The sequence below is a fragment of the Lactuca saligna genome, chromosome 9, assembly GCF_052625555.1.
Source record: "Lactuca saligna cultivar CGN05327 chromosome 9, ASM5262555v1, whole genome shotgun sequence".
NCBI lineage: Eukaryota > Viridiplantae > Streptophyta > Magnoliopsida > Asterales > Asteraceae > Lactuca > Lactuca saligna.
Window position 1 is genome coordinate 181,053,724 of NC_136425.1, and position 72,089 is coordinate 181,125,812.

The following is a 72,089-nucleotide window of genomic DNA, read 5'->3' on the forward strand; positions in this document are numbered from 1 at the left end:
ATTCGACTTGACGTTCCGGTGGGATTCCTGGAAGATCTTCTGGGAAGATGTCTGGAAAATTACAGACTTCCGGAATGTCTTTAATGTTTTTCGATTCCCGTTTCTTGTCTACTACGTGGGCTAGAAAGGCATGATATTCTTTGCGAAGATATTTTTGTGCTTAAATACAGGAAATGATTTGTAAATTTGAACTAGGTTTGTCGCCATAAATGACAAGAGTTTCGCCGTTTGGCAGATTTAGGCGAATGGCCCTTTCATGACAAAGTATATCGGCATGGTGAAGGCTCAACCAGTCCATACCGATGATTACATCGAAACTTCTTATGGAAATGGGCATAAGATCGACTCGAAACAAGTGTTCGTTTAAGTTTAGTGTGCATCCTACGTACAAGTCACTTGTGTTTTCCGTTTTACCGTTTGCCATTTCTACAGTGAATATTTTATTGAGTGGTTGAGGTTTTCGACTAAGTAGGTGTTTGAATTTATGACTCACAAAACTTCTCTCCGCTCCGCAGTCAAAAAGTATGCATGCATAAGTGTTGTCGAGTAGAAACGTACCCGTAACCACCGTGGGGTTTGCTATTGCTTCATTTTGTCCTATTTCCAGCACTCTCCCCACACTGCCAGCATTCCTTTCCTTGGGACAATTCCTCCTGAAGTGTCCAGTCTCTCCGCACCCATAACATGTCTGGATTACTCCAGTACCAGAAACTTTAGTGATCGGTCGTGCCGGTGCTTTACAGAAACGGGTTGTGTGCCCTTTCCTGTCACAGTTCTTGCAGTGCATCTCGCGACAAATACCGTGGTGATGGTAGTTGCACTTGCTGCACTTGGGCAGATTCCCAGCATATTGTTTTGTTGGCGCAGAGGTATCAGGGTTTGCAGCGGGGGTAGTAGCGGCATGGACCGCCACCATTTGTTTCTTTGAAGGTTCTTGCGAAGTTTGCCCCTTCCTCTTGTTCCAGAATTTCTTCTTGTTGTTGTTGTTGGCATTGATCTCGTTGTTGTTGTTCCCTTTGGTTGGTTCAGCCATGATAGCCGTGACTCCTTGACAGACACCATGATCAACGAGAGATTGCGCCAGTTCTTTGGCGTTGTCGAAGGTCATGGGTTTGGAAGCTAACACACTTCCTCGAAGTTGGGGTGATAGTCCCCAGATGTACCTCTCGACCCTTTGGCTTTCCAGGGTCAGTATTCCTGGGCAAAGTGTTATCAAATCACTGAACCTGTTGGTGTCACCTGCTATGTCCGAGCCTACCATCGAAAGGCTCCACAGTTCCTGTTCAAGCTTCTGAATCTCGCCTCTTGGGCAGTATTCCCGAAGGAGCATTCGCTTCAAGTTTTCCCAACCCATGGAGTTCGCCACCACTAGGGTTAGTGTCTTGACGTGGCCGTTCCACCATGTCAGGGCGCGTTCAGAGAATGTACAAGCAACAAACTTTACTTTGCTTTCTTCAGGGCATCCGCAAATTTTGAATACAGCTTCTGTTTTCTCTATCCATTGAGATAGAGCTAATACTCCCCCAGTTCCATGAAAGGAAATAGGTTTTCCGTTTGTGAAGTCCTTGTAAGTGCATACTCCTGAACGGCCTTGACCTTGGCCATTTGTAAAGCTGTTTGTTCCTCCTCCCGATCCGTTATTGCTCATTTGAGCCATTGCTGCGGTTACAGCAGCGGTTACAGCAGTCTGGAACATAACGGCGTCCATAATTGGAGGAGGTGGTGGAGGTGGTGTTGAAGTTGAGTTCCTGCGTGTTGATCTACGAGGAGGCATGTTCTGGTAGAGAAAAATAAGAATGAATACAATAAGTTTCTAATGTTTGGACAATAGCGTGTTAGTTGTATTTTGTAACTTGTTTTGACTTTAGTTTATGGTTTCAGGGTAGGTATAGAAATTTTTAGTTAAACCCATAAGTTTCCGAGAGGTATAATAAAGAAGTACTTCATATTAATATATATATTGGTCACACCTGTGGTGTGTTACATATCTTGCTTGGGAAAATTTGACCTACCTAGAGGTCTCCGATTACAGTTACAAAAGGAAATAAGAGAAAAGAAAAAAAAAACTTTTATCCGAAATCCTATTTTATAACAAAATTGTTGGGGCTTGAACAAGCTCTACTTGCGGCGTTTGGAGCTGGATTCGGCATCCGACCGTTTGACTCCCATCAGTCGCCTCTCGAGATCTGTTTGTTGTTCCTTCATCTCTCTTATTTCAGCTAGAGCTGTTATCATTTCGTTCTGAAGTGTCCCCGTGTAGATTTGGGTATTCTCATGTAGTCCTTCCAAATGGTGGATGTCAGCGGCGTTACCTTGGGTAGCAGCATTGATCTCGCGAACTCTGGCTGCTTGTTGGTCCGTCTGGTAGTTCTGGTTAGCTATAGCGTTCACGACGACAGGAAGTGCTCGATCAGCTGAGCCTCCCCCACTGACGTTGTAAAAAATCCTGACACATGCCGAATGGAGGGCGTACACCTTGCTGACGGCTCCAGTAGTAGAGGTGGCTTCCCCAGATGGGAATGGGTCCCGGTTGATATGGTCTGATTACGGGAGGATGAGGGATGGGAGGGTCGATTACTTCCGGTTTGGAGTATGTTCCGCTAGAAACTTCCACGATCTCCTCGTCGACTTCGAATTCTTCTCCGACTTCGATTTCGAATTCTTCTTCGACTCCCTCCTCGAACTCTTTTTCGACCTCTTCTTCGATTTCTTCTGGATCTTCCTCCGGGTCCTCCTCTATCCAGCCGCCGTTGCCTTGGTTTGGGTAGTAGGGATCTCCTGGTAAATGGAATCCGACCATTTATCTGTACTAGGATAGAGGTATGAGCATTTTATAAGAAAAGAAATTTTTATTTAACGACTTTCTATGCCTTCTATATTTTTACGGAGCGCAAATATTTGATTGTTCAATTATTTTTAACAATAGACTTATAGTATTTCAATTTAGCGAATTCTAAAATAATTTATATTTGGTAAGTTCTTGGCTTGTTGTCCACTATGACCATTCCTCGACGTACGTTGGTCAAATCTAGGATAAATATAGTTGATCAGGCTATATTTATTCTCGATTTGATTACATACCTCGAGGTCCAATCATAGTGTCGCAATTTGCCTAAATACTTTATTAGAAAGCTTGACATAATACGAGACTGATGCATGCGGGTAAAATGTATGTATATTGTTTATGAAAATATTTTGTCAGAGGGTTTTTGGTCCCCTTTTGCATTTATAGTTTGTATATCTTATGTGGTTTGATATACTTATCTCACTATAAACAATGCTCTGATACCAATCTGTCACACCCCCAAACCAGAATGGCGGAAACATTCGGGGGTGGATGACTTCACGTAGTATCACAACAATTGAATATTGTAAAGAAAGTAACACAACCATCATAAATATAATGAAAACGTATATTGTTGCGTTATACATGTTATCAAAAGAATATTACAATATGATGATAAATGTTCAATAATAAAAACATCCTTAGTGTTCCTTCTCCCAAAAGCTGGTAGTTACCTGTATTACTGATTCCCTGAGAAATACAAGTGGTTTTGAAAAAGTGTCAACAATTAAGTTGGTGAGTTCATGAATTGTTTTGCATTGAAAAGTGTGTCCTTTTTAGTAGTAAATTGATGAACGAGGTTTTCAGAAAATCCAATATTTTCTATAAATGGTTTGAATAGTTTTCAGAATTAGTATGTTCCATACTAGAATAATAATGATAACTGTGTGCCAAAATGATGTAGAAAAACTGAATGCATAATGATTCTCGTAAATCAAACTTGTTTTTATACGTTTATGTGAGTTTTATAACCATACTATTGACACTGATGGCCTGTAACAACATTCTTCAGGTGTTGTAGTGTTATGATATTTGTCACCCCAGACCTGCCGGTCTAACTATAGCTAATAGTTTAGGTGCGGGATTGTCAATCCCGTATAGATCTATACACAAGTATCATGCTCTCCCTCCAAGAGATTATGGTATATAATACAGGACTTAAAATGCATACTCGAACGTACGTGAAGTTTGAATGTCTCACATTACTTGGTATAAACAGATTTACGGTAATAAAGACTTTACTTCTTTTGAAAGTATTTCGTTTGTCAAGATGTATATGTATAATGTACGAATAACTTGATAACTATATCGATTATAGTTTCTCAAAAAGTATGTTTCCATTTTGTAAGAACAACTTAGTGTTATAATAGCCCTTTTAAACATAAAGATATTTGTATCAAAGCCCTATAAGAAAGGTATTATAACTATGTTTATAAAACGATACTTTGATTTGTAATGTCCTTGTATTCCCCCCCCCCCCCCTAAAACGTGAAAAGAATTGAAAAGTAGGGGTATGAACTCACTCGTTAAGTTTGAAGAGAGAGGCTAGGGTTGAGTAGAACTACGACCGCGGATAGTTGCGTCGTCGGGCTCTTCGGGGATCTCTGCAGCGTAAATCTTTCGTCAGGGGCTCGAGTGCGGAAACCGAGGTCGTCGGGACAGCTTCTTGTGCTTGGAAGTGTGTGAGAGTAACTAGAGATTTGAGAAAGTGTGCCTAAACTCGCAGTTGATGCCATCTATTTATAGTGCTGGGAGAGTGAGTACGCGGGGCGTAATTTTGGAGTACGCGGGGCGTACTCACGTACGCAGCACGTACCTCGTTACGCTGGGCGTAAGAATGCGTCATGGCTTACGACTCCTGGCTAGCTAAGCGTAGACTGGGCGGGCCGATGGGACTCGACTCTGGGTCTAGTACGCGGGGTGTACTCCCAGAGAACGCGGGGCGTAATCCAGCATGTCCTCATCTAAATTCCGTAACTTTCGCGTACGAGCTCCGTTTTTCGTGTTCTTTATATCCACGCGTAGGTGAGATTATGCTCTACAACTTTCCTTTAGACTCCGTCGGCTGGTTTTGACTTTATTTTTAATGACATAATTTTAAATAGGTCGGGCCTCCTAAAGTTCGTTAAAGATTTATAGGTTCTTTATTCGGCGTCGATTTCCGTTTGTCTTTTTATCAATTTGCTCATATTGTGGAGATCTTCAACTCTCATTTAGATTTCGTTAGCTAATTAACACTCGATCTTCAATTCGAGTTTTTAGCCCTCTACTACTGTTACAAAACTTTGAAAATTCGTAACTTCTTCATACGAGGTCCAATTTGGGCGATCTTTTTATGCACGCTCACCTTTCAACGAGATCTACGATTTTTGTTTAGATACTTAAGGTTAAAATGCATATTATTGAGATTTTACTTTTTACGTCAAATAATGTTTTAACGGCGTGTCGTAAATATACGAGTGGTTATAATTTCTTCAATATAACCCGGTTTTGAGCGTTCTTTATGTTTTCGGAAACCTTGACACGTTATCTAATATTTGATGCATCCCAACTTAGATATTTGAACACTTTATTTTCAAGGTTAATTTAGTTGTATTTGACTTTTGAGCGTTACAATGCTTTTGGAAAATATAGGCTGTTACACAAAATGTCTGCAGTCTGCAGACCACATCTGTAGACCTCTATAGTAGAAGAGATTGACCAGACGTCTGCACTCTGAAAAAAAAAACATTTGTTTTTTTAACATCCGTGGGCTACTAAAATAAACTGAAATCTAAATAAACTTATTTTTTTAAACTTCAAAGTGATTTTTTAAACATTTTTATGACTTTGTTATAAATAATTAACAAATCTAGATCAATTTTTATGTATTATTGTATAAAAATAAAAATAAAAATGGTATTATTAACATATATATTTGATAAAAACCAACAACTTTGGTTGCAAAGTTATAACTAAACATTATAATTAGCAATCAAAGAATTTGATACATTAATGGATGGAAATAAACTTCGATCTTTTCCATTAAAAACGTATCATAAATATTTTCTCGAGAAATTGATTATACTATATTAAATAATGTTTTACAAAGTTTGGCAAAAAAATAATATTTATTTATAAATTTGTCAAAAAATATCATGTTTGTATCATTGAACGTTTTTTTTTTTTTTTAAAGTTTTGTAATTTTTTTTTATCATTAGTAAAGTTGAAAAAAATATAAATTAAAACAAACTAAAAAAAATAAAGATATATATGTTTTTTTAGGTTAGAAGATGTCTAAAGATGTTAGAAGACTCTGATTCACATCTGCGCCAAGAAGAAGACGCTCAGACATTTTTAGGTCTGCAATCTTCAAAAAAACAAATAGTCTGCGAAAGCTAATGTCTGCGCGTGGTCTTCGCGGTGCAGACAGAAGAGGTCACGCAGATTTGCAGACAAAAACAAACACTACCTTAACGACTACAGGAGAGTGTAGGACTAATGGATTGAATTTCATTCCACACACTCCTAAGTTACGTGTAATATGCAGATATGGTCATGTCTCCCTATCGTATGGTGGTAACGGTTCTCTTAGTTCATATGTTCGGGGTGCATTTTCGTTTCCAAATCGTTGTTATATCACGGGCCGTAACAACATACTTAACAGTGCTCTTGATATCTTTCTCCATTGAACTCACCAACCACCCTCGTACCATCACATTACATCTTTTCCAATTCATTAAATCGACATAATTAGGAGTGGTGCCATCAATGAAACCAATCTTGTTTTTAACAAACAATGCGTTGGTCATCTCATTCTGCCAATCATTGTAGTTATCGTCATGGAGTAAGCTTTCTCCAACAAAATTTTGGCCAAGATGATCAGCGGATGTAAGAAAGTAAGGAGACGCGATATCAATGGTAGTCTTTATTGAAGACGAACCAACATCACCTCCGGTCAAAGTTTAGATAATTTCGGCTTGGGTTTCAGGTTAGCTCTCTAATACCATGTAAATTTTGATAGAAAGAAACCAAGAAATGAATTTTGTATTTCTTAAAAATCAAAAAAATGATTACATCTTATTATATACTAAACTAGAAAGAAGGATAAGGACTTCGCAATTAAAAAAAAAGATATGTATATCTCTCTAAAGACTATCGTAATACATTCATTTATACAACATTTTATCTATGCAGTTTGCTTGCTTTTAAAAGAAAGAATACATTGCTGTGGATTTGTGTTATTTTTGTTTCTTATCAAAGATCAAATGGAAAAAACTAACCTTTTTCTAAAAATGAATCACAGTTGACGATTGATAGATTCAACACAAAAGCACCAGTGGTCTAGTGGTAGAATAGTACCCTGCCACGGTACAGACCCGGGTTCGATTCCCGGCTGGTGCATCTTATTGAGCGTTGACGTTTCATGCCTTTCTGATGGAGGGGTTCATCAGTGTTTTCTGATCTTTAAGTGAAGACAATGTAGGCCTTTCTGAGCTCTTTGTTTTTCTTTTTTTGGTTTGACATATTTGGTTCTTATGAAACACGCTTCTTTGGGCACAAAGATGAACTTATTACACACATTTAATGCCAAAAAGAACAGTTGTGACCAACGTCCTGAAATTGTTATATGTTGATCACATTTTACTCTAACCATGAGGTATGAAGCATGACATGTGCTTTGGATACATGTTTGGTCATGCAAAGAACTAGGAAAGAATATTATTTTATAAAATCTACGCCTTTTAAAACCCGATGCATCAGTTTGGGGTGCGTTTCTAGGTGTGTGAACTTGTTGTAATTTATAAATTATTCATGGTCAAATAAACTGTACATAGGCATGTTGGATTATCCAATTCTTTCTGTTTTGTCTCTGGTTGAATAAACAATCAACTTCTATTTGGCATCCATAAGTAGCGAATTGGTAATTTCTGTTGGATGTACATGAGCTTCTCTGAAAACTTGTTCCAACAATTTTGTAGGTATCTTAGCTATTTAGCGGATTACTATGTGCTTGATTTACATCTCACACCGAAGATCATAAATAGTACTATCCTAATACTATTAGGATTCAAATTCCAACATTCTTAGGTAAAGGCTAATGACAATCATAATGGGAATAACATTGCAGAATCCGTGGATTAGGTTGCATGATGAAACACATTCAAGTGAGCTTTAGCCATTCAACTTGCATTTTGGGTGAAAAACTGAAAATTGGTCTTAGTCTAAACCTATTAAAGTCATGACTAATACCTTTTCTTGAAAATTCAACTTATTCTACACATTGCAACACTTTGTTTATCCATACAACACTTTCTTTTCTTTAGATATATGTCATTTATTTATACAGTATTTTATCTATGCAACTTTGATGAAAAACTAAAAACAGGTCGTTAATGTGGTTTGCTTGCATTTAAAAGAAAGAAAACATTGCTGTGAATTTGTGTTATTTTTGCTTTCATATCAAAGATCAAATGGAAAAAACTAACCTTTTTCTAAAAATGAATCACAGTTGACGATTGATAGATTCAACACAAAAGCACCAGTGGTCTAGTGGTAGAATAGTACCCTGCCACGGTACAGACCCGGGTTCGATTCCCGGCTGGTGCAGTATGTGTTGAGCGATGATGTTTCATGCCTTTGTGGTGGAGGGGTCCATCAACTTTCTCTGATCTCTAAGTGAAGAGTTTAATAGGCCTATCTGAGCTCTTATATTTTATTCTTCCATTTTCTTTTGCTGGGAATAGAACATATAATTGCTATACAAAGTCACAAAGATGAAGTTATTATTACACTCCTTTAATACCAAAAGGATTTGTTAATTTTTATTTCCTTGTGGGTAAGTTCCAGAAATTGTTATCTGATGAACACATTTGTATCATTGTATGTAGCACCTTTTGTGGTATCGGGCTATTTTACCTTGTTGTTTTCTTTGTTCAAAGTATATGTATAGTTTTATTCTTTTCTTTTATTTTTATGTTTAGTGTAGGTGACAATGTATTGTTTCATCTCTCGTTATTAGTTTAAACATGCTTTTTGACATCCTGTTATGATCAATTAAATTGTGCATGGGCATGTTGGATTCTTTAATTTTTTTTTGTTTGTTTGATTTAAATTGTGAACAAATAAACAATCGGCTTTTATTTGGCATCGAGAAGGGTGAAATGGGTATTAGTCTATCTCTATTTAGTCTTGAAGATAAAGTGTCTTTATTCAATAGCACTTTCCCTATACAACATGTGATGAAGAATAAGTAGGCCCTCGGTGTTAAGTTGCATTCTCGCTTGCAATTTAAAAAGGAACTGATGGTTATTTTCTGCTAATATGGTAGTTTTGGGTGTTAGCTTTTAATAACAAACACAAAAATGAAGGCATAGTAGCTAAGAAAAACAAACTAATAACACCAATTTCATTTCAACAAGCTGAAAACTTAGATTAAAGAGCAACGAACATTTCATTGCTTAAGCTTACGCACATATTGTGGTTATATATATTGAATAGATTATTTTATTTTATTTTCATTTTGATAAAGAAGCTTCGATAGAAAAATATAAAATATTAAACAAGTACTAAATAGTTTTGCTAGAGATGTTCGTGAAATAAGTTAAGTTGGTAGTATTATTTTAAAAGAAAAATGTGATGATTAATTATTAACATTTCAAATTTATATCGAAATCAAAATGTACTTAGAACTTAGAAGTGCAAATCCCATAATCTATCCTTTGTTGATGTGTTCATGGTTAATGTAGCTTGGTTGAGTTAAAAAGAAATGAAACATGATTGCTGATTTATGTTAATATTATAGAAAATAATACGTTCAAACACAAAAGCACCAGTGGTCTAGTGGTAGAATAGTACCCTGCCACGGTACAGACCCGGGTTCGATTCCCGGCTGGTGCATCTCTTTTATTTCTTTTTCTTTTTCTATTCCTTTCTCTTACTTCTGTTGATGTGTGTACACAAAAATGACAAATAGTAGCTAAGAAAGACAAACTAAGTAATAACATCAATTTCATTTCAACAAGCTGAAAACATACCTTTAAATTTGTTATATTCAATAGAAATATCCAATATTACTTGTAGTATTCCACATTTTATCTCAGGAATGAGAAGTTGTATGTTTTGCCTTCAAAAGTCTATAATATACACTATAGTAACAAGTTTATTTGTATTTATAACTTTTTTAACAACTTATTCACTCACCCACTAATCACCTACTTATACTGTTAGTGCTTTCAGGACATTTTTGTTGTATTTGCAAATTATTAGGAAATATGTGACGGAATAAGTTAGAGTTATAAATCGGCTCCATGTTTTTTTTGATTTTGAATTTCCATGTAAAAATTTGTTATATTCAATAGAAATTATAAGTATATTGCTATCATGGGTAAAAATTAAAATCATTGCCATTAACTTTTAAAATAGCAAGACGTACATCTTTTGTGGGAAAAATCTTGGAGGAGTTTTAGGTTACTCCTTAAAATTGAACAACACCATGTTTCCATCTTGATTCTAATATATCCTCAAAGCCTCTATCAAATACTAAAACACAACACAAAGATAAACATACATTGAAAAAAAAAAAAAACTAAAAAGGCTAAAGAAGTTTACGTGGAAGAAGTTTAATGTAGGCGGGTTAAATTCACATGGTTGTGGATTTGTGTTGCTTATACTTGCATTAATTTTGAAGAGAAGAATAATGGTAAATCCTTTTCAACCGCTAAACTACTTCTACATCAGTTGATAGATTTAAAACAAAAGCACCAGTGGTTTAGTGGGAAATAGTATCTTGCCACAGTTGAGACCCGGGGTCGATTCCTACTTGGTGCATCTCTAGAGCTGTGATGTTTCATGCCTTAATGGTGGAGGGGTCCATCAATCATATCTGATCTTCAGTGAAGACATATAGGCCTTACTGAGCTCTTTGTTCCTAGTTCTTTTTTGGCTGACATATAACAATCAAGAATCCCATTGTTCAAGACTTCAAGTTTAATTAACAAAGTCGTTACCAAGCCACTTTCCACTACTACAACATCATCCGATTTCTCTATCCCACAAATAACCACTCAAGACAACGATCAAAAGGTTACCTTACGAGGAGAACCCAACACGTTTGCAGCATCATCCATCACCATTCACTATTTATACTTCACGACGGGTTAGTATTTTTCCATAATCACCTTCTGATCCCACAGCTACCATCACTCCGCCAACAACTCCTCAAAGAATTCCATTCCACCACACGTGGCGGAGACTCCGCCATCACAACCACAATTCGCAGAATCAATGGTAGCTTCTATTGGCCCCATCTAAAACAGGATGTTACATGTTTTATTGCAGAATGCTAGACTTGCCAACAAACAAAAAAGTCCCACCCATAAACCATATGGTCTCTGATACGAATATGTTTACATAGTGATATCACGATCTTTTGTCCACCTGCATGAAGACTGAGTATTAAGCAAGATTATCTTCATTGTTATTTTTTATTATTAGTTAGCATTTTGTTTCCACTAGTGATGTAGGCCACAATTCCATCAATTTCTCTTGTTTAGTTGTTTTGATCTAGAGTAACGAACATTTCATTGTTTAAGCTTACTGCACATACACTACAAGGATCGTATACTATGCAGACGATAATTTTGAGCTCTATCCAGACGACTTGTCGTCGGTAAAGCCTATAGAGACGACATTTAGTCTGTAAAAAGTCGCCGGTATAGCTCCATCACTAAAAGTCGAAAATGTCGTCGGTACAAGTGTCGTCGGTATAGCATACTCTGTCCAGAGGGTCGTCGAGATTAATTTTCGAGAAAATTAGAAAAAATTTTATTCTCACCCTATAGAGATGATATGTCGTTTGGATAAGTGAGAGCTATAGAGACGACTTGTCGTTTCGAAAAGTGAAAACCATTTTTACAGTTGGAAAGCTATACCGACGACATGTCGTCTCTATAGCCATTTTTTTTTATATATATCATCCACCAGTTTTGTTATATATACCATTTAAAACAAATCCACATGGGATATTTTCAGAATAATATAAATATAAGATAACATATGATTAAAATCCAAAAGCACATAATAAACGTAACATACCTTTCAAATTCTACTACATAACAAAATAACAAAAACAAAAAAAACAAGTTTTTAACAAACATTGTTGTCATTACCATTCTAGTTTCCCTCCTACTCATCATCATCAACATCATCAAACAAAATAACAAAAAAAAAGCAAGTTTTTAACAAACATTATTGTCATTACCATTCTAGTTCTCCTCCTCCTCCTCATCATCATCATCATCACCACCATCATCAACATCATCATCATCATCCTCCGCGAGTTCATTTGATGTTTGGGGGTTATTTTGTAGAACCATATTGGAATTAAACTAGAATTGTGGCATTGGTTGTGGTTAGAAGTTTGGAATGAAAGATGCGAAAGTGTTATTAAACATTTGGTTCATTTGTTGCATTTGTTGCTGCATGAATTGCATTTGTTGGGATAATACAGCAACTTGGGGATTATCTGAAGATTGGGATGTGGAAGCTTTGGAACGTTTGGTATGTTCATTTGGAAATAAATTATTGTTGATGCTTCGTTTCCTTCCAATTCCGCGAATATGCTCACGTCTCTCAGCGAGGGCACGAACGAGGCATTGTTCTTCATTTAACTTTTCGCTCTTCCCGAGTTGTGATTGCATCACCATCTTCTCTCATTGAATGTTTTCCTAAGATAAAGAAAACAATAAAAGTATATTAATTAAAAAAAAAAAAAACTAAATTTATACACTAAAATAATAATATTATACCTTAAACTAACTAAAATAATAATAACATATTTATCAAACAACTTATTAACTTTTTTTATTACTTACCCAAACGACTTCTGCTTGTGGTGTACACCATCCCCGACTTTCTTTAAATCGCATCTGTCTCCAACCGTCGATATGTTGCGGGTCTTCTCCTCTTTCTCTCTATAATAAGCCAAAAATAATTAATAGATTTACATAAATGTTAATAAATTTTTTATAAAATACAAATAAATTTAGTTACCTCCTCACGTCGCCTGTCTGCATATGTTCTACTTCCATGAGAACTCGTAATTTGAAGTTTGGACCTGCTTTCTTTACCTTCTTTGCATTGCTTCCTATAACCCTCATTCAAAAAAGAAGATCGATCATGTTATTCCAAGCTTCCTCATCCATATCATCCGGTGGAGTTTGTCTTGCACCGTCCACATCATCATATCCACCAACACTATCAAAATAATCTTTCACGTCATGTTTGTGTTGTTTATAAGTTCTTTGGCAATCGCTCTGTACAGTCGCTCGAACGGCTTCCCACAGATTTGTACCCCGATACATATCAAGATCAAAATATGTCTGCAATAAAAACAAAAAAAATTTAATTAGTAAAAAAACATTTAAAAAGTATAAAATTTTTCACATATAAAAAGTATTTTGTACTTACTTCAATTTCAGGATACATAACTTCATAGTAATGGAAAGGAACACGTCTCCAATTCCTATAATGGAGTGGTACATGATTTGCCACAAAGTTTGAGATAAACCTTGTCAACATTTTGCCATTTGCATTTATGAATCTATAGGTCCCCCGACGCTATCAATTTCCACAGGTAAAGGTTGACCGCTGTGCTTAAACTTTTTTCGCATATTTAAGCATCTTCCTTTTCCACGCCGACGCATCGAGTTTGCTACATTGACACATAGAACTAAAAATTTAGAAATTTAAAACTTTAAAAATATATCCAATATATTTAAGAAATTCATGTAACTTACAAGATTAACATCCCGTCGGTATCTTGCTTGCACGCTCATGTGGAGGTCGTTCCCCGCCGTCTCCTCCATGCCCCCTCGCAACATGTGTAGCCATCTGTTTAATAAATATTAGAAAATATACTAAACGTACTTTTAAAAAAAATAATAAACAATTTTAAGCAATCAAAATGTATAACAACCGTAACATACCATCAATCAGAATCATCACTAGAACAATATACATGTACAACATCATCATTAATAAATTCGTCATCGTTTATGAAATCGTCATCATTATCTGAAGAGTACGTATCACCACCATCATCATCATCATTAAAGAAACTATCATCGTTTATAGTAGGAGCCACACTTGATTCACCATCATCATTATTATCTAAAAAGTACATATCATCACCGTCAACGGAGTATGTATCATCATCATCATCATCACCTATATTGTGTTTTAGCTCGAGGGAAGACCAATAATCAAGCTCAAAAAAGATACTACGTTTCGTCCAATTCAACTCTTTTTTTCTTGTTTCATCATTGCGCTTTCTTGTTGCACCCCCATGCTCAGGATGTTTCCCTGGAATACGATCAGGGAGACAAGCCAATTGCTTTAATATAGCTGTATTGCTAAATCATCTTGGATGTGGCCTTCTCTCAGGTTGACCATTAAACAATAAACTTTGCCTCCACTTATGGTTCATATGCAAGAATCGTCTATGACCAACATAAGACATCTTGTTGGTGACATGAATTGAAGATGTGTCTGCGTTACAAGTAGGGCATGCTAAATAACCTTGACCGCTCCATCCAGAAAAACTTCCACGCGCTGGAAAATCATTGATAGTCCATAACAACATCGCACGCATGTTGAATACGGTGTTGGTTGACGCATCTCTCATTTGGACTCCTTCAGACCACAACATTTTCAAGTCATCCACCAAAGGCCTCAAGAAAACATCAATGTCCTTTGATGGTGATTTAGGGACAGGAATCAGCAAAGTTAGCATGAAAGAAGACTCTTTCATACATATCTATGGTGGTGTATTGTAGGTATTTAATATAACCGGCCAAGTACTATAAGTACTATTAAAGTTGCCGAATGGATTAAATCCATCAGCAGCCAAACCTAGACGAACATTTGTAGGTTCTTTAGCAAACTCTGGATATCTTTGATCAAAATCTTGCCATGACTTCCCATCAACCGGATGATACATCATACCATCTATTGAGTGTCCAGTATTATGCCAACTCATATCTTTAGCTGCGAATCTGGAGCTATACATTCGTCGAAGTCTTGGAGTCACAGAAAAGTATCGCAACACTTTTTGTGGTACTTTCTTCCCCTTTGTAGTTGTGTCCACCCATCTACTCTCCTTACAAATCGGGCAATTTTGCATGGAACCATTCTCCTTCCAAAACAAAGCACAATCATTTTTGCAAGCGTGGATCGATTTATATCCTAACCCTATCTTTCTCAACTTCTTTTTAGCTTCATAGTGTGAAGCTGGAATCTTGCTCTTCAGGAAAGCAGCTCTTAGTAACTCTACAAGTTGATCAAACGAACTATTTGTCCATCTATTGATCACTTTAATATGCAACAACTTTGCCAAAAAGTTTAAGGCAGACATATCGCTACATTCAGGGTATAACTTGGTATTGAGCTCCTCAAACAAATCATCAAATTCCGGGTCTATACCTCGCCCCTCCTCGTCTATATTTTCTTCATTTGTATTTTGTTCCGACATAACATCATCAATTACATCAAACATCTCATTACTTGTGAGCGTGTTTACTGGAATGTTTGTTCTTGGAGTCGAATTGTAGCTTAAATCCAAAGAACCGACATGTTTCTCACCGTGATGAATCCACGTAGTATATGTTTCTAGAAACCCAATGTCATGTAAGTGGGCATAAACCGTAGGCAAAACATGTCGATACGAATTCACACACGTTTTGCACGGGCACCGCACTTTGCCTTTGGAGTTGACATGTTTCTCAACAATCTTCATAAAGTTTTTAAGACCTTCCAAGTATTTTGAAGACATTCGGTTCTCTCTAATCCAACTCTTATCGATCGTCATTGTTGTTTCATTATTAAATATTATATTATATATATAGTTATCGAAATTTAGATTGTATTTAGGCTATATAAATAAATATATACCTAAGAATAGATACAATATTCACAAGTATTTAAAATTATATGTACTCGAAAAGTAAAAATCAGACGGATTGGATAGAGTATTCACAATGGTTATGCAGAAGAAACTTAAACTAAAAATTAACGATTTAGCGTGTTTTAATAAGAAAATCATATCAATTTGATTTTATAATTTATTTTATTTTATTTTAATATTAATATTAATTTGATTTTAAAACTAATTTAATTTGATTTTATAATTAATTTGATTTTGTTTTAAACCATATATAGTTTACCCTTAAGTTTTTTTTTAGAGTTTCTAGTTGTTTCAATTATATCATTGTAGTTTTTTCCTTTATTTTTCTTATTCATTTTTATATTTATATATGGTTTTATAATTAATTTGATTTTGTTTTAAACTAATATTAATTTGATTTTAAAACTAATTTAATTTGATTTTACAATTAGTTTAATATTTTGTTTTTATTGATTTTTTTAAAAAACTAAATCACATTTACTTGCTAGTTCTATATCACATTTACTTTATAATTATTTTAAAATTACTAAAAGTACGTTGCTATTAATAACCTAATTAAGCTAACAACGACATGACCAACATTAAGTCACTAACAAAATTAAACACTCAAATTGTGAAGTTTGTTTGCTAGTTCTATAAGGTTGCATATAAAATCAAATTGTGAAGATGATTACTTGAATTTCGTTAGTTAAGTATTGTTTTTATGTATTAATTCAAAATATAATGTCTATATAAAGCTTACCCTTAAGTTTTTTTTAGAGTTTCTAGTTGTTTCGGTTATATTATTGTTGCATGCTCTTTGTTAGTGTTTTCACAAATTGTATGTCTATCTAGTTTAAGATTTTTTGGCACTATTGGGAAACTAAATTAATGAGTGTGATTGGGTTCTTATCACACTAATGCACTAAAATTATCATCTAATGCACTATTGGGAAACTAAATGAATGAGTGTGATTGAGTTCTTATCACACTAATGCACTAAAATTATTATCTAATGCACTCTTGAAGCACATCTAATGCACTAAAATTATCATCATTTAAAACCATTCATATCAATGCAATTCAAAGTGGTCCTTATATATATATATATATATATATATATATATATATATATATATATATATATAACATTTAGATATCACTATCCCTTAAAGCACATCTAATCCACTAAAATTATCACCATTTAAAATCATTCATACAATGCAATTCAAAGTGGTTATTATGTTGCATATACGTATCATGGTCTATGAAAAAAAAATCACTACATCATCTCCTGTGGTATGGTATAGTTTAAGAAAAAAATTATAAAATCAACAAACTAACCTCAAAATGTGGTCAAAAAACGGAATTCCTTTTCTATGGGTGGTGAATCTTCTTCCCAATCAATAAAGAGAAATGGGGTTGTGATTTAGGGCTCCATATTATTACAAATAAAGGACTAAACATTTAGAAATTAAGAAGCAATCAAGCAACAAAACCCTTACCTTGGTGGAAGATGAACTCGGAATCAACTTCTAGCCCATGAGATCGCCGACTGCAAGTGTGAGAGGAAAATTGTGAGCCGACAGCAAAATGAAAGCTGATTATGGGTTTTGTTATCAGGGAAACCCTATACCGACGACATGTCGTCGGTATAGGTCAACCAAAACGCCGTCGTATAGCTTTAGTTCATTAAAAAATAAAATAAAATAAAATAAAGATTTCACGCGGATCGGGGCCCCCTTTTACAGACGACATGTCGTCGGTATTGCCTTGAAAAACGACATTGTTTCCGTGTTCTGCAACACGGATTAAAAATAAAGGAAAATTAAATTTTAATCAACCTATACCGATGACAAGTCGTAGGAATAGGTCGCCTAAAACGACATCGTTCCCATGTTCTGCGACACGGATTAAAAATAAAGGGAAATTAAATTTTTAATCAACTTATACCGATGACAAGTCGTCTGAATAGGTCGCACAAAACGATATCGTCTCGGATTTCTGCTACAAGGAAATAAAATAAATGGAAAATATTTTTTTAGAACATTTTCCAGACGACAAGTCGTCTGGAAAGCTTTTCGATATACCACCAATTTTTCATCTTTTCCCGCCAAATCTGTACTGATAACATCTATCGTCTGGATAGGTGTCTGTCTGCACAGGATGGAATTCTTGTAGTGATATTGTGGTTATATATATTGAATAGATTTAATTCTCTCTCTCTCTCTCTCTCTCTCTCTGTGTGTGTGTGTGGTAAAGAAGCTTTGATAGAAAAATATATCAGTTTTATATAAATACAAAATAGTTTTGCTAGAGATGTCTGTGAAATTAAGTTAAGTGGTAATATTATTTTATAAAAGAAATTAAAATGAGACGATTATTTATTTATATTTAAAAGGGATAATGACTTCAGAGGGTAACATACTTTTGATTTTGATCACATTTGGTCACTGAACTTTTTTTCGTGCTCTATTAACCCTTTAACTTGTTGATTTGTGCAAATTTTCCCCTTCCGACCGGGTTTAGCCGGTTTCAAACGGTTTATTGATCCTACGTGTCAGTTTTGATCCTAACTGGCATCTAGGGTTCTTGTTATTAAAGGAGGGGCGTTTGTTGTTCATTTATTGTGCTCTAATACCCTGTTGCCCTAATACCCGATGGCTTCCTCCTACAGCATCTCATCCTCCCTCAATCGATCAAGCAAGAAATCCACAGTGAATGATCCAAAAACTTGTGATTGTGGGTTCCCTGCACGTATTCTAACATCAACAACACCAAAGAATCCAGGGAGGCATTTCATGGTGTGCAATGAGGTAAGCAATTTCACTTAAATTTCCCCTCTTTTCTGATTCATTTATTCCAGATTTGAAATCTCACTTTGAAATTTTATTGTGGAAGGGTAAATGCAAATATTGGAAATGGTTGGATGTAGAACTTGTACAGATGCCTCTGATGGAAGTGGTGGAGGGAATGAAAGCTGAATTAGTAGCATTGAAGACCGAAGTAGAGAAGGTGAAGGAAGACATGGAACAGATGAAGAAGGAAAAGTACTCTGATGCCATTGCAATGAAGGAGAAAATATATAAGTTTACCATTGGATTTCTTTTTCTGATCATCGTGTATATGATGAAATGAAGTCACATGATGTATTGAAAGATGTTGTTTGAATAGAATAGAGTTGTTATCTTAACTTCTTGTTGGAATGGAATGAAGTAACATTGATTGTAATGGAAAATTTAATTATAAAGAAGCATACATATTATCTGCATACATATTAACTTTGATTGGAATGGAATCACAAAGAATGGAATGAAGTAACTTTGACTGGAATGGAATCACCAAGAAATATTTTTGACTGGAATGGAATCATAAGGAAGCATACATATAACAATGAATACATATTTGATTTTGACTGGAATAGAATCACAAAGTAGCATGCATATAAAGAATTAGTTTTGACTGGAATGGAATCACAAAGTAGCATGCATATAAAGAATTAGTTTTGACTGGAATGGAATCACAAAGTAGCATGCATATAAAGAATTAGTTTTGACTGGAATGGAATCACAAAGTAGCATACATATAACAAATACATATAATAAAAAAAAGTAAGTGAATGTGGTGGTTGGATTCATTGTAATACGCCATTAATATTCTACAGTTATATAAGTTTTTGTCTGCATACACAAAAGTAGTTTCTAGGTAACACAAAAGATTCCTGCATAGACAAAAGAAGGGCCACCATGTGCCCATACACCTACTTGATAGTACCATAGAAAAACATAATAAAAAGACTACTACTTTGTCTTTACATCACAACTGCCTTACAAAAGATATTCCTACCCACCCACTATTATCCCCTAAATTAATCAATAACTGAAGGGTTATCTGCATTGCTCCCAACCCCAGGTATCTGCCTCCTTAATGCTTGTTTGATAATCCGTTCAGAATATTTCCTCCTTCCACTTCTACTAACTGGGACCCTTCTTCTTGGCATGGGGGCTGCAGGTGGTGGTGGAGGAGGTTGTTGGGCTGCAGGTGGTGGTGGAGGAGGTGGTGGTCCTTCATTGCCCCTAGATAAACTTGGGTCTGCTCCACTGCCCCTGGATGAACTTGGTACTGCAAACAAAAATTAAAATGTCAATTCTTTGTTCAAATGATGTAATTTTTTTAAAAATATTCACCTGATGTATTGCTTTGTTGGTTAGATGGACACTTTTTCTTGTTGTGACCTGGTTCCTTACAAATACCACACTTTATTATGCTACCCCTTCTTGAGACAGTTTGTCTACTTGATCCACTCAACTCTCGTTCAATTGCATCCCTCTTCCTTTTCACAGATGGCCTACCAGGTAATCTTCTTCTTTTAGGAGGCAAAGGCTTATGGTATGGAACATCTGGCCACATTTCACTACTATTGAGAGGATTAATGCTATATTTGTAGCATTTTAGGTAAGCCTCAGTAGTGTATGATTGGGACACATATGCCTCAGCATCATGATTTAAGTAAGATATTGCTGCCACTCCATGTAAGCATGGTATCCCTGTAAGTTGCCATATTCTACAGGCACACTTCTTTGCAATTAGATCCACTCCATATGCAACATCAGTGAATCTAACCTCATACTTTTGATAACCACAAGGAGTAACTCCCCACAATCTGTTTAAGCATATTAACATCAGTGAATCAATAACACATCCTCATAATTAACATAAGCATATTAAAGTAAAATAATTACCTCTGTTTAACCTTCAGATGTTCTATACGCTTCCTAATAGTTGGACATATAAGCAAATCCCATTCCATTCCTTCAACTCTTTGAGTGTATATCCTTTCCATCACAAATAACCTAATCTCCTCCAGCATAGTGATTATAGGTCTCCTTCTAGCATGCCTAATAGCAGAATTGAAACTCTCACTGACCCCATTCTCCACTGCATCACAGTCTCTTCCTTCTTGAAAGAATGCCTTAGACCAGGTAGTAGGATCTCTGTCTATAAGGTAATCATAAGCATGAGTATCAATAGATTTGATGTTCTCCATTACACCTCTGAACTTCTCCACAGTACTAGCCCTTACAGCCCTCCAAAATAACTTTATGTATTGTTGACCAGTAAACCTTTTATTAAAATTGGCCAGAATGTGTCTAGCACATTGTCTATGTTCAGCTTCTGGACATCTTTCCTTAACTGCTTGTAATAACCCCTACAAATCACAACATCATTATGAGTGAAAAAGCATAAAAATGAAGCATAAAAATGACCTAGTACTAACCTTGTGTCCATCAGAAAGAAGGGTAATGCCTGCACCAAGACCACCATTAATGTCATCCATAAGCAAATCTATGAACCACTTCCATGTTTCTTTATTCTCAACACATACCACAGCCCATGCTAAAGGGTAGATGTGGTTGTTTGCATCTCTCCCAACAGCTGAAATAACTTCTCCTCTAACTATACCCTTTAAAAAGCAACCATCAAGCCCAATTACTGGCCTGCACCCTTCTAACCAACCATCCCTTACAGCTTTGAAACACACATAAAACTTAGAAAACAAAGTTGTGGAATCTGGCATGATGTCTACATCCAATCTCACAGTAGACCCAGGATTTGACCTGATAATTTCCTCACCATATGACCACAATCTCCCATAATGTTCAATTAAACTTCCTTCAATCTCTTGTAATGCAAATTTCTTTGCATTTCTGCATTGCCCCACACTCACATTTATGTTGAATGTTGTTGACACTTTAGCTTTCATCTTCCTTGCACTCATTTTGGGGTTCTCTATAATTTGACTCATAAAATGTTTCCCTATCCATCTATAAGTTACAATTGACCCAAACTTAAACACCCTACAACAATTATGTTCATTCACTAGAGATTTGATCTGAAAAGTCTTTTCTTTACCCATCCAGGAGGCCCATAGTCTGAAAGGGCAAGATGGTGACTTATTCTTTTTGCAACATTTCACTAACACTCTATCAGAGTCATTTTTTTCAAACCATAGATCATACCCATTAGCAACTGCATAATTGCTTAACATATGTTTAAGCTCAGTAGGGTTAGAAAATCGCATACCTATAATTGGTTTCATCTGATCCCATGGCTGTCTCTCATCATACACAGGGTACTGGGGTGGCACGTATTCATCATCTTGATCTTCACTCTCTATAGGTTCACAAAGGATGTTTAAAAATCTATCACGTGCAGTTTTGTTTGCTGGAAATGGATAGGTAGCATCATCTTCTTCATGATCAACAGAATATGAATCTTGAATAACTGAATCCTCATCTTCATCTAAGTCTTCGTTTTCACTTTCACTTTCCTCAGCCTCAATCCAGTCGAAGATAGGTTCATTATGGTGATCCACATATACATTCATTCTCTTGTCATTAGCATACGCCAAATCCAAAAATTCCTTGTAATCACCATTGTTCACCAGTGTATGAATTCCAAGACCTAAAGACTCTTGTGGAAGGCAGAAATAGATGTCTTTGCTTCTCGAGTTGGTGAGCTTGTGAAGGAATTCCATGAATTGCTCATACCCAAACCCACTGAAGTCAACATCTCGCACTGATGCTCTGTTGGGATCAAAGTAAACTAAGGGATTGGGTGCAAACTGACCATTGTAGTGGAAATCCACTACAATGAAGTTCTGATCAGTAGGATTTGGAGATGATGCCATAGAACGGTTGAAGGAGATGAATGATCGATGGAGAATTTCGTGACCTAGTCGAGTTTAAGGACCAAATGAGACTTCGGGGTGTGGTTTAATGAGACGGAGACAAAAAATCGGGCCCTACATGCCACCTCTTTCGCCACGTAAGATAAAAAATACACGTAGGATCAATAAACCGTTTGAAACCGGCTAAACCCGGTCGGAAGGGGAAAATTTGCACAAATCAACAAGTTAAAGGGTTAATAGAGCACGAAAAAAAGTTCAGTGACCATATGTGATCAAAATCAAAAGTATGTTACCCTCTGAAGTCATTATCCCTATTTAAAATTTATATCGAAATAAAAATGTACGTAGAACTTAGAAGTGCAAATCCCATAATGCATCCTTTGTTGATGTGTTCATGTTTACCTTGTTAATGCAGCTTGGTTGAATTAAAAAGATGAAGCATGATTGTTGATTTCTGTTTTTTTTTTTTTTTTCCTTGCATTAGGAAAGAAAAAGTAGATGTTAAATCATTTTCAATCTTCAAAGTTTATCTTGTTATTAGGGAAGATGATAACCATAACACAAAAGCACCAGTGGTCTAGTGGTAGAATAGTACCCTGCCACGGTACAGACCCGGGTTCGATTCCCGGCTGGTGCATCTCTCTTGAGCGATGATGAATCATGGCTTTATGGTGGAGGGGTCCATCAATTTGTATGATCTTCAAGTGAAGACATTATTAGGCCTTACTGAGCTCTTGTTTTTAATATCTTCTTCTTTACTTTTCTCTTAAAATTGAATAACACCATGTTTTGATTTTCATTATATCTTGATCAAAGCGTCTACCAAATACTAAAAGTAAAACCCAAAAGAAAGATAAACATGCATTGGAATAAAAAACTAAAAAGGTTCTTAAAGAAGTTTACGTTGAAGAAACTATAACAACTTCAAAATGTCCCATGGATCATGCCTTTATATACTTTAAGCATTATGCGTTTTGAAATTTTGTATCTATTCTTTGATCAAGAGTAACGAACATTACACTGCTTACATTACGCACATATCGTGATTATATATATAATGAATGGATTTAATTTTTTTTCTTTTCCGTAAATAAGCTTCCGTAAAAAAAGTATATCAGTTTTATACAAATATTAAACAATTTTGCTAGATGTATTTTTGAGATAAGTCAGGTGGTAGTGTTATTCTATAAAAGAAATATATGTTTGATTGTTTATACTTCAAATTTATATTGAAAGAATTACATAAGGTGTGATGTCAACAAAGAGTAAAATGAAAACTATTTAGGAGTAAACTTCCATCTATATGTCAAAAGGTATGATTTTCATCCAATTATTTATATTTTGAATTTATATTGAAACTAATGAGCCATGAAAATATGTTCATGATTTGCATTAAAAAGAAAGAAAACATGAAAGTGACTTTATTGCTCTTCGCTTACATTTTAAAAAAGAAAAAGTAGACTGAAAATTCATAAGGGTAAATTGTGAGAAATATATAGCAATACACTTTGAAGTGTGCAAATACCATAATGTGTAACTTGTTGATTTGTGTATGCTCACCATGTTAATGTACGTTGGATTAAATTCACATGGTTGTACTTATAAACCATGCTTTTTTTTGGGCCATTCTGAGCTCTCTTTTTTTCGTTTAATTATTTTGAACATATTTGGTACTTATAAACCATGCTTTTTTTTGGCACAAATTGCTATACAAAGATGAAATAACAAAACGATACTTTACAAATTCTCGTATCCTATGGAAAAGTTCCTGAAGTTGTTATCTCACACACGATATATTTTGATAATCATGTAAATGACCTTCTAACCCAAATTAGAGAATTAAATCACTATCAGGAAATTTGAAGTGATATTTCTCTCTTTTGAAAACATGGATTTAAAGAGTACAACAGAAATACTTATTTGAAGAAAAAACATAAATACGTATGTAAATGTAAATTACCAGAAAAAAGGATGTTCATATTGATGTCAACGACCAATTAGTTTGTTTTTTATTTGTAAAATATTGTTTAAAAGGCATGGTTTTGTTCGTTATTAAAAGAATAGTATCAAAGTACAATCACTAACATTAAAATTAGAGATGTTGTCTATTTGTCCCCAATGATCATAAAAAAAGACTTCTTTCATAATGACAAAAAAATGTTCGAAATATAAAAAATAACCAAGAATTTTGAATATTGCAAGTTTTGAAATTGATTTTTCTAACAAAAAAACACGTTTCATAAAAACCCGTTTTCAGAAAAATTAGTTGAAATTACAAACTCATTTAATTTCAATCGTTTCGAAAATCCATATATGGTTCGAAGATAGCTAGTTCGAAAATTTAGAACTTGTTCTTTATTTTTTTGGGTTGAGTTCCCAACTTGTTATAAAATCTGAACTTGTTTATGACTTTCAAACTAGTTATTCATGTTACATATATATTTGTATATTATTTATAAACTTCTTTATGAGTTTCAAACTAATTATTCGTGTTACATATAGAGATGCAATAAAAGAAATAAAAACTCAAACCCCCTACATTTAAAAAGCAAGATTGTGTAACAACCGAAGAAGAAGATGATCGCTATATTCTTCAAGCTCCTATAAAAGAATGGTCAATAACGTCAATATCGCCTAAAATTAAATAATTATTGATGGAGTTGGCAACTGAATTTAAAAGAACCTTCACTAGTAGTTAATAATATTGACCAAAAGAAACTACTAGATTTCACATTATTTGTACTATTCCTTGGTCAACTTTCATTAGATCCTTCCAATTTTATAAACAACATGTTTTTCTTAGTTTTAACTTGACAAAGTTAATAATAATTGAACTTTTTTTAACAAGTTAGAATGCAACAATAAGTTTGTGAAAGGTCTAGAAGTTGCAATTATAAAGGTTTTTATTTATAATTTTGATTATATACGTTTTTCATATAAACAATTTTTTCACTTTTTCCAAGTCGACAATTCTATTTAAAAACATTTACTAAAAGTTGCAACAACCAACACAACACAAAAACAGAAACTCCAGATTCATTAAAAGATGTGCAGAAAGGAAATACTAGGTACATTGTCAGTTCATTTTCAAATCCATAACCATATGCAAAAAGATAAAAGAAATGTCCAAATTTGGTGACAAAGTCACATTCTTGATTTTCCCAAATGACATCTTGATAACTTGTTCACCATCTACTAATCCATATATCTTTCAAAAGCATGCATCCAGCAAACAACAGCAACACAAGGCAGCCAAACTACAAAAAAAAAAAAAAATCAATATTTTGACTTATCAAAAGTTTTCAAAATCATGACATAAATTGTTTTGTATGTTTGACATGTATTAGACTGAGTTTTATGAACAATATTGTTGTGGTCCACACAAAGAATATGACTACAACCTCCACATGAATGCAAGTGATGTCACAATACAAACTACGTATCAATCAAGAATTTCTATAAAAAGCATTCAATTTAGCAAAAAACGTACACGAATCATGTTCAAATACCACCACCATATGAAAAAACAGCACATGGTTTTTCTATTAAATTCAGCTTTTTTGAAATAAGAAAACTAAAGTATTTTGTGAAGCATTTTAAGGTCACAAGATAAGGATATATTCTCGTTCAAATAAAAAAAAAACCTTCACGAAAAAATTTAAAAGGTTTTTTTACAAGGAAATAATTATTGTTTGGCACCAACCACAAGTTAGATTGGTGATCATTGCAAATTAAGGATTTGATAATTATCGAATGCAGAAAAAGACTATTCTACCCTTCAAAAGTTTGATAGTAACATAAAGTACATTGGGTCTTTTTTTTTCTGCATCAAAAAGGGAAAAAAGAATGTTTCATTATTTTAAGTTTAACAAGAACAAAAGTCTACAATAATTTTTTTTCGCCTTTCCCAATTTTTTGTTTTAAAAAATTGCACCGAATTTTCTAGGAACAATTTGATGCAAAAGAATCAAGATCTGTAAATAAAATCGGCTATAAAACCCAAAAATCAAATTTCCACATAATATGAACTAGATAAAATGACCAAAATACCCCTGAAAAACATACACATGAATTTAGAAATCCCGATGTGAAGTCAGAAGTCCTTCTTCACCGGTCAATATCACAGGTTAACAATCTATCCGACTCAATTACTTAACACAAAAGAAAACTGAAATCAAGCAATCTAGATCCGATCTTTACTCGATCAGAATCGACAATTGCATGCATAAAAGGAGATAGAGAAAAGGGGGGAATTTGTAATTACCAGCCTTCCATGAAACCGGTACTTTGTTGTTGCTGCTGCTGCTGAGGAGGCGGAGCACCGTACTGCGGCGCATACTGCGGTGGATATCCTTGTTGAGGGTATCCCTGTGGCGGGTACCCTGGTGGTGGGTAAGCATCTTTCGGGTACCCTTCTGGTGGATATCCTACAAGAATCAAACACTATTCGTTAATTCACTATTCAAAAAACCCAATTCCCAAAATCCTCCCAACAAGAAGATCGTATCAGAAACCAAAATGAAAACCAAATTGAACGATAAACGAACCTTGCGGAGGAGGAGCGCCAACTGGGGGCTGGCCTTGATTGTAATAACTCATGATTGTGATGTTCTTGGAGGTTCTTTGAGTGGGGTTTATGGGGGAATTGTGGTTTTTATAAAGTCGAAAAAGGGGGAAAAGGTTTATAAAGAAGATGGAGGCGTATGGTGTTGATGTGTGTTGGTGCGTGTACGTCACGCATTGGCGGTGGTGAGTGGGGTGCCGATGTGGAACCGCAGTTAAAAACTTTGAAGCGCGTGAATGGATGGGAGGGATTTTACTTAAGATAATCCGTAACATATGGGGAGTTTAAATGAAAATTATCTTAACTTTGGGAGGAATTCAAAGTGGTAGTCAACAAAATATGCTTTGAGTTGCGCAATTACAAAACTCGTGATAGGAAACAAATAAATTAATTGTGGGAATGATTTTATAAAACATTTTTTTTTTGAATGGTGGAAGACTTCATTCAAACAAAATTCAAGCTATAAAACAAGTGAAAGGAAAAGGTTTAGACCATGTGTGCGTATTGGCAAAGATATTCCATTCATTTCGATTTCGGATACTATTTTTAGGGTTTTGTTTTTAAATTCTTCTTTCTATATATATGGTTAATGGTGGAGTTCATGTATACACTAAAATACCATTCTCTCAGTATTATTGGGATCAAGATGTTTTATCCATGCATTTAAAGTGGGCTGAAACTCATCAAATAGAGTGAAATCCATTGATGAAGATATCAAAAGAATAAAAAGTGAAAAGTACATGAAGAACTTAAATTTGATCCAAGGCAACCTAATCTCGAACGAGATGTTTATCTTGATATGTTTGGTTCATTGATGTTGAACCAGATTAGAAGACATGTAAACAATATTAGCATTATCACACTAGACAATTGTTTCTTGATCCGAAAAACATCCAACTTACAAAGAAGATTATGTAACCAACAAGTTTTTGCAACTATGTTTGCCACACCGTAATACTTGACCTTGGCAGTAAATCGAGAGATAATGTCATGTCATTTGGATGACCATGATGTTGGATTAGTGTCTAAGCTCATAACTATTTTTGTATGTACTTGACCCGATGATGCATGATCCTTTTGGGTTGCCTTCACCAAAGCAACTTGATAGGATGGATTATGGAGAGAGAGGATTAATTATGATTTATTAATATATTATGAGAATAATATATTAAAGGAGAAATCATATTGGTTAATTAATATTAGTCAATAATTAATTAAGAATTAATTTTGTGGCTAAAAGACATTAATTAAACTTAAGGGACTAGAACTGTCAATTGTATGATAGTTGAATATTAGGCTAATGGACTCCATATTAGAGGGGTGGACGAATTCTATGGGGAAACCCATTAGAAATCGTCCTAGGCCTCTAAGGAGGGAGTCCATGGGTTACTTAGGGCTTAAGCAGTCAAATTATGGTTTTCTTGTTAGATAACCCTAATAGCCTCACTATTTAAGGATCCCTAGAGCACCAAAAATGTGGCCAAGAGTTTCCTTAGGGTTTCCACACGTTTTTGGGTGCCTTCTCTCTTATCATTCTTCATCCTCTTGCTCTTGGTGTTTATGAGCCATTAGATGAGTGATACTTGTGACTCTAAGCTTTCTAAAGCCATTACAAGGAGGATTTGAGTTGTTATTACTATATAACAACAAAAGGTATCTATTCTAATCTTCTTGGTGAATTTCGAAAATAGTATGACTCATTAGGGTTTTATTATGTGTTCATAATGTTGTGTAACTAATAGTGAAACATAGATCCAATTCTAGGGTTGCATGCACACATAGGATTGTTTGTATTAAAACCCATTAGTGGTATCAAAGCCTTTGGTTAACTTGTTTTCAATTAGTATTATACAATTGTATGAACTTGACATATTAGGGTTTAATGTCAATAAACCCTAGGAGGCTAGAATTTTCGAGATTATGGTTTCCAAACCCTAATTTGCGAAAATTTGAACAAGATTTTCAAATCCTTTCCTTAAGCCCTAAGATTTCGAAATCTAGGGTTTGCAAAACCCCATGATTTTCGAAATTAGCCTCCTCCCCAAGATAAGATCCTAAATTTTAGGGATTTAGATTATCCCATATCTTGTAATCATCCTTTAATAGTTAAATATGGTAATTAAAGATTTTGGGATATCTCATCCCTTATTTTCGAAATCTATGTAGAAGTTTAAGGGATTAGGATATCTTAAATGTATAAATGGTAATTATCCTCATGATTTAGATAATCCCTTATGATTTAATAATTAAAATTAATAGTCTAATTCAAGATAATTATTAAATCAAGAGTTTTAATATTTAAAATTTTAATTTAAATGTCTTAAATTCGAAAATTTTAAGTGAGATTAAAACCTAATTGTTTTGAAAAGTTTCAAAATTTGCCCTCAAGTTTTGGAATTTAAATTGTTGATTAAAAGTTAATTTTGAAAGTTTAAATTCCAAAACCCTAATTTTGAAAAGTTCAAATTAAACCCTTATGGTTTTATTAAATTAAATAAGTGTATAATTAAAAGAGAGTTAATAAATCCATAATGATTTTGGTTAATTAAAAGTATAATTTAAACCACCTAGTATTTTAAAAGTGTAAAATACACCCTTATACTATATATAACATTAAAAGCTTAATATAACTAAAATGCTAGTCTTACCATTAGTAGGACTCATTCACGAAGCCGATCTATAAGGGAGTATAAGGTTATGGCCTATAAAATGGTCGTTTAATGGGTATCCACTCTTACCTACCGCTTCCTTGATTGGTGGAGGGTCGTTAGCCGAACGGGTAGGATAGGGCAAACCCTTTCCATTAAAAGTATAATGAAGTATAAAGTAACTAAAAGTTTTACAAAATTCCCAATCTTAGTTACTTTAGGCAAAAGTGAATTGATGCAATTCCATTAAATTACACTTTGTGCCCTTGCGAAGACGTTAGTGGAGCGTGTGTGGTTAACCGGCACACTAAATGGTTCTAAGCAAAGGTAGCATAGGGTAACTCGATGTTTGTCATAGTTCAGTGGAGCGTGTGTGGTTAACCGGCACATCGAATAGGTGACTGTAACATGTGGGGGCACCATGTAAGTTTGCATGGTTATTCACACCCGCTTTATGATCCTCGGTATCCCAATCACAAACTAGAGGGGCATATCGAGATTTAAACATGCCATTGAAAAGTTCAATGAATCTCAAAGGATCTAGGAGTTTTCATAGATTTAAAACTTAAATTTCTTTTTTCGTTTTTCATGGTGGAATTTGGTAAATCGTCATTTACCTACCTTCAAATATTCTGCAACTAGATTACGACATCCCTTTTCTAGGTTGTAGCGTATTGTGTTGGGTCCTAGCCTTAATATCTCATTTGGGTGATTTATTAAGGACTCAATCAATCAACTTGAATTTAGTTTCTCCCGTTTTGTAGATGTCAAAGTACGACAACTATGGTATTCCCAAATCCCGTGGAACAAGCTTTCCACATGAAGATGATATTCCACGATTCGATCGAGGAACAAGAGATCATGCTTCACTTCCTCCACCTCCTCCAATTATTCTCCCTAACCCACAAAGAAGTCGATCAGGTAACAAAAAATGAGCTCTTCTTCCTTTGGTGCATGACGCAACGTGAAAACCCACCAATCCCGGATTTTGCCTCTTTCTTTTTCCACAAATGTGCACTCATGAGAACCAAAACAACCGGTGATATTTGCATTGGAGGATTTGTCACCCTTTTAGCCCGTGGTCTTGACGTTGAGCTTTCGGACGACTACATGCCCGTCGACAAAAAAAATTCTCTTGGATGAGCGGGTTCTCACAAACATGCATCAAATCCATCATAGGAACAAGAGCAGTTTTACATGGTATTTTCCTCAAGGGGTCGGATATCTCATTTTTCCCGACCATCAATTCGCCAACTTCTCCTTCCACGATCGCACTCAGTGGAGACTCGTGAGGACCATCATTCAGTCAGTCAATGAGGATGCGCTCCAGGCTCAAGATGATGACGAGATGCATGTGGATGACGTGCCCGATGATGAGCCCACCCATGGTCCACAACAAGCCTAGTCCCAAGCACCTCCCGGTTTGAGGCTCTTTGTGTCTCCAACCAAATCATGTCCCAACAAATGCACCATATGTGGGGGTGGCACCAATCACAAAACCATTTTGAGAACGTTCCACTTCCACCTCCATATCCATACCCTCCACCCACCCACCCTTATCCACCTCCACCTTACCCCTACTCTTACCCCCAATACCCATATCCTCCTCCAGATCCCCCCGGTTTAGGTACTTTCGCCTTGCCCCGAGCTACGACTCTTTGACCCTATTTTTGGAAGGTTGGTAGATGGCTTTTGGGGAGCTTTTGAATCCGGGATAAAGCACCTTTTTGCTGGAGATTAGATGCATTCTTCACACTCAAAACTTGGAAACACTTGGGAAGGACTTGAAGAATTTGAAGATTAGTGTTATTTCTTTCCATCTTGCACTTAGAACAATGTTTGGTATTTCTAAACTACCTTGTATTTCTTTTATTTTGGCCATGCTTGGCTAGATTTTTATTTTGTTGATTAGGGTTTAATCCCATGGATGATTGGTTGTTTTGAAGACTATTAATACCTTGTGTTTGAAGTTTATGGAAATGTTTTCTAGTTACACATCTTGTTATGTTTGTTTATCTTTGATCATGAGCTTGGATGAATAAACTTATATTTTTGTTGATCAATTTCTTGGTTAAGTAATGGACTTTGAGATTGGTAAGCAACAAATGGTTTCTATGTTTGTTTTTATTCATTTAAACCATGGGAATGTTTCCTCCATAATGATAATGTAAGCATTTGATTATCTTATGGACTTGGTAACTCTTAGAACTCAAATCTAATTGATTTTCACAAGATTATATGCTTCATCGATTTTTTGAATCTAATTAAGGGAATGTGTTAGAGCTCCTCTAACCATTTTAATATCTAAGAAGACTTGAGGTAATTTGTGCTTATGAATTTCTATAGCCAAGTTAAACCAATTCACAAGTGTTGTTCCTTTTAGTCTAATGATAAGTTAACTAAATCCTCCATGTGGTGTATCCCAAAATCAACCAATTTCAGTTTATTGAATTTAATCAAATCTTTTTCTTGTTTACTTGTCATATTTACATTCTAGCAAGTTTTAATTTTGTTAAACAATCAAAAGGAATTAAACCCCCCATTTTACTTTCACTTTTGTTTTACAAGTACTTGAAGTCTTGAAAAAGTGATTTACATAGAGATTTAAATTGAACCAATATCCGTGGATACGATCCCTTTACCACTATACACTATTTTAGTGTGTAATATTTAGGGTATTAATTTTTTTGGCCTCGACAACCACCATACAGTGTGCGCGATCCTGACTGGCTAGATGCCATGTCACCCTAAACGCCCTGATGCAATCCTCCATCAGCTCCATAATCCACTCCTTGATCGAACCGAAAATCACCGGGGTCGACTCAAGGATGCCTCTAGTGATCTCCGAAGCAATGAACTCATGTAGTTCCTCATCAACTGGCTCGACACCTGATCCCGAACCAGATCCTGATCCTAAACCTCCTCCTCCGTGTCGCGTAATCATCACCATTCTGAAACAAAACATATAATCATCAGGGTCATACACAATCTCGAGAGGTCTCACACACTCTACAAGTTCCCTGGTTCCATCTTGGCCCTCCTAGACTCGAGTACGGATCCTCTACTTGTTGGGTTTTGAGCAATCTAACACTTCCTAAGTGTGCATGCAACCCTAATAAACCTTGGATCTATGTTTGTCTAAATACATGCAAAATAATAATTTTCCAAGGTTTATAACCTATCTAACATGGCATGGGGAACATTTCAACATAAAAGAGTTAGAAGAGATTACATACCTTTTGGTGAGTTGGGTTCTTAGGAGTTTGAGGGCCAAGCACCAATAGTGTGAATGCCTCAAATGGAATCACAAACACCACAAACTCTTGGAAAACTTTGAGAGAGTATACACCTTGTATAGAAATCGGCCACACACATGCACACACACACACTAGTTCACTAGTTTTCTCTTAGGCTCCATTTCATGCTCCATAAGCATGCTTATATAGTATGCATGGTTAGGGTGAAACCCTAATAACCCATGTCTTTTCCTTTTCCAAGGATCCATGGGTTAAAAGCTCCATGGATCATCCATGGACTTCCACATAAGCCTAGCCCATTAACAAATGAGTATTAGCCCACACTATATAAAACAAATAGCCCATAATTTAATTAGTATTCCTTTTAATCTCTAAATTAATTCATAATTAATTTAAGACTAAAACTAATTAAATAACGTAACTTCATATTAATATATTATAACTCATAATATATTAATAAACATATGTGTATAACTCTCATAAAATTATCCATAATAGTTTGGATGAGATGCAACCCAAATGGACCATGCCGGTCGGGTCAAGTATATACCAAATAAGTTATGGACTTAGACACCTTATCCAACAGACTCCCACTTGGATAAGTCTAATAACTATATTTGCCTATAACTTCAGGAACCAACCAACAATCGTAGCTCTCGAAAACTCCCTCGAACAATGAAGACTCTGTCGAACTATGAAGCGCCATTTTAGATAAGTGATCACATAATCCTCTGTTCTCATGATATCAGCCGGACAAACACATGGAACTATGTCTTGCTTATTGTCTAGCAGTTGTTTCTCGATTTTCCGATTAGTTTGACGAAGAACTTCACTGAACACATCGGTTTAGTTCTGACCAGGCCTGGTTCATGGGTCAACACAAAATCATCGAGGGGCCCAGATATCGCTTCTATTTCTAGAAGGAACAGATAAACTTCGACTGATATGCTTGTTCTACTACTCATTGAATTGTACACAAAGGCACGTTTTATAACATCAAGTTACTGATGCGTTTACGTGCAATCAATGCACAACCAACTCATAGGTAACAACTCATATCTCTAGGTTTAAAGATTTATATGATGTTATCGTCTCACGATCACTCGAGATAAATTCCATGAAGTGATACAAGTGAGCGTGGGTTTATACCAATACTCATAACTTATGAGTACTCATGAATGTTGCAGCAACCATTGCCATGTCTAAACACCTTTAAGGCATCTACAAACCCAATTCATGACAATCTTGATTCATACCTACTTCCGACGTATGATCGATTGTGGAGGTTTGAATAAATTAATTATTCTGGAAGTCAAAACATGCAAAACTGAAACAATAGTAAATAATTGACAATGATAGTAACACTTTACTCATAAATAAATCACAAATTTTATTCATCATCAAACGTCGATTACATTTTACAAGTTTCAGGAAAACTATCTAATCTGTAAAACTAATATCGTCCCTCAGCCCGATGCGTCTCGCATGCTGAAAATGCTTAACCCTCGTCAGTCCCTTCGTAAGGGGATCTGCAGGATTCTCATCTGACGATATCCTCCTTGTCACAAGGAGTCCTTCTTCAATCTTGTGTCTTAAGAAGTGATATTTTCTGTCAATGTGTCGGGATCTGCCATGATCTCTTGGCTCCTTGGCTAAGATAACCGCAGCATTGTTGTCACAGAAAATCTCTATAGGTTCCTTAATAGCTGGTACAACTCCAAGGTCTCCGATGAAGTTCTTTAGCCATATCGCCTCCTTCGCTGCTTCACTCGCTGCTATATACTCTGATTCACAAGTCGAATCAGCCACCGTCTCCTACTTGGAACTCTTCCAAGAAATTGCCCCTCCATTTAAGGTAAAGATCCAGCCCGACTGAGAGCGGAAATTATCCCTATCAGTCTGAAAACCAGCATCATTATACCCTAATATTCTCAAGTCATCACTGCCACCAAGGGTAAGGACCCAATCCTTAGTCCTCCGCAGGTACTTGAGAATGTTCTTTACCGCGGTCCAATGAGCCTTGCCAGGGTTCCCCTGATACCTGCTGACCATGCTCAAAGCAAATGCCACATCAGGACGGGTACAAGTCATAGCATACATGATCGAGCCAACTGCGGAAGCATATGGTAATTGGCTCATCTCAGCTATCTCTGCCTCTGTACTCGGACTCTGAGTCTTACTCAGTTTGGTATTGCTTTGGATCGGTAAATCTCCTTTCTTGGAATTCTCCATGTTGAACCTTTTCAACACCTTATCCAAGTAGATACTCTGACTAAGTCCAATTAGTCTTCTACTCCTTTCTCTTAATATCCTTATCCCTAGGATATAGGTAGCCTCTCCTAGGTCCTTCATAGCAAAGCACTTCCCAAGCCAGGACTTAACCTCCTGCAAGGTTGGGATGTCATTTCCTATGAGTAGTATGTCATCCACATACAGTACCAAGAAGCTAACTATACTCCCACTAGCTCTGACATACACGCAAGACTCATCTTCGCTTCTCAAGAAGCCAAACTCTTTTACCTTCTCATCAAAACAAAGATTCCAGCTACGAGATGCTTGTTTTAATCCATAAATGGATTTCTCAAGCTTGCATACTCTATTAGGGTACTCTGCATTGACAAAACCCTCTGGCTGATTCATGTACACATCCTCAGCCAAATTTGCATTAAGGAAAGCGGTTTTGACATCCATTTGCCATATTTCATAATCATGAAATGCTGCAATGGCTAACATAACCCTAATAGACTTAATCTTGGCTACCGGCGAGAAGGTTTCATCATAATCAATACCTTGAGTTTGAGTAAAACCCTTCGCAACCAGTCGAGCCTTATATGTATGCACTTTTCCTTCCATGTCGGTCTTCTTCTTGAAGATCCATTTGCACCCGACTGTTTTACGGCCCGGTACATTGTCAACCAAGTTCCAAACTTGATTGTCATACATGGACTGTATCTCGCTGTCCATAGCCTCCTTCCATTTAGCAGACTCCGGGCCTGCCATGGCTTCCTTAACACTGCTAGGTTCATCCAAATTTACTAGTGTACTATCACTAATAAACGTATCACCTTCCATAGTAATATGAAAACCATAATAAAACGAAGGTGTGTTCCTAACCCGTGTGGAACGTCTCGGAGGTACAGACTCGTCAGCTGGATCAACAGGAGTTTCTTCCTCAGGTTGATTGCTAGTGTCTGAGGTTCCTTCACCAATTGATTCTTGAATTTCTTCAAGATCAATCTGCCTCCCACTGTCTCCTTGGCTTATAAATTCTTTCTCGCGAAAGATCCCTCTTCGTGCTACAAAGACCACATTCTCACTGGGTCTGTAGAAAAGGTAACCGAAGGATTTCTGTGGGTAGCCGATGAAAATACACCTTTCACTTCGGGGTTCAAGCTTATCATGAGTTTCACGCCTCACGAAGGCTTCGCAACCCCAAACTTTGATGTGGTCCAAATTGGGAACCTTCCCAGTCCACATCTCATGAGGTGTTTTGGTAACCTTCTTTGTAGGGACTAGATTAAGGATATGGGCGGCAGTCTCTAAGGCATACCCCCAAAAAGAGATTGGTAACGAAACTCGACTCATCATAGAGCGAACCATGTCCAACAAGGTACGATTACGCCTCTCAGCTACACCATTCAGTTGTGGTGTCCTGGGAGGAGTCAATTGTGAGACAATCCCACACTCCTTAAGATAGTCAAGGAACTCGGTACTAAGATACTCACCACCTCGATCGGATCGAAGCATCTTAATGTTCCTGCCCAATTGATTTTCTACTTCCTGCTTGAATTCCTTAAACCTTTCAAAGGTTTTGGACTTGTGTTTGATTAAGTAGACATACCCATATCTACTATAATCATCAATAAAAGTCACATAATACCGATTAGCATCCCTTGTGGCGGTTTTGAATGGCCCACATACATCAGTATGTATTAGGTCTAACAAACCTTCACCCCTCTCACAAGTTCCAGTGAAGGGTGATTTTGTCATTTTTCCAAGTAGACAAGATTCACAACTATCATCTGATTTAAGGTCAAATGATTCCAAGACTCCACTCTTTTGGAGTTGTCCTATGCGTTTCTTGTTTACATGTCCAAGACGACAATGCCACAATGATGCTTTATCTAGGCTAGTAGAAGAATCAATATACAACACATTATTTCCTAAGTTGTCTACAATCGACACAGTTTCATACACACCATCACAAGGTAATGCTTTAAAATAAAACACATTATTAAAGAAAGCATTAATACCACCACATTCATTATCAAACGAAAAGGTAAAACCTTGTTTGTACAAAGCATGAAAAGAAATAATATTCCTCGCCATTTCAGACGAGTACACACATTTATTCAAATCTAATTTTAACCCATTATTAAGCAACAAAGTATAAACTCCAGTCTTGGAAACAGGTGAAGCCTTCCTATTCCCCATGATTAAGTTTATCTTCCCGTGCTCCACATCCTCACTTCTTCTTAGGCCCTGCAAATCAGAACATATGTGAATACCACATCCTGTATCAAGCACCCAAGAGTTAGAATATGTTGAGTAATTAGACAATATAGTGTAAATACCTGCATAGGTGGGTTTCACTTTCCCATCCTTTAGATCCTGCAAGTACTTAGGGCAGTTTCGCTTCCAGTGTGCCTTTTCATGGCAATAAAAGCATTCAGCATCCTTTGGAATGGCAGAAGGAGTGACAGAACCGTTCTTAGTCTTTGATGAGGAGCCTTCAAGAGACTTTCCCTTGGTACCCTTCGAAGGGTGCTTCCTCTTTTTCCCTTTGCCTTGCCCAATAGCTAAAACAGGGGTAGAAGTTGGAGTAGGAGTAGTAGAGGTAACAACCGCTTTACCCTTAAGACCGGTTTCAGCGGTCTTCAAGAGTCCTTGAAGCTTGCTGAGGGTAACTTCCTCCTTGTTCATATGATATGTCATTCGAAAATGATCATAACAAGAAGGCAAGGAGTGCAAAATGATGTCAATCGCCAACTCCTCGGGGATGTTAACATTCAGCTTCAGCAAACGGTCCACATACCTTTGCATCTTTTGCATGTGGCCCGTGACGGATTCACCGTCCTTCATGCGGGTAGTTATTATGGAGGAGATTATTTCATACCGCTCCTGACGAGCACTCTGATGGTACCTTTCCATCAGGTCTTGGTGCATCTCAAAAGGGTAGAAATCTTCATATGACTTTTGGAGCTCGGCTGTCATCGTGGCCATCATGATACATGCCACCTTAGTAGCATCTCTCTCATGAGTCCTGAATTCAGCGATCTCCTCAGGAGTAGCAGTAGACTCATCAAGTTCTTTTAACTCCTTATCGAGGACGTATTCCTTGTCCTCGTAACGAGTAACCATCCTGATGTTCCTAATCCAATCCATGAAGTTGGAACCATCAAAGATGACCCTCCCACAAAGATTCATGAGAGAGAAAGAACCAGTTGGGTTAGAGCCTGAAGCATTAGTGTTGGAAGACATCTGAAAGAAGAAAGTAAGTTTAGATTAGATATTTAGGATCCTTAATAAGACACCCAAATGTAATATTAAGGCTAGGATCCAATCACAATATATTACACTTAGAAGAGGGATGCCGTAATCTAAGTAATAATATATTTGAAAGGTAGGCGAATGACGATTCACCAATTTCCACCATGAAAACGAAATGATTTATTAGGTTTAATTGGATTTGAAATTCCTAGATTCTTTTGAGATTCATTGAACTTTTCAATGGCATGTTTCAATCTCGATTGTGCCCTTCAAGTTTTGTGACTGGGATGCCGAGGATCACAAAACAAGGTGTGAATAACCATGCTAATTCACTTGGTACTCTTAATATTATCACCTAATCAATGTGCCGGTTAACCACACACGCTCCATTGATCTATGACAAACATTAAGTCACCCTTCGTGATCCTTACTAGTCCTAGTTAGTGTGTCGGTTAACCACACACGCTCCACCAACGACTTGGTAAGGTACAAAGTGTGAATTCCATGGATTAGCACCATGTTCACATTTTCCTAAAATAACTAAGATTGGGAATTAAAAGAGTTTAGTTATTTTATAATATTCATTATACTTTTAATGAGGATTTAAAGTCATTGTTCTACCCGTTCGGCTAACGACCCTCCACCGATCAAGCAAGCGGTGGGTGAGAGTATACACCCATTAAGTCGCCATTTTATAGGCAACAACCTTATACCCACCTTATAGACCGGCTTCGTGAATGAGGCCTACTAACGGTAAAACGACTTATTCTTATACATATATATAATAATTAACCATTAATGTTATAAATAGTATAAGGGTTGAATTTTAACTATTAAAACTCTAAGGTTTGGAATTAAAGTTTATTAAAGTGTGTGAAACTTTACAAATTCCAAAACTTGAGGGCAAGTTTTGTAACTTTGCAAAACTCTTCATTTCATAACTTATGAATTAAAGGTTCATAAAAATGAAGACTCTTCATTTTCATGTAACTTATGTGTTTTAAGTGTGTGTTAAATGAAAGTGACCTTTGGTAATCCATAACTTGAGGACAAATTATGGACTCCATTAAAACACATAAATGATCAAGAATTAATTCTAAACAATTCAGCAATAATTCCTATCATTTTCTAAATTCATAAGAACATGAACATGATCATCAAAAATTCAAGAATTATATGAACACATAAAATCATGGAATTTTGATATATGCTATTGTAAATGGATTAGAACAACCATTACACCAACTAAAATAAGTTTTATAACACCAAAACAATTTAGGGTAATGTTTCTAGTCCATTTCCAGCAGCAAAAGTCGAGATTCTGCATTCTTTCGATCCTACTCGTCGAGTGCACGAACTTACTCGCCGAGTAGGTTGAAGTTTGCCTTGGACTCGGCGAGTCCCCCCAATGGACTCGGCGAGTCCACCATGCAGACAGCAACGATTTCGACTTTTTTCACTATTTTGCATCAAGTATCAAACAAGCAAGCCTAGGCTCTGATACCACTGTTGGGTTTTGAGCAATCTAACACTTCCTAAGTGTGCATGCAACCCTAATAAACCTTGGATCTATGTTTGTCTAAATACATGCAAAATAATAATTTTCCAAGGTTTATAACCTATCTAACATGGCATGGGGAACATTTCAACATAAAAGAGTTAGAAGAGATTACATACCTTTTGGTGAGTTGGGTTCTTAGGAGTTTGAGGGCCAAACACCAATAGTGTGAATGCCTCAAATGGAATCACAAACACCACAAACTCTTGGAAAACTTTGAGAGAGTATACACCTTGTATAGAAATCGGCCACACACATGCACACACACACTAGTTCACTAGTTTTCTCTTAGGCTCCATTTCATGCTCCATAAGCATGCTTATATAGTATGCATGGTTAGGGTGAAACCCTAATAACCCATGTCTTTTCCTTTTCCAAGGATCCATGGGTTAAAAGCTCCATGGATCATCCATGGACTTCCACATAAGCCTAGCCCATTAACAAATGAGTATTAGCCCACACTATATAAAACAAATAGCCCATAATTTAATTAGTATTCCTTTTAATCTCTAAATTAATTCATAATTAATTTAAGACTAAAACTAATTAAATAACGTAACTTCATATTAATATATTATAACTCATAATATATTAATACACATATGTGTATAACTCTCATAAAATTATCCATAATAGTTTGGATGAGATGCAACCCAAATGGACCATGCCGGTCGGGTCAAGTATATACCAAATAAGTTATGGACTTAGACACCTTATCCAACACTACTTTCATTAGTACGGGCCCATACTACCTTCCACATCTATCAATACTTTCCTCAAGGATTGCCTTGACTTTACCAAGTCCTTTCTACTGCTACTATTGCACTCTTGTGCTAATCTCATCCTAGGCTCACCCTAGGGTAACTCTCCAACCTACTCTCCGCCATTAGCTACATAAGAAGTCCCTTTCATCTCTCCCTAAATAGCTCGTGAATACCATTACATATTACTAAGACCAGATAACTCTTCGAATGAGAGGTCCTGCCCTACAACGGTTGGACTCAAACAAGAGCTACGAAATAGGGCTAGACCTAACCTTCTGAAATTTTTTCGTCCTCATAATATGTAACTTAACGTATTCGTCTACTAGTTAATTAAAGACAACTAGGACTCCTAATAGCACAAAGCAAGGAATATTCGGACATTGAGTAACCCAAACCAAGTATATCATATCCAGACTATCATATCACTGACTACTCAGTACTACCATACAACTCAATAAGCACATACAACAGGCATATCAGGCATCCTCCTAGACACTTAGCCCTATTCTAGCATTCATTTCACATACACATATAACATGCATAATATGCATCCTTCCTAGATTCTTAGCCCTAATCTAGCATGCAATTCTCATAATCATAACATAACATAAATGTATGGGTATCTTGGGGAAAACTTACTTGAGCTCGGCCGGTCACACGTATCACACACCTTGTTCTTTTCAAAGTTCTTTTCTCTTTTTAATTTCTTTTCAAACTCCTTTTAAAAGATATTTCTTTTGAATTTTTTCATACCAAGTCCTTAGTTTGAGTTCAGACACACTCAAGAGTGTGCCTGAATCCCTCAAACCAAGGCTCTGATACCAACTTGTAACCTCCTAATTTTCTGAGACCAAAAATTTCGTTTTTAATTATGTTACTTATAAAATCGTTTACTGAAAAACATCATCAATATCATATAAAAAAAGAAAACCATAATCACATGTCTTAAAATCATATCATCAATAGTTATAATATCATAGTACAATCCGATGGATCTCAAAGTGCGGAAATAGTGTGTGTGTGATGCACTGCTATCGTGCCAACACCTTCCCCTTCGACGAAGAGGTACCTAAAACCAAAACTATAAACCATAAGCACAAAGCTTAGTAAGCTCCCCCATCATACCACATACCATACATAACACATATTGTTAGGCATATCTGGATGCCGACATCCCATTTGGTCTATTTCAACTGGATAACTGCCTAGCATATGTGGGTGCTGGCCTCCTCTTCAGTTTATTCCAACCAGATAACTGCCTAGCATATCTGGGTGCTAGCCTCCCCTTCGGTCTATTTTAACTGGATATCGGGGACTATTTCACCCCTACCACTACCACGTAGAATCATAGCATACAGACACATAGAACATAACAAATAGTGGCACACCAGACAATTATCACACTGACAACCATCTAACTACAAGCTCTTACTTGTGGGCCGACATTGTGGCCTTAGACCCACTTCTACTGGAAGGTAACTCAACTCAGTGTCGTGAAGTCTGAACTGTACTCGATTCTGGGATCAACTCCTACACATAACAACCTTCCTTAATTTACCATTACATATTCTTAACCCCTATAAGGGTTACTCAGGTCAAAGCCAAAGTCAAGGTCAACACCTTGGTCAAAGTCAACTATGGGTCAAAGTCAACGTTTGGTTGAATTGACTCACCGACTTGACCCCACAACTCGCCGAGCCCCCTATTCCTAAAAACACTAAGACTTCGATCCTACTCACCGAGTCTTGCACGTACTCGTCGAGTTCTACTTCTTACACAGCCGGGACCTTCTTCAATTGACTCGCTGAGTTCATCCTTGAACTCGTCGAGTCCTTCTTCATGCAAGAAGACATATTCAACCCTGGACTCGCCGATTTCCTTATGAACTCATTGATTACACCTTCATGCAGTTGCGACTTGCCTTGAACTCGCCGAGTTCTGTTCTTGAACTCGTCGAGTTCCATGATTTCCAGGTCCAGATTCACATCTATCATGTTGAGTCCTCTTCTAGACTCAACTAGTTCGATTAAAATGGAAAAGGTTTAGGGAACCATACCCCGACTCATCGAGTCCCATGGACGACTCGTCGAGTCCCCCAAATTCCAAGTCCAAACTGTTAATTTCAGTTGAGTTCAACACATCCAAAATAAAGATCTAGCCTCCTAGGGTCCATAATACACGTAAAGTTACAAACCTGACGTTCATGCATGGGGTATTTGGCTCAAGTGGCCTTAAAATGGAGTCCACAAGATGTATGGGGTTCTTATGGCAACAAAGTTGGCACCTTTATTGTAACACCCAAAGTTTCAAAGGCCAAGAAAGGAAAGAAAAGCCTTAATTTAAGGGTCGACTCGGCGAGTCCAAGGAAGGACTCGACGAGTTCGAGCGGGATCCGAGTCGAGGAATAAGTGACCAACTCGGCGAGTCGGCCAAGGCGAGTCTGTGCGAGGAAAACCCTAAATCCGGGGCTTGGAGCCTATTTAATCGCCTCATTCTTCTTCCTAGTGCTCCTTTACTGTCTCTCACACCCAGAACGCCGCACCCTAAGCCCCCATTGTGCTCATTCATGCTTTTGGCCATTTTTGAGTGATTTAAAGGGAGAAGAAGAAGTGGGAATCTTTGAAGCATCAAGGAGTGGCTTTGGATCCGAAGTTTGGGGATCATTTCAGAGCATTTGAAGGTATTAAGTCGTTTCTCTCCTCCAGATTTTCCTTGGTTATGAGTTTTGGGGCTTTTAAGCCATGTTTGAAATCAATCACGAGCTTGAGGTCCAGATCTGAGGTTGCTACCTCAGATCCATGCTTGTTTTGGTCTAGAATTCCGTAAAGTATCAGCCCTTGAGTGGATCATGGAGTCTTTTTGCTTTAAGCCCTAGTTTTTTGCATGTTTTGCCTAGATCTCCTTCTCTACACGTAAAGATTGCAACTTTACGTAGGGAATAGACTTGGGAAGGGTAGATCTACAGTTTGGAGTCCATGCATGACTCAAAAGTCCTCTACATGTAAGGAGAACTAAAGGGACTCGGCGAGTCCTTTGAGTGGACTCGACGAGTAGTATGAAGTTGTGGAGAAACTCGACGAGTGGGATGAACAACTCGTCGAGTCGTATGAAGATTGCCTTGTACTCGGCGAGTCTGTTCTTGGACTCGGCGAGTCAGGTCGCGAAACCCCCAAACCCTTCGAGTTGTGACTCGAATCAGTGAGTCGGGTGGAGACTCAGTGAGTTGGACAGGCCTGGACTCAGAAATCGGTAGACTCGGCGAGTCATGGACTGACTCGGCGAGTCGAGTCGCGAATGGAAGGTATCTGATCATTTTGAACTCGGTGAGTCAGTAGGGTGACTCGGCGAGTAGGGTTGACCTGGAAGGTTGACTTTGACCAAGACTTTGACATTGGACCAGGGTGGTCTTGGTTGTCTTTCGGGGGTCAGTTAGACTCAGTGATTGCATTGATATTGGTAGTTTGGGGAGCAAGGGGAGCAGGAGTTCTGTGAGTTGTCAGGCAGCAACTAGTGAGATCATCAGCAAGTTCAGCCAGTGCAGGTGAGTTTCCCTTTGTGTGAATGGGTCTAAGGCCACAATGTCGGCCCATGTAGTTATGAGTAGAAGACCCGGGGGTTAGCCCTAGGCACAGTATGCTAGTATTATTTTCAGGACGAGGTCCAGTAATAGCGGACGGGAGCCCAAGGAATTGTTTATATGATAGTTTATACTTGTTGTCTGTGTGATACATGTATGTGCCTAGTAGGGAGGTGAGTGTGGGCGAGGTCCCGTATCTCACCAGTAGCAGAGTGTGGATGGGGTTCCATATCTCATTAGTAGCAGAATAGGGGCGAGGCCCGAACTAGAACAGGAGTGAGAGTGGTCTAGGCCCGTACCTCACTACCATTAGGAGCATGGACGGGGTCCCATGACTCATCAGTAGCAGGACATGGGCGAGGCCCAGGATAGGCGAGGCCTTAGGACAGAACCAGTTGTATGTGTTAGTTATGTGTTATGAAATGTTTATGTGTTATTATTTGTTGGCGGGCGAGGCCCTGTGACAAGCAGGGCCTAAGTAAAACAGATATGTATCCGAGCGGGGCCGTTGTAGCGGGCGAGGCCCAAGATAGTGGGCGTGGCCCAGTATGTGCAGTATGTGGTTATGCATGGTATGTGGTAGGGTGGGGAACTCACTAAGCTTCGTGCTTACGGTTTTCAGTTTTGGTTTCAGGTACTTCCGGTAGCGGAGGGAAGAGCTCGGGGTGATCGCATGGCACACACCATAGATTAGACAGTTTGGGAATGTTTACTCTGATAATGAACATGTGTTTTGAAAACTTATACTCATAATATGTTTTGGAATGATGACTTTACTTTAAGTAATGATTTATTAAAAGAAATTTTTGGTCTTAAATTTTGGGTCGTTACATTTATGCCATGGGAACCCTCAATGGTTCTAGATCTAAAGTTATATCCCCTTTTAACCACAAAATCTCGAATATGGCACTTCTAAGGCTTAAAAGGTAAAAATGAGCCCTAACTAGAGATCTAAGTGATGGATGGTCAAGGTTGAAGCTTTTTACCTTGAATGTACTGGAAATGAAGTACAACCTCTGGATCTACTTGCTTCTTCTGGAAACCCCAAGCTTCTACTTCCTTCTTCAAGCTTAAAACAACCAAAAGCACACATAAATGGCTTAAGAACACTCCAAATGCTTTAGGGTTTCGAGTTAGGGCGTTTCTGGACTAGGATGGATGCTGGAGGTTGGGTTGTGACAAGATAAGGTGCTTAAATAGGATGCAAACCCTAAATATTAGGGTTTCATCCAGACATTCCTACTCGTCGAATCGAGCTCTCCGACTCGTCGAGTAGGTTATTTAAAACTCGCGTCCAAAAGTCTAGTCTAGTCGCTGAGTTAGGCCTCCAACTTGCCAAGCCCTAGGGTAAAATCATACAATCTATTAAATTAAAATACGTAACGGTAACCGGGTGTTACGCAAGATTATTGAAGATCTGAAAGAATATCCATTGCACCAGTGATTAATAAAGTGTCTTGAAGTCCAAGTTCTTTTAGAATCTTCATGAATGGGAGGTAACATAAAGGAAGTTCAAATGCAAATGGTGAAAGGTTTATTTTCAAATGGGCAAAAAGAGAACTTGAAGTCACTAAACGGGTCCGATTAGTAGCTGGAATGAATGCCACTCACTTCAATTCTGATAAATTTGACAACATTCAATAAAAGACAATAAAGTTATTGATTCTTTTTTACTTAATGGACTTAATGGAGCATGCCTTATCACCTGAGGAAGATATTGTACTCCAAATCTTTTCAAGATACTTAAAAACCTCAAAAGAAGCTTCCTTAACAGTTATTAATCCTGATTCATTAGGCTAATGAGCCAGAGTGTCTTCACCGAAATTTCTTCCAATAGCTTGTTATGATCATTAACCTATAATCATCCTGTAGATCGATGTAGCTTTACTCCAGTTTTTCAGAGTTTCAATTAATGGAATTGTTTTTAGTTATTCTAGTGCTACTGTCCATTCAAGCTCATTTTTACCACAAAGAACCGAGCTTGCATAAAATTAATTCCCAATTATATAAAAACAACTTTTAAAAATTTAATAATAGTAAATTAGTTAAGAGATTATGATAGAGATCCATGTTGATCACAAATGACTAAACGGGGTACTGGAAATATGTCCTTTACAATAACATCATCATCATCAAGTGGAGCTTGCAATAAACGAGCAAAAACCTGCAATTACAATTATACAAAAAATAACTTTTATACCCTTTTTTTAAAAAAAGAAAAAAGAAAAAAGTAAAACGGTACCTTGTGCTCAAGTTCATTTTTGTAGCCAACTTTACGCCATTGAGCAACGGTGGATCCATGAAAGACAACAACAATGAAATATGAATCTAAAAGAAGAATTCTATCAAGATACAAAAAATCAAATAGGGCTCAAAGTCGCTCAAAGTGTAGTCAAAACTAGGAAGAATATGTATTTTCGTTCACAATGTAATAAAATCAAGAAATAAGGTTTATTACTATTACAAACCTAGTAATGGGTCGACGAACTGGAACATGCATCTTACCAGCGATGGGTTTTTTTTTTCTAGAAAGAAAGAATAGAGAATATCGACATTCCTCCAAATATCCATAACCCAACCTAATTCCAGAATTGTTCAATAAGAACACAAAAACCAGTTGAATTTATAGAAAAACCAACAACAACTTTGGCAAAAGAATATCGGAAAAACATATGATATCAGAAATTGAAAATAAAAAACGATTTATCGCTTCATAACTGCTATCAGTTCAATAAAATGAAAAAGCATGTAAAATCCCTCAAATTTTCTTCAGTAATGTCTGCCAAGGACTTTCGCTTCATGCATTTGACATACTTTTCGACCACATACACTTTGAAAATCACATCGTCATGGTTCACAAACTCCTACAATACGATAGTGGGTTTCAGCTTATCCAAACACTCCTTACTTAAAACCAAAGATATTTTATGCGATCTCATACTTCTGTCCGCTAACCAAGGGTTTCGCAATCACTGGAAACTTCAATCCCTCGCCCTAACACGCCATCAATTATTTTGATCAAACGACTCTTATTTAGTTCTCAGGTTCTTGGGAATATATGAGTTTTCAAATGATCATTCCTCTCTTTATATATATATATATATATATATATATATATATATATATATATATATATATATATATATATATATATATATATAAGAGTAGTTGTTTTGTAATGTGTCATCATATTAGACCTCTTAATTAATGTGTTGATACTTGTCAATCTATTAATTCTCTATTTTAAATTTATTAGACATCATCATTAATGTGATGCTATTTGTCAATGTATTTTTTTCTCTATTTTAAATTTAAATTTTAAATTTTAAATTTATATTATTGTTTTCATTAATTCACAAATAAAAAATGTCTAATATATATTAAAAATTAATTTTACATATTTATTTGAATCAACGATTACAATTTCATATAACTAACAAAGCATCTCTTAATTAATAATTTATTTAAAATAATTGATTAGTAATTTTGAGTTTTTATTATAAAAGTTTAATTAATTTTATAATCGTGGTTCGCACGGGTTATAAACTAGTATATATATATATATATATATATATATATATATATATATATATATATATAGAGAGAGAGAGAGAGAGAGAGAGAGAGAGAATAAAGAGAGAGAGAGAGAGAGAGAGAGCTAGGTTCAAATGTTTTTCATATCTATTGTGTACTAGAATGAACCAATAGGAATTTAGTATTAATTATATGTATATTAAATGATATTCATACTTATAACTCATATTTATGGAAACTAATTAAATTCGTCATTAATATCAACAATAATATTCTTTCAGAATAAATTCATTTTCAGAAGAATGAGAGTGTATTGCAGCAGAATGAGAGTGTATCTTAGTAGAATACACTCTCGTTCTTCATATTTCATATAACTTTATTGTATTTTAAGTGATTGAGTCTTGAAACAAAGTACAAACTCATATATAAAAACCTAGATGCAAATTCATTTTGAAAGAATGTTATTGCTGGCATTAACGATGGATTTAATTAGTTTCCATAAAAACAGAATTATAATTATGAATATAATTTAATATGCATATAATTATGGAAATCATTTAATATCTATAATTATTTAATTAAATAATTATTTAATTTACTAAATTTCTATTGGTGCATTCTAGCACACAATAAATGTAAAAACAAAATAAGTTAATCCTATATATATATATATATATATATATATATATATATACACACGAAAAATTAAATATTCTCCTATTTTTTGTTCCTACATATCCTCATACCCAATGAAATGGTGATATGTGTAACACTTAATGCTTATTTAATGAGATTTAATGATATTTTAAGATACTAATATGATACATGTTATTATTTAAATGAGTAAGAGGATTGGTAGGATTAAAATGTAGGAGGATATTTAATCTCTCTCTCTCTCTCTCTATATATATATATATATATATATATATATATATATATATATATATATATATATATATATATATATATATATATATATATATATATATATATATATATTAGCACTTTTATTTATATAAGGCGACACGCAATATGAAATCATATAATTATTTGGATTTCTAATAAGTAGGACCAAAGCTTGATATTGAAATTATAACAAACATATCTAATAAAAAACTATACAATAACATGGTATGACAGGAAGACCAAAGCAAAACAACATGAAATCCACCTGTCAAACATAAACACCAACATATGCTTTTCTTAGTTACAAAGAAATACCAACCGGTCCAGATTCTATCTCATAGAGCCGACCCAAATATCTATATAATTTAATTAAGTTACAAAATTCATTTCTAACCTTTTGCTTAGGTTTTTTTTTTTTTTTTTTTTTTTTTTTTCGTTTGTTAACTTCTTTTCGCCTTTTTATAAAATTTTCGGTTTTAAACTTTTTTTTTATAAATGTCTTTACCACTTACTTGAAGGCAGTTGGGATTCTTTTTTGTTTTTATTTTTTGATTTTTAAATTAAATATTGGTTTGAGTTTTCAATGTTTAATAATTATAAAATTTAAATAAGAAGACACGTGCTCAGGAAAGAACAACGCTTTCTTATGAAACATCCTCGTAATCTTTGTCACTGTTTCTGTCTTCTGCTTGAGAGATAGAAACTCCTAGGCCAACCGTTCCCTCTCCACCCAAGGAACATACTCATCTATGAACAATTGGGTAAACCTCTCCAAAGTAACTGCAACATGATCTGCAGGAGTAAAATCAGTCATCACGAACTTCCACCAGTCCTTCGCTCCCAAGCGAAGTTGGTTTAGTGCAAACTGAACTCTCAAGTGCTCCGAGCATGTATAGAAACACTCCTCAATGTCAGGGATCCATCTCATGGCAGCAATCGGGTCCTGGGTCCCGTCAAACTCTGGTGACTTCGTGTTGTTGAAATCCTAAAACAACAATGAGTCACCCCCTGTGGCCTCGCAGCAGCTACGACTGCGGCAACGACAACCTCCGTGACAGCAACATATCACTCATCAAATGTCTCAATCAACATGGTATTAATAGACCTAAACATCTCTGGTATTGCCTCCCTGATAGCTGTGGCCACCTCCTCAGCAATGATCCTGTGGATCTCCTCGTCACTGGTACCACTGCCCCCGAGGTTGTTGCGGGTAATCACCATAGTGTCTTTGAAACACAAACACGAAAATCATCAGAGACTAGCTCAAGCACACACTCCATTACCCACCCCTACATGCTCCTTAGTATCCTAAGGTTCTTACTTGGGTCTCATACAGATTCGGTGCTTTCAGTAGTATAGGTCTAATACTACCATCCACACCAACCCATAGTCTCCCCAATCCTCCTCCTAGGATTCTAATTCACAAGTACTCTATCCCTCATGGATATCAAACTACTCTCTCAGTAGAATCCTCAATGCTCATCTAGGTATCTCTCTCTTAGATTACTCAAACTCTCTCTAACAGATTCCTGCTATGTACCCCTACTCTAAACACACACATAGCAAATAGCAGATAATATCAATCAATAGCATCCCCATAGGCTAAGACATCATGAATCGGGCAACTCTAGCTCTAAATTCCCGAAGCTCTAATATCTCATAAGTATCTCATCTCATAATATAAACAACTAATGGTATTTTGGGAAATCATCGTTTGGGCTCTGGCTGATTCTACACACTGCTTCATCTCGTTTTCTCTTAAAAGCTCTTACTCGTTTTAGAAAAAATCATTTATTTTTAGAAAATTTTCTCAAATCCTCAGTATGAGTCCAGAAATATCGGAGAGTACATCTGAATCCATCAAGCCAAGGCTCTTAAACCAACTTGTAAGACTATAAATTTTCAAACAAAATTTTCATTTTTAAAACTTCATAAAACACAATCTCATTTTCTCAAAACCCAAATGTTTGAGTTGTTCAAAACACAAGACAACAAAATGTTTGACAATATCCCAGAATCCTCTAAACATAATCTCAAGCTGGTGTGTACAATCAAGCCGATGCCATCCCGCGATCCTGAGAGGTACTTGAAACACATTTCACACAATATTGTAAACACGAAGCTTAGTAAGTTTCCCAAAATACCACACACAAATAATTAGCCTCTCGTGGCTAGATCTCAATAAGGACCCTCCCGTCATGTGTCTCAGTGAAGACCCTTCGGTCTTACAGCTCGGGTTGGAGCCTCCAGTCCGGTATCTCAGTGAAGACCCTCCGGTCTCACAACTCGGTTTGGACCCTCCGATCCTAACTCAATAAGGCACATAATAATATACAACATAAATCACAAAGACAAAATGCATGATATCAAATAACTCAGAATAAGCACATAAGACCCTCCGGTTAATAACTCATATAAGATCTCCGATCACATAGTATTACCACTCATGTAATTATAATGAGAAGACTCACCTCGTACGTCAGCAAGTAGGTCTCATACTCAACGATCGGTCTAGACTCCGCCTACATATCATAAGCATCTCTAATTAACACTTTATAACAACTCTAAAGATGTTAAGCTAACCCCCTTTTTTAACTCTCGGAAAGGATGAAAGACCATTTTACCCCTCCATGGTCTCCATAATCCATAACTTGACCAAACCCTAAAAGTCAACGGAAGTCAAAACTCGAGTCAACAGTCCATGTTGACCCAACTCGTCAAGTGCATCTATGCGACCCGTCAAGTTCCTTCGTTTCTTCCGAAAAATCAGGAAATCCATCTCAACTCGCCAAGTTGTCTCACCAACTCCCTAAGTTCACAACGCATCCAAACTATCAGGGGAAACCCTAACCAACTTGTCGAGTTGGCTCACTAACTCGTCGAGTCCCCTCAGTCCATTTTCTCATTCAGATGTTTTTAAGCAAAACTAAGGCTCCATACTCTAGATATAGCCTTCTAAGGCCGAAATACCACGTAAAGCTGCAAGCTTTACGTTCATGCATGACATATATGGCTATGTTTGCCAACCTAAAGTTAAATAGAGGGTTTAAGGCATGAAAGTTGGCCAAAGCTTGATAAAGATTGAATCTTTTGCTCTAAGGGACCTCATACTTTTCAAATCTGAAGTCTCATCTTCAAGGCATGCTAAAACAACTAAAGAACTCAAAGAGGAGATGAAAATGGCCATAAACTCCCTAGTGAAGAGATCTAACAAACAAATGGTCAAGGCGATAACTTTTTACCTCCAAATAGCAGCTAACACTGAAAGAGTACTGGATCCAATGGATCCTTATCGTTCCAAGCCTTTTGCTCCTGAAACTCCTTCCAAGAATGCACTAAAACACACACTTTTAGCCTCTCTCTCCCTCTCTCACACACACAGATGATAATAACTCAATTAGGGTTTCTCTCAGCGTGTTAAGGCGTTGAGGGAGACGGGGGTAAAGGACTTAAGGTCCTTTAAATAGGGTGCAAACCCTGTAAATTAAGGTTTTCAAACTTAGCTCCTACTCGTCGAGTCGGGTCCCCCAACTTGTCGAGTAGACTTTAAAAATCACGCGACCATCTCAATCTCTACTCGGCGAGTTGGGGCCTCCAACTCGTCGAGTTACCCTGACAAAATGAATATAATTTAATTAAATAGTATAGCTGGGAGTCGGGATGTTACACAACCTGTCACAACTCACAACTGTTGTTGGAAAAGAAAAGTAATAACATAAAGCAAAACTATAGAACTATATCAATTGAAAACCAAAGTCTGAAATACAAATGCTAACCAAAATGTAAAATCCAAATAAATACCATAGTCGATTGATTTTCTGAAAATGCAAAACAAAATTAATTGATTTCTCAAACCTGCAATAATTGAAAACGGATAATATAAGAACCGACTATGGATAGATCTAGTTCATCAGTATTCTAGAACACCCATCGACCCCCTATTGTGATGCTTCGACGAATCCATATACCAACACCAGTCATCAATGAGATTCTATTTCTCAAGCAGATCGTTCAGAGGTCGATGAGGGGGGAAGATAGACACTGAGAGAGAGAGAGAGAGAGAAAGAGAGAAAGAGAAAGGGGGGGGGGGGAATGAGGGATGTCGACAAGGTTAGGTCACCGAAAAAGGTACAATCACATATATTCGAGGATTCCAGTGACTCTTAAGATGTATGGTGTCTAGTAAAATGGGAACGAGAGATAGAAATTTATGTTCTTTTATAGGTGCAGTGGAAGAAGGGAGGAGGTTGATGTAGGTATCCGACGAAGAGAGTGAATGGAGGAGGATGGGAGAGCCGACCAATGAAGGGCAAGAAATGAAGCTTGTTTTCATGTATTTGGGTACAGGGAAGGAGAAAATAAAGGGCTTGTATATTTATATATTTTATTAATACATTAATATAGGAGAAAAGAAAGGCTCATATATTTCTATTTCTTTTGATAAATTAATAAATACAAAAAAAAATATTAAGGGTAATATTATCTTTTTAGGTCTAGTAGGGACTAAGCACGTAACAAAAAAACAATAAGGATGGTCCGAGTTAAAAAAATAACTTAGGGACAAAACATGAAAATTACCCCCAACCATAAGTACTATCCATGTTATTTACTCATATATATATATATATATATATATATATATATATATATATATATATATATATATATACACACACACACACACACACACACACACACACACACTATATTATTAAGGATATTACCCATTTCTTGAAATTTAAGAGGTACTACACCTACTGCATAATATACAATCAATTTATTCATACCTTTTAATACTCCTATCACATTTCCGTTTTACAAATTAATTGCATTAAATATTCACATTTTTGTTTGACAAATTAATGACATTAACATTGACGTTTCATAAATTGAATCAAAAAAGTAAACATACTATTTTTCTCCTCTGTCATCTACAGTCGCATTTTACCTTAAACAAATACCAAAAACCCTATTTTGAAAAGCTGACATTGCACCTCATCCACCTAACTCATCGTTATCATCACCATCAGTAGTGAATCACCACCCACTCTCCAACCTCGCACCACTCACTGTATCTGTATTTGATTGTCGACGCCGCCACCTACTGTGCTCTCGCAACACTTTTTCGGTGACAAGAAGCCACCACGCTCTCGCTTTATCTCCTCTGTCCTCTACACACGCACCATTCGCTTGAGATTACTTCGAGGATTAGCAGCTTTCAGATGAGATCCAAGCACTCTATTAACCGTAAGTTTTGTTTTTTTAAATGCAAATTCGAAGTTGAAATTGTCATGTTCAAGAGAATGAATCTGAAAAAAGGGCTCAATGAAGATTCAATTTGATGTCAGAATTAATGTGCAAATACAGATTCTTTGTTCCAGTTTTGATGTCAAGCCTAGCTCTTTCAAATTATTACATGTTCGAGTGTCGTCTGTGTGTCTCTAGCCTCAAAACCAACGTCTGTATAAGGTCAAAATGCTTAAGGGTATCGGTAGTCACCCAAGGCAAAGTTCTGTTTTTGAGGTTTCAACTTTGCTGGGATATTGGTTCTCTCAGAGTGTTAATTTGGTAATAGTAATGCCGAAAACATGTGTTTTATGAATTGCTGATGAAAAGGTGACTTTTTGAATTTGTTTGCTTGTTGCTCTTCTTGTTGAACCCTAACTTCAATTTTACAATAAGTAACAACCTTTTTGACATCAGAAGCGAAACTTTCTTTGGCATTCCTAGACCCTGGTATACTCTTTTAAATAAAAAGAGTTGATTTTGTTCATGTACATTTCAGTAAACACTTATTTGTACATGTAAAAATGCAAATATATTGAAAGAATGAATCATATGCTGATAAAGTAAAAAGAAATTGGTATTTAAAGATGCATATTTTAAATTCAAGATGGATAATCAGTACCAGAGAGATGTCATTTCCAGCTTTCTTAATTTGATTGTAGAGATGTGGTGCTTAGGATTTGAACATTACTGATTATATTGTTATCTGAAATTAATCTATGATTTATCCAAACAAAAAACAGTTTTACTGACTTTATCATATTCCTACAGGTGCTCAAAATATGAGCTCTGAAAGGCCACTTAGGCAATTCGTTACAGGTAAAGACAAGTCAGCAGGTAGAAATTTAAAGGGTCGTATCACAATTTTCCACAGAGGGGAAGGGGCAAAACGGTCACAAAGAACAATTGATCTAAAACGCAACACTTCATCAGTAGGTGTAGTTGAACGAATCGAATACGACCCAAATTGCACTTCACGGATCGCAGTGGTCAGATGGGTAGAAGGGGCAGCTGTTGACCGCTCGAAAGAAGTCAACTCCCTCCAAAAAAAACTTCACCCCACCCCCTAAGATCCTACCCTCCATCTCCATCAAAGGTCAGTTTTCATTCTCTTCAATTCTCGAAATGTTAGAAGACAAAAGGTGGAATCTTTAAGGCCTAAAACAGATCATGTAGCGGTTGGAGTTTCAAAAGGTAGTAGGACCTTGAGTAGTCAAAGTCAAAGTCAAACGAGGACCCAAATGAGAATTGTTAAGGATGCTTTCTTATCTGCTTTTTAATCTTCAAATGGGGAAAAAAAAATACATGATGCTCCTTCTTCGTTTGTGAACGTGTTGGGTGTTCCAAGAATGGCGGTGGCAGGGGCAAAACCAGAATTTTTTGTTCCAAGAATGAAAGATGATGTGAAAGAGAATGAAAGTATGTTGCTTAATGAGGTAAAAAGGTGGGATAAGGATAGTGTTGTGTGGGGGCATAAGATGAAACGAAAAACAGTTGTTTCTTGGGGGGAGTTTGAGACAAAGGGGGATTTTAGGGGTTGTTAATGAGTCAGAGTCAAAGTCAAAGGTGAAAGAAAGTGAAAAGGTGGAAAAAGATGGGAAATTTGGAGTGGATCGAGCTCTTGTGAGTTATATATTGGCTACCTAAGTGTCGGTTTATCTGTTACCTAAGTGTCGATTTATTTGTTACCTGTCTGTTGTGATAAAAAAACAACATAAATCATAATTATACTGAAAAAACAAATATTTAAATGGGTTTGTAATCAAGAGTGTACATTTATATATTATTATTTTACAATTTGCATAGTTTGACATAACAGGGTTTGTAATCAAAAGTGTACATTTATATATTATTATTTTAATTATACTGATAATTGTTTATATGTAGTAAACTATTTGTGCAAAATAATTAATTGTCTCTACAATTTAATTTTTGAATAAAATATCCGCATACGACGCTTGGCGAGGGTAAACGGCTTATATACACACACACACACACACACAAACACACACATATATATATGCCCGCGCAAAATAACAGCGGTAAATAACTCTTTTAACGAATACTTTTTTACAGGGAAATAAGTATTGAATTTAACTATTAGTTATTATGTAAAAAATAACACTTTTAAATAAAATATTTATATTTAGACCTTATGTTTACATTGCATGTTTATATATTTAATGTAAATTAATTAATATTGGTGTGTAGTTTAAGAAATTTAAATTAATTTATATACATGAATTTAATATTTTAAAATTATCATTTTGCTTCAAATTAAATTTCTTAATAACCTTCCTTAATTTAAATATTCAAACTTTTGATAAGTGTTAATGACAATTATGCATAATTGATTTATATAAAAAAATTTGTAACTTATACCTTTAAAATTCATGATATGTCTAACATGCTTTATATATATATATATATATATATATATATATATATATATATATATATATATATATATATATATATATATATATATATATATATATATATATATATATATATATATATATATATATAACCACTTGATCCTCGATTTCATAAATATCTAAATATGTTACCAAATGACTTCTAACCCAAATGTATTAGGTGTTGTCATCCATCCTTAAAATCGAAGGATTAAATCTTGTCTAAGACATATGGATTTAAAAGTAGTTTAAGATTATGTTAGATTTGTCATTCTAAAAAATATAAATAAGTTCGGTAATTGTCATCACACAAGATGCATGTGATGGTTTCCATCTCACTTTATGATTAATGATTTATAATGATTTTAAATTCTTTTTTTAGAATAATGAAAATATATGAATAAACTGTTCTAATAAGGAGCTAAAAACAAATAAAACCTAAATAGTAGTTATAACTGAAAGATGATTATACAACCACCTATCCTAACCATATTTTGTATTTTTTTTTCTTAGATTACTAATTCAAAAGAACTACATAGACACATTATCATCAAAATGTCTTCTTTATTCGGTTTAGTCATTCCAATGAGCAAGATATTTAGATGTCTCCACAAAGTCTAAAAAGTCATGATAACTACCACACCAAAATCTTTTTCTAAATATTTAATAATGTCATATCAGACCAAGAGATGAAGCTAGAAACCATGTACATTGTGCAGAACAAAATATTCCATGAAACACCAATTTGAGTCTATAAAAGACATGATTGATGGATAATTAGTGAACACATGATCAAAATATTTTGTCCCTCCCATCTCCTTTGTCTTTTGGCGATGCAAGTATCCTTCCAAGAAGGGTGTTTCAGTTTTGCTTGGTGGCCAAAGAAGAAGGGCTTGAAGATCTTTCTTGAATGCAGCTTTGAGGTATCATTGCCATTGAGAGACTCTAATTTGAGTCTTTGGATTTGGATTTCTTACTGACATCAAGTAAATATAATCAAACCGACCTTTTATATATATTATTAGATGCATTTAAATTATTGATAATTTGACTCATTGCATTAATCATGATGATATTGATAAATTTGTTATGTTGTTTCTTTTGTTTAACTAATTTTTAGTAAGCATCATGATCCAACAAAAGTCTCATTCTCTAAACAAAACGTTTACCTTAATCTTTGGATTCGATGATGGTGGGAATTATATATTCCGAAAACGTTTTATCTATACATAAGGTTTTTCAACACTTTCCATTATTTGATAAAGTACAATAGTCTTGAAATGCGGAAAATATGACCTAATGTCCAATGAAAATTGTTTATTCAAACCCAATCCAGTCCATGAGATGTGGGCGAATACAATCCATTACTAAGTTTACGAGATTATGTTGGGTATTTTTGTTTGTAGGGTATCCGAACCCAATCCATGACCCAAATAATTGGTTTACTCTTTATTTACATATAACACTTTTTAATCCAGTCCATGAAATGTGGCCGAATACAACATCCTTTTTAGCCCAATTAATAAATCAAGCTTTTAATGGTTGAAGTTATGTATGTATGTATTATTTATTTATTTTTTTAAATTATTATTATTATTATTATTATTATTATTATTATTATTATTTTATTTTTATTTTTTAATTTTAATGAAATTATGTGGTTAAGAATTATTCTGGGCAGTTAATTTAGACGAGTAACAACATTTAATTTTCCAAAGAAACATAATCATATTCTGCATATATATGATTATGTTTTTTATTTAATTTAGACGAGTAACAACATTTAATATATAAGACCTTTAACCTGTTTACTCTTTTTTTATTTTTTATTTTTTATTTTTTTAAATTTTTTATTTACTCCCAACTTTAAAGGCGGTATATTATTTGAATATTATGAAATTTATTTTTTGAAATATAAGGAAAAAAATGGCTATTTAGTTTTATTTACACGATTTAATTTTCCAAAAAACAGACTTTGTATTTTACATTTGTTTCAGAGTGAGGGGTCCGCCCTTCCTCATACTAATCCGGTCATTTCCGAATCTGTATTTCTCATCCCATTAATAAAAATAAAGAGAAATTAAATATACTCATAGTTTTCTTCCTACATATATATTACTACCCATTTGAAATGATGAAAAATGTATTAAAATATTATTAATCTTATCCAAATATAACACATGTCATCATTATACATGAGTAGGAGGATAAGTAGGAACAAAAGATAGGAGAATATTTAATTTCTCAAAATTAAAATCAAATTAAAAAAAAATAGTCCCTTATTGTTTATTTATTTATTTTTGAAATTCAAGCAAGGGGTTTGGATTAGGCCATCACCTTGATTGGGCTCTACACTAATAACCATCTCAGTTGTTTGAAAAATGTTCCCTACCGGCCCAATTCACTAATTAATAAATATGCAGAATATGGATATACATAATACCAATTATAAAGTTATAATTATTTAAATATCGTTCGAACTTTTAGTAATCTTTATAATATGCTAATGACATTAATTTTTTTACTCGAGATTCACTTATTATTATTTCGCAAAGGCAACTAGAAACCAAAGAAAATATACATATGATTGCATTTGCTTTTGAACTTATAAATCATTTACTTCACACTCACGAAAGTTTAGTTGAACGTTAAATTTCTGTATCAAGCATCCTTTAAAATAAATGAATTATTTGAAATGAATATATAATGTAATTAAATTATTTGACTAATAATTACACATCTAAAATATAATTCAAGAATAACATCACAAAGTTAAGTTGTAGAATCTAAAATCAAGACCTTTTTTATATGTATCTTATTTGGTTTGGTAAATGTCTAAGTCTGACTTGGTGATACAAACGGTTTGATATTACATTTAGAAGTGTCTAACTCGATCATGACTCTTCTGATATTCCTTTTACTTTGTCAGATTCAGAGTTTGTCTGACTCGGTCAAATCTTGTCACAATCAAATCTGATTCAATCGTCAACTATCAAATAACCTATTAATGTCATGCATATTAAAAATTATCATAACTTAATCAAATTCAAATCACAAAGCATGAAGAGTCTAAGAAGGTAAAGTTGCTTTCATTTCTTAATCTATATGTATATACTATTATACTTTCTTTCGTTTTTTTAATCTAAAAATCTTATTAGAATTTATTTTCATTTTGTAATGTTTAGATTATGCTTCACAGGATTTGATTCATTGTAGATAATGATTGTCTCATTTTTGTTTATGCTAAAGGTTTTTATACATTTGATCAATGATGATATATTTGTATCATATTAAAGATTGTGTTTATTAAATGAGAAATAAAATATTTATTTTTAGGTGGAAAAGAAAGAATAAAATAATGAGCGATCCAAGAAAAAGATGCTCACAAGTCACTTGAGTGTTTGACTGAGTCGGAATGAGAGTCAGAGTCAGACTTGGTGGCACATCCTTAATTCTTGTGTCTCCAAACATTACCATTCAAACATTATCTAATCCAACTTGTTAATGCTTTTAATCACTACATGTTGATTCCTATTTGTTTGTATTAGGCAAATTAAATTAAATTACTTTATTCTTGTAAGCTTGGTGTTCGATTAAAGAAAAAACTAAATAATAACGTAATTCTTCAATTTCAATGATATTTATTTTTTAATCAATATAAATATATGATTTATCTTTAACATTCAGTATTAGAGTTTTTTAAAGAGGAAATTAAGTAAACTAACCATTTTTTGTGTATTTTTAAAGAATATAACCTTTTTTTTTTCTCTTCAAAATAACCACATTCTTTGGAATGGGTTGTTCCGAATCATATTCCGAACTATTTTTCAGGTGGGCCGGCCCATATCATTTCTTCCGGAATACACATTCTGAAGTTTCCGTACTTTCTCCGAATTGGAAATTTGAATTTCAAAATCCGTAATATATTTTGAAAACATTCGGACCCTCGACTTCATTTCAGATCTTGCTCTGACATTCTAACACACGATTCTGATTCCGATCTCCGAAATGCAATTCTGACATGGAAGACGACCACTACGACCCGATTATTTTACGGGTACATTCTTCGTTCCAAAAAACCTAGTTTGCTTGTTTGTATAACGTGATTATTCATCGAGAATTACTGTTTTGGAATTTGTAGAACACCCCTAGAATAAACTGAAATCGTTCCGGAGTTTTTAATTAAAGATGTTATTGTAGTAGGACCAACCCAAAATTAATTTAGATGTTTGTGTATTGATAGTTTACATCAAAATGTAGTGTTTCGTAACATATACTTTCATTCAAAAACCATGTAGATGTGGATCATTTGCTTCTACATTATGTCTTTTGCCACAAAGTTTTCACGGACCCCCGAAACGAAGTAGAATAATGGTTTTTGAGATAGGGGGTTACGAGCTGTCTTTCGGGAAGAAATTTATTTTTCTTGTTACCGGCTTCTGTTTTGGAGATTATTTTTTTGCATCCGGTTTCGATGCCGCATTTCGTTCGTGTGTGATTCCTAGGGTCCTGTGGAATGTTACTGTCAAATTAGATGATGTGAAGAATGTGTTTGAGCATTCGCTTAATGACTTATCGGGTGAGGATGAGGTCCGTGTATGATTATATCTGTCAGAGCAGGGGTTTAATGGGCGTTTGGGCAAACAACCTGTTATAGAGGACTATTTGTCTTCGGTATTCGACGTTGATGAATTTGTAACATCCTGATGATGATGTAATTTCTATTTTAACCCTATGTATAAAGAATATTGCATTTTGGCCCCTGTGCATGAGAAGGATTGCAAAATAGCCCGTAGTGGCATTTTGGTAATTTTGGCTGAGGCTTAGTACATTGGGCGTACGCTTCGTACACAAGGTGTACATGCGCGAGACTTTGTACGCTGGGTGTACATTGTGTACGCAAGGCGTATGTCTGAGGGTTTCAAACCTAAAAATTTAGGCTTTGGACCCTATTTAAACATCTTTTTGGCCCTAAGACTTTCATCCTTATCAGCCTCCACCTAAAAATCATCCCTCTAGCTAACCCTAAGTATGAAGAGTGCATCGTTGAGCTTATTTGTGTGTTTTGGTGGTGTTCTTGAGGAAGAAGATGGTGGTAGAAGGACATTGGAGCTTGGAAGAAGCTTGGAACTGGGATTCTCACCTTGCTAGAAACCTTATTGAGGTAAAAAGCTCCTAGATTGATCATCTTTTCTTATAGATCTAGATATTCCTTCATTTAGGGAATTTTTGGTCCCAACCTTTGTGATTCTTAAGTATGGCATTTTCTTGATCAAATAAGTCGTCCTTTCAGATCCAATGAGGGGTCTTGAGTTATAAAAATGAGATCTTGATGCTTAGTTCTTCCCCATGCATGCTCTAGATGGTCTTTAGGTATTACAAAATTAGGATTTGTTTGTATTAAGCACTTAACGGGCATGCAAAGTCATAAAGTTGGAAACTTTATGACTCTCAGTGGTATTTTGGCCTTGGATCTGAATTTGGACGTGAAAAGTCGAAGTATTAAGCTCTCAAGTGGTTACTAAGGGAAACTGTATGTACGCTGGGTGTACCGAATGGTACGTTACGTGTACGCAGGTTGGGCCCTAATGCCTCGGACCACGAGTACACCCCACATACATCTGAAGTACGCCACGCGTACGAGGCCTGAGTTGACTCAGTTCGGTTAACTCAATGGATTTTTGCTGATTTTAACCAAGGGTATTTTGAGTTGTTAATTGAGATTAGGTCCTTGGTTTTGGTTAGGTGATCGTTGAGCCGATTTTTCAGAACCGAGATTTATGTAGTTTGCATTCTGACTGAGTGGTGAGTTTCCCTCACTGCACTTATGGGTCGAATGCACCAATGTCGTCCTAGTAGATTATGTATCCTGGTTTAGGATGTTGCTATATTGTAGTGATATGTTAAGATATTCATGTTTATCTGTTTGTTGGTATATGTATATCTGTTATGAATATGTCGATATAGTATGGTTAGGTTGAGGTTGTACTGCTTTGTGCGGTAGCCAACAAACCCATGAGCAATCCATACATAAGTTGTGGGCCCTGAGGGCAAGCCAGACCAATGTTGTGGGCTCGGGAGCAATCCAAATATGAGCTGAGGGTCCGATAGGCATGTCGGATTCATACTGTGGGGTCAGAGGTAATCCAAACTTTTAACTGTGAACCTAGTATTTGTTGTTATATGTATTTGTGTGTTGGTACTTTGGGGGAACTCACTAAGCTTTGACGTACAGTTTTTAGTTTATCGTTTCAGGTACTTCTGAGGATCGTGGGAAAGCAAAGGCGTGATCGTACACATCTTCCTGTTTTATGTCACTCGGTCTTGGGAAAACTCTGATTTGAAATAATGTTTTTGAAAAAATGACTCTTTTTGTAAACAATGTTGATTAATGATTGATTTTGAAAATTTTAAATTTCTTTGAATTTTGGAGTGTTACAGAATTCAACAGGTTTCTTGTACTTAATTTATTATAGATTATAATTAAGGTTTATTAATTATCTTTAGTAATGTTTTTTAGAAATTTAATTGAGAATATTTTTATAAGGGTGAGTATATTAACTGAAAAATCAAATCAAAACCAAATTAACTGAAATAACCAAACCATTTTAATCGAATCATTACTTAAAAATATGGCGCGGTCTCTATTTTTGATTAACCAAATACATATGGTTCGGTTATGGTTTTCACCCAAAACCAAACCCCTAAAAACCAAACCGAACCAAATAATATTAATAAATGTATAATATAATATAATATTAAATGTTTGGTATGTAAATATATTTAGAATTGAAAATTTAAAAGTTAAACGAGATACCTAATCTTCTATCATATTAATATGGTTATAAACATCGAATCATTTTTTTTAACAATGTACTTTATATTTTTTTTTTTAGTTTTTATAGAAATGTCCTTTTTATTTTTATCTCATTTTCGACCATTATGATTAACCAGTATAAACCATTAACCATAACCATTATCTGAAAAAGACCGTTAAGCAAAACCACTATTAACCAATACCCAATGGTTACCAAAATGCATTAACCACTTATAATAATTATGGTTTGGTTTTAGTTAAAAACCGATCCAAACCGCCCCATACACACCCCTATTTTTTATGTCGTAGATGTCCGTGGGGAGGGTAATTTGGGATCAGTTGTACTCAAAACTAATTATTATATTCAATACGGTTGACAAGCATATACATCCAATGGAACCGAAAGATAAAAAAACTTCAAAAACTGACCTACACCCTAAACACTTTTTATACTTTTTCAAGGTAATTATGTTATTAACAATTTACTATTTTTCTTGTTTGCTAACATTCTAATAAATGATTTTTTTCAGATATGGATTCTTGAAACTTTTCCTACGATTAGTTTTTTTGGTACCCGACAAAAGAAAATGATCCCTCGGGTTGTTGCATGGTTGAAACTGAGGCCTTTACAAAAGACTCACTACGACCTGCTTATAACAATCGACCACCTATGTTTACTCATATATTTTAAGATTTTGTTTTATATGTATAATTTATATTTATTTATCGTTTTATAATTTTGCTAGCATGATAACAGACTTGTACAAAAGTTGGAGCCGACAAAAGCTGAGAGTCGGGATTAATGGTGGATAGTTAGCTAAGTATGGATTGATCACCCTTATTTCCCCAACACAGAAGTTCACGTAGCACCTTATCTAACACCATCACCAAAAGGCTCCCGTACCCATGAGCCTCGACAAAAAAAAAGGCACAGATAGAGATTCCATCTCATCTGCCACCACCACCACAGTCGGTCTCTAAACCATCAATTGATAGGGACCCAATTATTATTGACTTGCAAAATGAGGTCCATGAATTGCAAAACAAGCTCAGTTAATCTAGAGAGCATATGAGGACCCATGATAAGCGCTTAGCAAAGCATAAGGCTACTTTATCCCTGCTTGTAAAACTTATCAATAAGACTCCTAAAGACGATGTTGGTACCTCGAAGGGGTTGGAGGCACACTGTTAATTATTTCACTCCCATACACTTTTTATTTAACTTAATGTTCCTTATGTTACTAGTTATTTATGGAGAGGGTAGTAGATTAGAATCGACCTTTTGTTCTGTTGCCAGAGCTCGACAGTATATCCAACATGGGTGCATGGGTTATCTTGCTTATATGGTTGATGCTTGAGTTGGGAAGAAGGTTTTGATTTTAGAGGTGCTAATGGTTAGAGATTTTGCTGATGTGTTCTTGTAGGAGTTTCCTGGTGTGCCTCTGGAGAGGTAGGTCGAGTTCAGGATTGATTTAGTTCCAAGTGTGGCCCCTATTGCTAAGATATCGTATCGTTTGGCACCATCTGAGATGTAGGAGTTGTCCTCTCAGCTTCAAGAGTTATTGAGCAAGCAAGTTATTAGATCGAGAAGTTCGCAATGGGGAGCACCGATTTTGTTTGTCAAGAAGAAGGATGGTTCACACCAGATGTGAATTGATTAACGGGAGTTGAACAAGTTGATGGTGAAGAATCGTTATCCCCTTCCGCAGATTGATGACCTCTTTGATCAGTTGAAGGGTGCGTCTTGGTTCTCCAAGATTAAATTGAGGTCAAGGTATCATCATACGAGGTTCAGAGAGGATGATGTAGAGAAGACCATGTTTCGAACTCATTATGGTTATTACGAGTTTGTAGTGATTCCATTTGGGCTCACTAATGTGCTTGCGGATTTTATGGATTTGATGAATTATGTATGCATGCTGATGCTCGATCGATCGGTTTTTATTGATGATATATTGGTGTATTCCAATACCAGGGAGAAGCATAAGGAGCACCTTCGAGAGCTTCTGGGAGTGTTGAGGCGAGAATAACTGTATGCCAAGTTCTCAAAGTGTGCATTTTGGTTACAAGAGGTCCAGTTCCTAGGACATCTCGTTGACCAAAATGGGATTTTGATCGATCTAGCCAAGATTAAGGCCGTGATGTAATGGGTGGTTTTAAAATATTTCTCAGAGATCAGGAGTTTACTGGGTTTAGCAAGATATTATCGGAGATTTAATCAGGATTTCTCCAAGATTGTAGTACCCCTCACTCGTTTGATGAGGAAGGGCGTGAATTTCCAGTGGGGCGCTGAGCAGCAGGTGATGTTTGAGGCTATGAGACATAAATTGTGTGAGGCCCCAGTATTGACCCTCCTCGAAGGTGTTGAGGATTTTGTGGTGTTTTATGATGCATCCATCATGGGTTTAGGAGTAGTGCTTATGTAGTGTGGGAGAGTTATTGCTAATGATTCTCGACAACTGGAACCGCATGAGGTCTGCTATCCTATGCATGATTTGGATTTGGGAGCAGTAGTGTTTGTTATCAAGATCTAGCGACATTACTTGTATGGAGTTTGGTGTATTATCTACACAAATCACAAGAGTTTGAGGTATCTTATGGACTAGCCGAACCTGAATATGAGAAAATGAAGGTGGCTTGATGTGGTTAAGGATTATGATTGCGATATTTTGTATCACACTGGGAAAGCGAATGTGGTTACTGATGCTTTGAGCCACATGAAGGCTAGTTCTACTATTGGGTGTCTATGTATGAGGATATCAGTTGACTCTCCGCATCTTTATCTGATTAGGCAGGCTTAGGCCGAATGAGTCAAGAAGGAAATCTAGAATTAGGAGAGACTCAAGGGTGAGATTAACAGGTTTGCTAATGACAGTCGGGGGTTATTAACCATGTATGGACGTGTTTGGGTGCTAGCTTTTAGTGGGATCAGACAGACTGTACTAGAGGAGGCAAATAAGTCTAGGTTTTCAATACACCCCAGAGCCACCAAGAAGTACTGAGATTTGAGACTTAGCTACTGGTGGCCGTGCATGAAGAGTGAGATAGCATGGTATGTTAAGAGGTTCTTCACCTATCGGATGGTCAAGGCTGAACACCAGAGAGCACATGGAAAGTGCAGCCACTGGAGGTTACCATGTGGAAGGAGGAACATATTATATGAATTTCATCACCAAGTTACACCGTATAACTAAGGGGCACGATGCAATTTGGGTGATACTAGATAGGTTGACCAAGAGTACCCATTTGTTAGCCATCCATGAGAGCTCATCGGCCGAGAAATTGGCTGACTTGTACGTGCGCGAGATCGTTGCTCGACACGGTATTCTAGTCTCGTTTGTATTTGATCTAGATTTTAAGTTTACAACTCGTTTCTGGCAGGAGTTCCATGAGGAACTAGGTACGAGATTTCCTCTCAGCACTTATTATCATTCAGAGACAGATGGTCAGAGTGAGCGGACCATTTAGATACTTGAGGACATGTTAAGATCTTGTGTCATTGATTTTGGTGGTAGTTGGGACTCCTAACTTCCTTTATCTGAGTTCTCGTACAACAACAACTACCGCTCCAGTATCAGTGCGCCACCTTTCAAGCTCCTCTATGGGAGGAAGTGTAACACCCGGACTCCCAGGTATCTTATTTTATGCATTTATATTGAGTTTTTGGAGAGAGACTCAACGAGTATGCGCTCATACTCGCCGAGTAGGATCGCGGATGGTCGGACTGATTTAATGGCGGACTCGGTGAATCCATTCGTGGACTCAGCGAGTCCATGCTGTTAAATGAAACCCTAATCCCTGGGGTTTGGGACCTATTTAAAGGGGCTTATAGCCACCATTTGCGGCTACCAGAACCCTGAGAGGAACCCTAAGAGATCCAGAGTGTTTGTGAGGAAGAAGAGGTCATTTTTGATCTTTGTGTGGGTGTTTTTGCAAGAATAAGGTGGACAAGGCAAGAGGGAACTAAAGAGGGCGATATTCTATGGATTTTAGAGGCTAGGGACTTCGTTCTGAGGTATATATTTTGATCCCTCTTCAGTTTGGTGTTAATCTTTGAGAGTTAGGGTTTCTAGCCCCTTTAGAGTATGGATTGTGGTGCAATTGGTCCCTTCTTGTGTTGCGAATTTGGATATGGATCCAAAGTGGTCCAGAGACCTTAACTCCTCGATCTTTATGAGTGTCTTTCGGAGATAAGAGTTTGGGATGGCATATTGGGGCCATTTCTTCAAATAGAGCCATTAGGTCTTTACATGGGCATCAAGATCCAAACTTTACGTGTTTATTTTGCTTAAGGAGGCCAGATCTATGAGTTAGAGGAATGGATTTGACCTCAGGAGGTCATTTGAGTTTGAGCATGGCTTGAACTCGCCGAGTCCAAAAACAGACTCTGCGAGTAGGATGGTTTTTCCCCATAAATCACACAGATGGCAACTCGCTGAGTTGGGGAAGTGACTCAGTTCGTTATTGGGGATTTTGAGGACGTGAGTTCATGACTGAACTTTCCGAGTCACAATTGTGCACTCGACGAGTCTGGTCAAAGGGTTGACCGTTGACTTTTGTTGACTTTTAGGGTTTGGTCAACTTTAGAGTATTTGAGCCTTGAGAGGGGTAAAATGGTCTTTTACCCTCCTGAGAGTGCTAAGAGAGGGAATGGTCTAGCCTTGGGAAATGTGTTGATTCCGAGTGTTTATTTCATATGATTAGGCGGAGGCTAGATCCTATTTCACGGAGTCTGAGATTTTCGAGTTACCGAGTTACACGAGGTGAGTCTTCTCACTATACATTACCTAGAGTGGTATTATGAGTTGATCGGAAGGTCTTATGTGCAATGTATGAGATTGTGTGCCATGTATGAGATTATGTGCTATGTGACGTATGTATGATATGTAATTGTATAGATCAGACCGTAAGGGTCCAACGATTCAGACCGGGCCGGAGGGCCTAACGAGCTATGACCGAATCAGATGGTCCAACGAGCTATGGGACCGGAGGGTCCCGCTGAGACACATCGGCCGGAGGGTCGTACAGTATCCTCGAGTGGCGTATGTGTTGTATGTGGTATATTGGGGAACTCACTAAGCATTTATGCTTATAGTTGTTGTGTTATGTGTTTCATGTACTAGCGAGGACCGTGGAAAGGCGCTGACGTGAACCGTACACATAGAGAGGAGATTCGACTTGTGATCTTGGGATATGTTTGCTTTGATAACTATTGTGGAAATACTTTTGAGAATGTTTTATATTTAAAATTTGGTTGTTGAAAAATGAATTTTTTTTTTTGAAAATCTCATCGTTATAGGATGTATCGCACCCCAGTGTGTTGGGGAGAGGTTGGTCACAGATTCATGGGAAGAACTGAGGCAGTTCTTCAGAAGATAGAGCTAATCCATCAGATCAGACAAAGACTTCAGATAACTTAGAGTCGACAGAAGAGTTATGCCGACCAGCGGCGATCTGAGTTAGAGTTCCGAGTCGGAGACATGGTTTTAATAAAGGTATCACTATGGAAGGGTGTAATATGCTTCAGTAAGAGGGGAAAGTTGGATCCTCGATATATTGGGCCATTTTGGGTGATATCCAGGGTTAGCAAGGTAGCATACAAATTAGATTTGCCTGAGGAGCTTATCCATATCCACAACACCTTCCATGTGTCTCAGCTTTGGAAATGTGTGGCTGATGATTCAACAGTTGTTCCTTTGGAGGATATTCAGGTTGATAATCATATGAATTACATTGATAGGTTGAAGGTTATCTTGTATTGGAATACGAAGGCTCTGCACAACAAGGTGGTATCGTTAGTCAAGGTTTAGTGACAACATCAGAAGGGTTCTGAATGAACGTGGGAACTCGAGTCTGAGATGCGGGAACATTACTTGGAGTTATTCACAAGAATAAGCATTGAGGACGAAGTTTAGTTCAAGTGAGGGAGAATTGTAACATCCCAACGATGATGTATTTCCAAATTAAACCCTAAGTATGAAAATTTATTGTATTTAGCCCTAGTGTATTAGAAATGTTGCAAAATGGTCAATAGTGGCATTTTTGTAATTATTGGTCTGGGGTCACATACAGTGGCTGTACCTAGCATAGGTGAGGCGTACGTGCATGATTCTTAATCCCTAATTTTTGGATTTGGACCCTATTTAAACATCCTTAGGTCCCTAACCTACTTTCTTTCGTCACCCTCCAACCCACCTTCATCCCCAAACAAACCGTAATCTATTTTGAGCACTTTTGATCTTTATGTATGTGTGTGTGTTTTGGTTATCTTGAAGTAGAAAGGAAGAAGAGAAGATCATTTTGGAGGAGTAAGAGTCTTTGGATCAAGAATGTCATCACCATTTGGCATCATTTGGAGGTGAAAATCTTTGAACTTGATGATACTATGCATATATCTAAGTTAGTTATGAAATTTGTGTCCTTTTGGTCCCATTAGTTTGGTATTTTGATTATGAGCTACTCTAATCCTTTTATGCTATCCTTTTAGATGTATTGAGGCTCTTAGACACGTAAAAATGCGGTCTTGATCATTTCTTCCCTTCCAAGCATGAGTTACAAGGTCTTAATGGGTAAAGTAGTTAAGGTTTTTAGTGTTAAGCACTTTTTTTCCCATGCATGACCATAAAGTTGGAAACTTTATAGTCAAAGACGTCATTTGGGGATTGGATCTGACTTTAGACGTAATGAGTTGATGTATTAAGCTCTTACTGAGAAAAGGGGCTGACCAAGTGCATACGTTGGGCGTACCAAATGGTACGTAGCGCGTACGAGGCCAAAGTACCGATTTTTGGGTTAAATGGAGTAAGAATTGCATACAGATGAGTACGGCCAACGTACTCAGTTGGGTTGACTCGGCTGGTTTGTTGACCTTGACCTTTGACCTTTGACCAACTTTGACTTGAGGGTATTTTAGGTAATTTGAGTGGTAATTGATATCGATCATTATTTGGTGTTTAGGTGACTAGTTGAGTTATCATTTGGAGTTGTTTCCTGTCAAATATCTTTTTGTACTGAGAGGTGATTTTTCCTTACTGTACTTATGGGTCAAAGACACCAATGTCGGCCCACTAGATTATTTATCCTAGTTAAGATAGTGCTATGCTAGTATATGGCTGATTAGTAGATTTGCATGATTATCTGTTTTTGATGGTTCTATGTTTATGTTTATGTGTTGCATATGTCGACATATTGAGGTTAGGTTGAGGCCGTCCTGGCTTGTGTTGAAGGACAAGACACTCGGGCTAGTCCAGATAGACTGTAGTCCCTGCGAGGCAGTCCAGTCATGTCGAAGGCCTAGAGAGCGGTCCGGATAGTGTAACACTTGTACCATGGTATGTACCTTATGGCCCTTTTATTTTTGGAATTATGTAATTTAGTCCCTAAAGTAGTACGCGAGGCATACCACTTTTTATGCTTAGCGTACTATTTGAAAAGCCGGTACATGGGGTTTACCACTTGGTATGTTTAGCGTATTGAGGTGATGATAAATCGGGACCCAGGTTACGTATGATAGGCGTACGTGGACTTTAATGAAACCCTAGTTAGGGGTTTTGCACCCTTTATAAACATCCTTACTCATTAGGGCTGGCCATCTGACCAGCCTCTCAAGCCCCAAAAACCTAGAAACAAGTCTTAGTCTCCATTGTTGAGTGTTTAAGCCCTTGGAGAGAATTTGGTGTTCATTTTGTGCATTTTAAAGGAGTTGGAGAAGCTTGAAGTTGCTTAGCTTGGAAAGGAGGTCTTGGATCCAAAATCACCACCGTTTTTGCAAAGCTTTTGAGGTATCAAGTTCTCATCTTGACTTCTAGTTGTGTAGATCTCTTTTTGGGATGATTTGTCATGCTTTTGGGCATTTTGGGTGGATTGTTTATTTAAGACGTCCTAAGGACTTATCCTTTAAGGTCTAGGTTTATCATGGTCTCCTTAAGTATAAAGGTGCCAACTTTATGGATTTTAGGGCCTCGTGCATGCATTAAGTCACTTATTAAATCCTTGTTGAGCTTAAGAGCTTCATTTAGCCATGCATGGATGTAAAGTTAACAACTTTACGTAGTAATCCAACTCAAGGAATCTAGATCTACATTATGGAGTGAAGACTTAATGGGTTAAGAGCTGAAATCAGAAGGTGCCTAAAACAAGAAGAGTACGTTAGGCGTACAAGCCCTTTAGCCAGTATGCTTAGCGTACATGCTGATTACTCCCCGCATACTTAGCCAGGTGGCTTTGTGATTTTGGGCTTTGAGTTTGGGCCATGTTTTGGGCTTAGAAGGTTAGGGTTTAGTTGGACCATTTGAATTTGGGAGATTTAGGCCAAGAACATTATTAGGCCTTGGGTTAAGGCCCATGATAAGGGATTAGGCCCAATTAGAAATAGGGCCATAATTAGGCCTTGGTGGATTATTTGACTTTTGGGCCTTTTAGATTGTGAGATTAGGTCTTAGTCTTGGACCAATCTAGGTTAGGGGTAAAATGGTCTTTTTACTCCAAGTATGGATTTATGGTTATGGATTGGAACCCAAATGCTAATTTGATTTTATTTGATATTGATAACTCGAGGATTTATCGGACCAGTAGCCAGGGATTATCCGTATGATTTAGAAGTGCAGGGTGAGTTTCCTCACTAGGTTTAGTGGGTTGAAGGCACCAATGCCGACCGGTCCGACCCATGTTTATTCTATGTTAGTATGCTAGCTATCTGCGTGACTCTTGCACGTGTTATGTGCTTATATGCTTACCGGGAAGGGCCCAATGACCATTTTAAATGCTATGTATCTTTGTGATTATTGCATGTGCATGTGATTGCTTGATATATG

At 36.3% G+C, this 72,089-nt stretch overlaps 3 protein-coding genes, 1 long non-coding RNA gene, 7 other non-coding genes and 1 pseudogene across 11 annotated transcripts; 9 read left to right on the top strand and 3 right to left on the bottom strand.

Moving 5' to 3' along the window:
- The first annotated feature begins 7,157 nt into the window (after positions 1-7,157).
- Positions 7,158-7,228, top strand: TRNAG-GCC (transfer RNA glycine (anticodon GCC)). The gene has a single exon. It is a non-coding gene; the product is annotated as a tRNA-Gly (tRNA).
- Positions 7,229-7,235: 7 nt separating this feature from the next.
- On the top strand, positions 7,236-7,324 carry LOC145018906 (small nucleolar RNA snoR114). Its single transcript, XR_013667266.1, has one exon. It is a non-coding gene; the product is annotated as a small nucleolar RNA snoR114 (small nucleolar RNA).
- A 1,039-nt stretch (positions 7,325-8,363) lies between these two features.
- Positions 8,364-8,434, top strand: TRNAG-GCC (transfer RNA glycine (anticodon GCC)). Its single transcript has one exon. It is a non-coding gene; the product is annotated as a tRNA-Gly (tRNA).
- Positions 8,435-8,443: 9 nt separating this feature from the next.
- On the top strand, positions 8,444-8,533 carry LOC145018905 (small nucleolar RNA snoR114). Its single transcript, XR_013667265.1, has one exon. It is a non-coding gene; the product is annotated as a small nucleolar RNA snoR114 (small nucleolar RNA).
- Positions 8,534-9,653: 1,120 nt separating this feature from the next.
- TRNAG-GCC (transfer RNA glycine (anticodon GCC)) lies at positions 9,654-9,724 on the top strand. Its single transcript has one exon. It is a non-coding gene; the product is annotated as a tRNA-Gly (tRNA).
- A 936-nt stretch (positions 9,725-10,660) lies between these two features.
- On the top strand, positions 10,661-10,747 carry LOC145018904 (small nucleolar RNA snoR114). The gene has a single exon (XR_013667264.1). It is a non-coding gene; the product is annotated as a small nucleolar RNA snoR114 (small nucleolar RNA).
- A 3,895-nt stretch (positions 10,748-14,642) lies between these two features.
- Positions 14,643-15,692, bottom strand: LOC145017005 (uncharacterized). The gene has a single exon (XM_078975124.1). It carries the CDS (start codon positions 15,690-15,692, stop codon positions 14,643-14,645), a length of 1,050 nt encoding a protein of 349 aa, XP_078831250.1.
- Positions 15,693-18,344: 2,652 nt separating this feature from the next.
- Positions 18,345-18,997, top strand: LOC145018229 (uncharacterized). The gene is made up of 2 exons (XM_078976130.1): positions 18,345-18,583; positions 18,669-18,997. The coding sequence occupies exons 1-2, from the start codon at positions 18,428-18,430 to the stop codon at positions 18,903-18,905; spliced, it is 393 nt and encodes a 130-aa protein (XP_078832256.1). The 5' UTR covers positions 18,345-18,427; the 3' UTR covers positions 18,906-18,997.
- Positions 18,998-19,635: 638 nt separating this feature from the next.
- On the bottom strand, positions 19,636-22,458 carry LOC145017006 (uncharacterized). The gene is made up of 4 exons (XM_078975125.1): positions 21,046-22,458; positions 20,510-20,976; positions 19,955-20,430; positions 19,636-19,889 (listed from the first exon to the last, which is right to left on the bottom strand). The coding sequence occupies exons 1-4, from the start codon at positions 22,456-22,458 to the stop codon at positions 19,636-19,638; spliced, it is 2,610 nt and encodes an 869-aa protein (XP_078831251.1).
- Positions 22,459-23,024: 566 nt separating this feature from the next.
- On the top strand, positions 23,025-23,095 carry TRNAG-GCC (transfer RNA glycine (anticodon GCC)). Its single transcript has one exon. It is a non-coding gene; the product is annotated as a tRNA-Gly (tRNA).
- Positions 23,096-25,476: 2,381 nt separating this feature from the next.
- LOC145018752 (uncharacterized) lies at positions 25,477-27,149 on the bottom strand. Its single transcript, XR_013667148.1, has 3 exons — positions 27,006-27,149; positions 26,723-26,885; positions 25,477-25,715 (listed from the first exon to the last, which is right to left on the bottom strand). It is a non-coding gene; the product is annotated as an uncharacterized LOC145018752 (long non-coding RNA).
- Positions 27,150-53,618: 26,469 nt separating this feature from the next.
- Positions 53,619-55,689, top strand: LOC145017007 (large ribosomal subunit protein uL2mz, N-terminal part-like; annotated as a pseudogene).
- The last annotated feature ends 16,400 nt before the right edge of the window (positions 55,690-72,089 follow it).

What these genes read in the sequence shown, in the direction of transcription:
- LOC145017005 (XM_078975124.1), bottom strand. Translation starts at nt 15,692, where the DNA reads ATGACGATCGATAAGAGTTGGATTAGAGAGAACCGAATGTCTTCAAAA.
- LOC145018229 (XM_078976130.1), top strand. Translation starts at nt 18,428, where the DNA reads ATGGCTTCCTCCTACAGCATCTCATCCTCCCTCAATCGATCAAGCAAG. An exon ending in ATTTCATGGTGTGCAATGAG is followed by an intron (nt 18,584 to 18,668) that starts GTAAGCAATTTC and finishes TTATTGTGGAAG; the next exon opens with GGTAAATGCAAATATTGGAA.
- LOC145017006 (XM_078975125.1), bottom strand. Translation starts at nt 22,458, where the DNA reads ATGGCATCATCTCCAAATCCTACTGATCAGAACTTCATTGTAGTGGAT. An exon ending in TTCTTTCTGATGGACACAAG is followed by an intron (nt 20,977 to 21,045) that starts GTTAGTACTAGG and finishes TGTGATTTGTAG; the next exon opens with GGGTTATTACAAGCAGTTAA. An exon ending in CCAACAAAGCAATACATCAG is followed by an intron (nt 19,890 to 19,954) that starts GTGAATATTTTT and finishes TTTTGTTTGCAG; the next exon opens with TACCAAGTTCATCCAGGGGC.